At 35.7% G+C, this 72089-nt stretch overlaps 3 protein-coding genes and 1 pseudogene across 4 annotated transcripts; 1 reads left to right on the forward strand and 3 right to left on the reverse strand.

Moving 5' to 3' along the window:
* Positions 1-14582: 14582 nt before the first annotated feature.
* LOC110716716 (probable caffeoyl-CoA O-methyltransferase At4g26220) lies at positions 14583-16681 on the reverse strand. 2 transcript variants are annotated; one of them, XM_021895350.1, is made up of 6 exons: positions 16619-16681; positions 16238-16360; positions 15984-16075; positions 15603-15750; positions 15366-15497; positions 14583-14987 (listed from the first exon to the last, which is right to left on the reverse strand). In XM_021895350.1, exons 2-6 carry the CDS (start codon positions 16301-16303, stop codon positions 14694-14696), a joined length of 732 nt encoding a protein of 243 aa, XP_021751042.1. In that variant the 5' UTR covers positions 16304-16360; positions 16619-16681; the 3' UTR covers positions 14583-14693. The 2 variants fall into 2 exon arrangements, with proteins under 2 accessions (XP_021751042.1, XP_021751043.1); XM_021895351.1 differs by having other exon boundaries at positions 14694-14987; positions 16572-16667.
* Positions 16682-18637: 1956 nt separating this feature from the next.
* Positions 18638-27416, reverse strand: LOC110716569 (annotated as a pseudogene).
* Positions 27417-36415: 8999 nt separating this feature from the next.
* Positions 36416-40415, forward strand: LOC110716699 (probable phospholipase A2 homolog 1). Its single transcript, XM_021895341.1, has 4 exons — positions 36416-37406; positions 37557-37596; positions 37700-37819; positions 39958-40415. The coding sequence occupies exons 1-4, from the start codon at positions 37296-37298 to the stop codon at positions 40134-40136; spliced, it is 450 nt and encodes a 149-aa protein (XP_021751033.1). The 5' UTR covers positions 36416-37295; the 3' UTR covers positions 40137-40415.
* A 24072-nt stretch (positions 40416-64487) lies between these two features.
* On the reverse strand, positions 64488-66063 carry LOC110716696 (1-aminocyclopropane-1-carboxylate synthase 7-like). Its single transcript, XM_021895339.1, has 3 exons — positions 65884-66063; positions 65460-65752; positions 64488-65352 (listed from the first exon to the last, which is right to left on the reverse strand). The coding sequence occupies exons 1-3, from the start codon at positions 66061-66063 to the stop codon at positions 64488-64490; spliced, it is 1338 nt and encodes a 445-aa protein (XP_021751031.1).
* Between the last annotated feature and the right edge of the window lie 6026 nt (positions 66064-72089).

Genomic DNA, 72089 nt, shown 5'->3' on the forward strand with positions numbered 1-72089 from the left:
CAATCTAGTATTGGTGGACGGCTCGTTCGAATCTCGTGGACTAAGTAGAGGAGCAACATTTGGGGCTCTATTCTGTCCCTGATTTTCCTGTCGAATAGCTACGTGGAATTCACACTTCAAAGGTATGATTATGTATCTTGTGTGTTATGCATGTGATTCTTGGGATTATGTGCTTAATTGAATATGGTTCATGTTATTTCCGCTGCGTAGTACCTATAAACTCCTATAGTGGTATCAGTTTGCCTCTTGCATGAACGCGCTTGATCATAATAATACGGTTATTTGATGTCCACGTTAATTTTATAATCAATTAAGAGGGAGAAATTAATTTAATTATTGTTTAATTGTTATATTTAAAGTGACTAAACTTTTGGAATAAATTAAATGCGATTTAATTATGCTCAAATAGCCATGAAGAGGACCGAATTAAGCCCTAAATTATTTGAAAATTTCGAACCCTAACCCTAATTTACTCGAATATTCCGAACCATATTAGCCTTAAAAATATGATTTTTGATGCTTCTTTTGGTCGATTACGTTTTAAATTTGTTTCATAATTTTAATTGGATTGATTTATGCATAAAAAATGTTTTATGTATGATCATCGATTTAATTTTAAAAGTTAGAATTAAATTAGGATTAATTTTATGATAAACCCTAATTTTAAAGTTGAATGTGATTTAATTTTAATCTTATGGACTGGTTTAATTTAATTTTGATAAGTGTTTTTTTATTAAAATAAAACACAAAAAAAAAAATTATTTTAGGTCGGCAACCGCGGCTGGGTGGCGTAGCCACGGTGGCTGCCGATCAGGTGGCAATTCGAGAGGGAGGGTGGAAGGGCAGGAGGTCCGGGGTGGCTGTGGGCAGCAGCGTGCAAGCGTTGCACGACTGCTGCCGCGGCTGCCAGTTCTGCTGTTGATGCTGCTTATGCGGCAGTGGCTGCCTTAAGGTAGCTAGCCACCGTGACTAGTCAACCACGGTGGCCTGCAGATCAGCAGAAGCTGCTGCCTTACGGCAGTGGCTGCGGCTAGAAAAAGCAGCCAGCCACCGTGGCTAGCTTCGGCTAGCAAACCACGGTGGGCGGCGTGTGTGGCACGTTCTTAAAAAAAATTCTGTTTTTTGAAAAATGTTTCAAGATAATTACAAATTATTTTGGGATAAAATTAGTTTTATTTTGGATAAAATCTTTTGTTTTAGGATAAAATCAAATCTTTCAAAAGTTGTTATATTTGATATTATCCATATTTAAAGTTGTTAAATTGGTAATTATCCCTAATTAAAGTAGTTAATTTTGGATAAGATTGATTAGGATATTCTGAGCATATTCCAAAAGGATAATAATTTATTTATGTAATGTGATTATCCCATAATTAGATTAGGATATAATTGATTTTAAAATTATTTGATTGGCTAGTAATTAGGATAGAATCTCCTAAATTTGTTAGGATAATCATGGAAGATTAAATATGATTTATCTTTCTAGATTAAAATATGATTTGATTCTATCTCATGACTAAATTAAACATATGATATTTTATAAAATATCATGAATAATATATGATATTATCTAATTATGATTAAAATATAAGATATTTAGGAAATGCGTTGACTTAATTATGAACATTCGATGTTGTAGTTTAGACAAGCATGTTGAGTGATTTTTTATATGACACTTTTATAATATATGATATTATGTTTCTTTATATAGACTAGTATGGCCCATAGATTCTAAAATATGATCTGCGCATCATGATGTATTTTTGTAATCTAAATACGGTCTGCGAACCATTAAGTATTTTTTGTAACTTTTATTTAAAGTAAATAGAATAGTTATTTAAATAGTGTTAGTCCAATAAAGCCCATGAAATGAAGGCCAAAATGAGCAAGGTGGATAGAGATCCATGATGATTCAAGTGGGAGCATTTTCATTTCTAGTTTTCTTAGGACTAAGGGGCCATACTATGTCATGCTTTATTTTATTGCATTAGTAGATTATGCATGTTAGATTTTATTTATGTTGATTGATGATGCGCTAGATTTCACTAAATAATCACAACATAATAAATCTAGGTCCTTGTAATATTGAGATTGCTTTTCGAATCAAAAACCCGATGAAACCTTCGATATTTATGATGGGTCATGCCAAAGTAGGGTGTCATATTATATCTTTGGGGAGTGGGGTTAAACAAATTTTACAATTTTGATTGGTTATGCTCTACAAGGTTACCTAAAGTGTTTAGAACTTTGAAGCAAAGGGAAATAATTAAACATGTGATGGTTAACTATTCAACCAATAGTTACAAGAGTTTTAATCAGTAAAGAGTTTACTCACCTTGAAAATGTAATGGTTGATAGTAGGGCCAAAGTCCGGTCAATTATTGCACAAATATAGGGTCTTGGAATCACTTAAAATTCAATTGGGATCATTTAATTATTGAATAAAGTGCTTTAAAGTTACCTAACTAATTTGTTCATGGTACTTTAATTTTAAATTAAACATAATCATTAAACTTTGCCTTATTTTGACATAGATGGGTATCCATAATCATAATGACAACAACGTTTACAATCTTCGACCATTCCTTGAGAAGGATAGGTTAACAGGGGATAACTTTTCCAACTGGGAAAGAATGTTAAGGCTTGTTCTGAAATCTGAAGGTAGAGAGGATGTCATTGACACCCCATTGCCAGGAACTCTGCCAGAAAATCCTACTGCGGCAGAGATCAAGAAGTACAAGGAAGCTCATGACAGAGTTGTGCCTATCACTTGCTTAATGATTTCTACTATGGAGCCTAGTCTTCAAAAGCGTTTTGTGGACCAGGATGCATATACAATCATGCAAGAACTCCGAGCTTTGTTTAAGAAACAAGCTAGAGTTGAGAGATACGAGCCCCATCGTGAGATTCTCGTGAGATTCTGGATTGTAGGATGGAGAAGGGTGCCACAGTTCATGATCATGTTTTCAAAATGATCGGCCTAATTCAAAGTATGGAGAAACTTTGGCACCTATACAGTGATGATATGTCAACTGACATCATTCTCCACTCACTTTCAGAAAGTTTTAACCAGTTTATTATGAACTTCAATATGACTGTAACTACAAATACTATGAATCAGTTGCATGCAATGCTGGTTAGTGCTGAAAAGCAAATCCCTAAGGAACCTAAGAAGGAAGTTCTTATGATCCAAAAGGGAAAGGGGTTCAAGAAGAAGGGGAAAAAAGCTAGTGCCTAGAGCAAGGGCAAGAAAGTTGCCAAGGCTCCTAAAAATCCTAAGGCAAATCAAAAACCCAAGGCTGCAAGTGAGAGTGAATGCTTTTACTGCAAGAAGAAGGGGCATTGGAAACGCAATTGTCAGAAATACCTTGATTTCCTCAAGAAGAAGAATGGAGCATCAACCTCAGGTATAATGTTATAAATATTTTAACTTTCACTTAGGTATGTGATACCAAGTTGCAGTGCTTGACATTATGAATGTTGTGCAGGAACTGCAAACAAGTGAGGCTAGCATGGAGATGGAGCTTGAAGGTGCACTAGAAGTGTTTGAGTGGCTAGAGATAGCTTCATAGTTTTGATTTCTGATTAGTTTATCATGATATTAGAACAATTTCCGGTTTTGATGAGACAATATTTCAGTTTTTGTTTGAATACTGATTTGGTTTACTTGGCTTGGACAAGTGTTGATCCATGACCAAGGTAATAAATTGTTTTCATTTTGCTAGATAAGAGTTAATTTTGTTTTATGAGATTGATATAAGTAGATCACAAAATAAATTTAGATGATTCAACGTAAACTTACTTATAAACAAGGTAAGGTTAGGTCACATAAACCATTTGCACTTCCAAAGTTGTGGATGGACTCTTATTCTTATATGATTATAAATCACTTGAGAATTAGAAGTCATGCTTGATAAGGTAAAATGACCAAGTTACCTTTTAGTTGAAAGGGTGAAAGAGCTAAAATGACCTTTTGGAACACAAACATATTTCATTGCTCTTATTAACGATTTAAGTTAATATGTTGATAATTACTTAATTTTAAAGGCTGGAATCATTGAAATGTTCAAAATTCCAAAATGAAATGTAAAATCAGTTTGAGATGAATAATTTAACACCACAATATGATTGTTGTGATAAATATTTAACTCAAAACAAATGATCATCTAAAGGATTTGTTGAAATTAGTTCACGATCCAGTAACATTACAATTAAAATGTATGTATGAAGCATGAATCAAATTTGCTTGCCATGGTTCGATCCAAGATTTAATGATTCATGAATATCGTTTGAGGATATGCATTAGAACAACAACAATTGCGAATATACTAACAGAAACTTAACCAAAGAAGTAGAAAAGATGTCGTAAATGTTATGGATTCGAAATGTTCCAAAGTTATCTTTTCTAAACAGGATTGAGGGAGTATGAAATCTATGTAAAATGTTTACAAAGATGACATAACAAACCCTAAATCAAAGGTATTATTCCTACAATCGCGTAGAAAAAAATGTTTGTTGCTCGCGATAGTGTCTTTATAGAAAGAAATGTCTTCCTACAAAGCCAAGTGGGAGTAAAGTTAAATCTCGATGAGATTCGAGACGAGCAACAAAAGGATGTGAATAACACCACATCAGAGACGAAGGCGCATGAAATCAACTAATTTAATAAATCATGTGTCAAAGCACGCTAATTCAAATAGCGAGGCTTACATCGTCCCACTTATATGAAAGACTTCAAAGAGTTGAAGAGAATAATTCTATTGTTGCTCATACCTATTGTAGGTTACTCAGAATTTAAACAAACAGTTTGTTAGAACTCTAGTAAAAGATGGGTTTTAAAATTTTCCTATTGGAATGGTTGGAACCCATGCCCTACAAGCAAGCTTTGGACAAGTGCCAATTCAGGAAATGGCTTAAAGCCAAGAAATCCAGAATGGACTCCATGTCTGCAAAGATGTGCTAGTCCATGATAGTCTTACAAATAGGGTCAAACCTATTAGTTGTGTAAGCCTATTCAAATTATTCTAGGTGTGGAGATCAAAATCACTTTCATGATGGATGGTATGTATATGATACATCCTTAGAGTTTGAAATCCAGAAATTCCTAGAAATGTTTTGCAAACTTCAGAAATTCATTTATGGATTGAAGTAAGCATTAGGGAGTTGAAACGTTCGTTTTGATTAGGCAATCAAACAGTTTGATTTCCTTGAAAGAACAAGAGAAATCTTGTAGAGACAAGAAGTTTAGTGGGAGCAATTGGTCTTCTTAGTCTTGTATGTAGTTGACATACAATTCATGTTAAATGACATATAAATGCTTGAATTAGTCGAGCAAAAGTTAAGAAGTCATTTCTATATGAAAGACTTAGGAGATGTTGGGTACATATTGGGAATCAAAATCCACAAAGTGAATCTTGAAGAATAATTGGACTTAATCAAGAGACTTATGTTGATAAGGTTCTTGACAAGTTCAAGAAGCAAGACTCTAAGAGAGGATGTCTTCCCATGTCTCATGGTATTACACTCAGTAAAACTCAGTGCCTTCATAAGCTAGTAGAGTTGAGTTGTATGGATAGTGTACCTTATGCTTTTGCAAAAGGGTCCATTATTATACATGCCATGAAAGGTACAAAGCAAGATGTTACATATGACTTGTACATATGTAGCAGGTTTCAAGCAAATTCAGAATAAGCATGCTGAAAGTTACCAAGAACAAATCCTTGAGTACTTGAGAAGCACTAAAGGAATTTTTCTAGTTAATGGTGTTTAAGGTAAACAAGTTGTCGAAAGGTTATACAGATGCAAGTTTTTCCAAATAGACAAGATGGTTCTAGATATTGATCTAGATACATTTTATGTCTGTATGGAGAAGTACAGTAAGCTTGAAGAGTTCAATGCAGAGCGCTGTTGCATACTCAGTGTAAAGAGGAAGTTCGGATCAAATTGTCTTGTGACTAAAAGGTCACCTTTGCCAAAAACAAAGGAGCTAGGGTCACATCACAAATCCAAACTAATAGATATGAGATATCACCTCAGTTATGAGATCATCGACCAGCGGGAGGTCATGTTCTGCAATGTTTTATTATGAGTGAGAAAACATATTACTCCGTACATAAGAAATGCATCAATTTGCAGAATTATGTTTAAAACAGAAATTATTATTTCTCTTATTTAATTATGGTTTTGGAAATTAAATAAAATGTCCATAATACTTGTGAATTGATGGGCTCATCAGGTTGATGACCTGGTGAATGAAACCCTACAGGTGAACAAAATTCATATATTATTTAAGTTCCTAGTTCGAAATCATTAAAATGGATATAAATGATTTCAATAAATGGACTAGCATGTAAGATTGATTGGATAGTGCAGTTTCATGGGCTATAGGGGCATAGTGATGCTCGGTTAATCACTTGGATATGCACGAATGATGCATGATCGAACTATGGACCTACCTTGAAGTTCAAGTATACAACTTCCGGATATATTAGTGGATTCCTCTGACATGAGTGGAACATTGATTTCATTCAATAGATGTTATGACTGTGGTACACTCAAACGTCTAGTCGTAACTAGAGATTATAAAGGGTATTTCCTGTTTATTTCAAAAGTTGAGTGGGAGGCTTGTTGCCACAAGATTGGATTAAGTCTACCTATTTAATTAGGAAATGTGTCATGACCACTTGAAGAGGGAGAATTAAAAAAATACGTGGCTGCGTTCAAATGCATTACTCAGTAATCATTTGGTTTTGTAATTCTAACTCAGATTTCAAGTAACGATTTGTAGATTAATATGATCTCGACATGTGATGCAATCGTATTATCAAATCGACACATATTGACTTAAGGAATTTGAATATTGCACACTTGTCTCAGACAAGTGGGAGGTTGAAGGAGTTATGTCTTCTTCGTGTGCAATTACTAGATATATAATTTGGATCAAATTATCGAGATAATTATGTCCGAATGTTTGGTTCGTCGTTTTGTTATAGGTTCGTCGTTTTGTTATAGCTAAAGGTACTAACGATCTTTGGACTAGTAAAATAAGGCCAAAGCCCAATTGGACAGATCCTATACGGTCACACAAAGGAGCTAGATCGAGCATTAGAGGACGAGGCCCATCATGGGCCTCATCTCTCTAGGTGGCCAGCCATGTAGGGGATTAAGAGGGATTTTGGGCTTCGTGCCCTAGTCTAATTATAATGGGATTATAAATAGACTAGGTGCCTAGGGTTTGCATGTATGCAATTAATTGATCTTTTGATCAAACCCTAATTAGCAAACACGAAACCCAACCCCTCTCATACTCCTCTCTCTCACGGCTCTCTCCTTCTCTTCGGCGCATGGTGGTGTCTCGTGGTGGTGGTGGTTCGTGCGGTGGTCGGTTGTCCATAAAGGTGGTGATCGCGATTTTCCTCAATCACTCGACCAATCTAGTATTGGTGGACGACTCGTTTGAATCTCGTGGACTAAGTAGAGGAGCAACATTTGGGGCTCTTTTCTCTCCCTGATTTCCCTGTTGAATAGCTACGTGGAATTCACGCTTCAAAGGTATGATTATGTGTCTTGTGTGTTATCCATGTGATTCTTGGGATTAGGTGCTTAATTGAATATGATTCATGTTATTTCCGCTGCGTAGTACCTATAAACTCCTACAGCCCGCACTAGTTGCGCGGTATGTTAGCAGCAGCCCGCACACATGTGCGTGGGCGTGCTAGTCGAGAGGGCTAGCAATAGCCTCGCAAGCAGCCCACACATTTGGTGCGGGGCTAGCTGGACCGAGAGCAAGGCAGCAGCAGTAGGGGAAGCCCACTTGGGTGGCTTGGTGCCCAAGTGGGAGTTGCCAAGTGGCGCAAGGTGAGGGAGAGAGTGGGGAGCAAGTTTCCCCCCCCCCCTCTCCAAGTGGTCCTCACCTACTCCCTCATGTATGCATGACACTTGTTGATTTATTACTAGTTTGCTTAATTATTTTATTTTAGCTTTAAAATAGAATGTGAAAAATCTCATTGTCCCACGTTGATGGGAGAGAATTTCATACTCTCATCATTGCCTATAAATACCCAACTTGGGGTATTGGGAATGATGCTTGAGTAAGAGTTGAATAGGGCATTGCTATTGCAAAAACCCTTGAACTCATATAATTACTCGGGCTTGGTCGGGCCTTGCTAACCCCAAGGCAATGGACCTTAAGTCGGTGGTCGTGTTGCGGGTGGATCTCCGTCGGAGGCCGTCGTAATATCGAGGCTCGCTTTCAAGTAAGAGTTCTAGTGGTCGGGCGAAGCACGCGACAAAGGTATAATTCCTATTCTACCCTTTGTGTTTATTTAGTTATGCTTATGTGGTATTAATTATTGCGAGCAAGATCCTTGGCTCGGGTTTCTTCCGCGGTGAGTCGGACTCACCAAACCCCAACAAAATACGCTTTTGTTATGCGAGTTTGGCACCCTCTCACTCTTCCTTTCTCTCTCTATCTCTCTCTCCTACTCTCTCTTTCTCTCTCTATCTTTTCTCTATCTCTCTCCTCTTAATTAAACTCTTAGTATTATTTTCTCTCTTATTTCTCTCTCTACAACTCTTGGTTTAATTCCATCCCTTGTTTCCTTGAACTTTGGTATCGATTTCTTCTCCTTTAATTTCAGTAATTTATTCTCTTTCTTCGATCATGTATTATTCAATTGCTTTGTTTACTTTAGATTTAATTATGTGTGAGTAGTTTTCTTTTCTGGGTTTATGGGGATCCATAAATAATATGAAGGGGTAGTTTATTGTTGTCGATTGTCAATGCTTGATTGATTTTCTATTGATTGATTTAATGCTATGCAACTAGATTAGCGCTGGTCTATTATGTACGAGTTTAGCAATATTGATTCGAGATTCGAGAGATGAGAATTGATATTTAGGCTTAGTTTCAATAATCAGGTTAATTTATAAATGGTTAAGTCGAGATTCAAGAGATGAGATTTAATTCCAGTAGATTAATTCTTTAATTATAATACGTAGCGAAAACCCTTTATGATCTGGTTAATTGATGCATTGATGATTGATTTTCATGTTTTACCCTGTAGTATTATTTATTAGTGAACCTATGCCCTAGGTCATTTATTCATTAATTTCTCCCTACTTTTTTTCTTCCCTACTCTAGATCTCATTAGTTTAGTTCCCTTAACAACAACAAATTTGGTTACTTGATAATTTAAATTATATTAATTAATTAGGAATAGAAAGACTCGTTTCCCTGTGGATTCGACCCTACTTCCCTATGTATATTTAGTTAGTGGTTTTAGGTAATACTTTTGATTGGGTGATACGACTTTAGCCTGTCAAGTATGATATAGTAGCTATAAACCAATTACCAGGTACTAAATTCTATGATATGTGGTCCTTTATATACTCATGCTAAACTGAAACTTTGAGATTTATCTGCATGGAAATTAAACACCTATAAGATACATGTTATATAGAATGGTCTCACATACTTAGGCACTTACAATAAGCTGGTTTTGTAAGAATGTGAAAATCGAATGGTAATCCATTTCATTACCTCATTTAAGAAAATTTAAAAGATACACATTTTTGGAAAGCCTCCAAGAGCATTTTGACATTCAATTATCCTTTCGTTCTTTTTCCCTTTTTACAGGTTGATAATTTCATTTCAAATGAAAGGTATTGCTTTTCTATATTTTGTGAATATATAGTTTTTAATATTTGGTTATTTGTAATTAAATTTTAATAATTGATATTGACCAAAACTAAGAAATCTCATGCCAATAGTAATAGAAACAATTTCTTAAATATTTTGTGCATGTCTTTGTCTCTTCTTACAAGTGGAAGATTACAAGCACTATATAATTGATGACAAATAAATAATTTTTAGACCTTCGCTACCTCCCGTGTGAGTATGATTAGTGTCGAATCCACAAAACTAATGTTGAGAATGTTATATGTTATTACCACTTTCATTTAACACACATAGAACATAACTACACTCCATATCACTTGCTCCCCCCACCACCTTTACTTCTCTTTCCCCTACTTATCACTCACTCTTTTTTGGTTTTGCAAATTTTAAGTCTTTTAATATTTTTGTTTATTGTTACCCGATTTTAAAATTGACCTCAAGTGCTCCTTATCTCTTTCTCTTCTTTCTCTCACATCGTCAAGTCACAAATTCCCTATTTCCCTCTAGTCCTTATGTTCCCTCATCATCAGCTCCTCCCTTACCTCCTCTTACTTCCTATTCTTCTCTCCGTTTCACTCATCTATTATGGTCTTGATAGTCAGTTCGTCCTAATTGCTCCCTCACCCTTCCTCGCACCTTTTTACTATCTCATATATATATATATATATATATATATATATATATATATATATATATATATATATATATATATATCTTACATGGTCATGGGTATTAAGATATTCTCTTTTATAATTTATATTTTTGTCATGTCATTTCAAAGATATTATGTTCTATAACGGTCTCCTAAAAGAGCTTTAATTGTCATGACTCTTCTGTGCCTTGTATGAATTGTATCCTTGAGGACCTCGATCATTCTTTATCATCTTAGCCATCACATAGTCATTTTTTTTGGCTCTCTTTCTTATTCCCCTGTCATTCCTTCATTCTCTCCCTTTACCCTTTCTCTTGATCCTTATTCTTCTTCTTCTCTCTCTCTATATAACACACACACTCATTAATGGTTTTAACATTTTTAGTAATCGTAGTCCTACGTGCCCCCTCCCCTCTTCTCAATGAAATGAAAACCCCTTGTATGGCGTGGAAATTGAACTGAATTCACGTTAAATATTAAATGCCCCAATTCAGAACAAAATTTCAGTCTAAGTGCATAAATAAACATTACCAAAACCCCATAATTCAAATCCACCAAAATAAATACCAAAAAAAGAAACATGAACAATGGACTAAACATAATTTACAAAAGTAAGATACTTGCCAAAGGATTCAAGGATACCGAAAATTGAATGCCTTGGAGGATCAAGAAACTCACTTAATGCTGCTCTTTCTATCGCTGTTAGCCTTCTCACTTTAGCTCGGAACCTTTTCACCTTGGCTTTCTTTCACTTTCCATCTTCCCTGGTTATTCTCTTCACGAACAAAGCAAAAATCATCGGAAAAAAAAGTCAAAATTTGATTTTCACATGAAAATAAAATTTAGCAAAATAAGCAATAACCCACAACGTAATTAGAACAAAAATCTAGATAATGTGATCTAAGAGAGAGAGAAGGGGATACCATCAAGGCTAACAGAAGGGTGAGTAATGTCGAAAAGTTTTTACAGGATTCGATAGTCTTATGGAAAGCTTATTCAACCCCAGCGATATGGCCTTCCTTAAGCGTTGATCCGATTGCATATCATACATCAATTGATTGAACAAAATAATTACAATTTTAAAGAGGAAATATGTGTAGTGCATAGATGAGTAATTACCAGCAGTATTTCCAATTTAATAGTAGCAAACCTGAAAATATACGGTATAAATCATTTTCACTCATTTGGGTTAATCTACAAGTCACATTTAATGGTAGAAGATAATGGAATTTGTTGTATCACACCATCAAATGCTTGTATTCTCAAGTCTTTATAGACACTTAGTTGAGAAATCTATAAATCAATTGACCACAAGAGATAAAACATACAATCATAATCTATTTTCAGTGCAATACACTTAAGGTTTCAATGTAGCTATAATATAAATAACAAACATTCTCATTCAAATCAAGAGATCAATCAGTAAATGCTTCAGCAAAAACAAAATGAGGATAGCTTCCAAAAAATCAATAATACCAAAAAAATAAGAAGACCAAAAATACAGCAAATTACCTTTTTCCATGGACCTTGTTTCGATGTTGATTGGGATGAAAAGTCAGCCTGCATATACCAAAACCTATAAGTATATCAATCTAGAAATGCAAAAAAGATATAGAACTTCAACAACACTACAACGAGGTGAGAGCACCTCGTCAAACTTGTCAAAATTTATGTATGTTTAAATGGCCATGAACAAATTTATCAAGATTACAGGTGTCATAGTTGCATACTATAGCTATCAAAAGGGTTTAAATTTACCACATGAAGGGGCCTTCAGTATGGCACATCCTGATCAGAATTGATAGTAGCCTTGATTCCCCGGTAAAAGAAGTACTGCGTCTTCCTTTCTCCCCACCCCCTTGAAAAAACAACTTATAAGCAAGACATAATGCATATAAATGAATAGGCCTATCCGTAAAGTAAAGCACACAAGCAATTAAACTCAATAAAATTAACACATTTCACTTGATGTATTCAATGTCAGCATATATGAGAGTAAAATTAAACAGCCAGACATATTAGACATTTGTTCTAAACACGAAGCATGTGCTCTCTACAATATCTAATTAATCACATTTTCATCTCATATTACAGGTTAGTAGGCTATCACAATTCCTATCTACAACAAATTAAAGGTGGAGAAACTGTAGCAGCCTTCCACAATGCTGCTTCAAAACCTGAATGGCTGGCATGTAAAGGGAATTTCCTTTGGGAAATGATCATGTAACGGAACAACACAATGCTATGACTATTTTCAAAGAGAAAGGAACCAGATAATAGAGAGATTGATTCAACATTTAAGATACAACCTTCAGAAATACATAGTTAGTAGAACTTGTGTGCAAAACCCTACAAGTGGGAAGATCAATCCTACTATGACTTAAGGAAAACAACTCTATAGTTGCAAATTAGGCATAAAACCTTCTGAACTTAAGCATGGGAAACCCAAAATATATATAAAAAAATTAAAACATACATTAATTTTAGAAAGCAATATAATTAAAGCCCTGCCTAAAGTGAGTAAAGCATAGTAAATGAGCCTAGGTATAGATAGTTATGCCAGAATGTGACCCAAAACTTTAAAGGAAGAATTCCTGCAGAAAATATCTTACCAAAAGTAGGGGAGTCTTAGCAAGAATGCATCCCTTACATTGCCTTTCTGCGCTTAGAAACGGTTTCAAGCTCACCCGAAACAGACAGGTTGAAATAGACGGTTGAAATACTCACCGCTTGAAATAGAAGGTTGCTCTAACCCTTCAACCCAAACACCTCTATTTTTACCTTCTTCATCTAGTTTACCACAACTAAAGCTCGCCGAAACTAATACCATGGCATCTCAATAGAGAAAACAGGTCCTCTAAACATTAAAGATTCCTTACGTATCAGATCCTATTTCCAAGAATGCCTCTAGATCATACAAAAAGTTACATGCAACGTACAAGCACAGAAGAAGAAAAAAAAAAAAGCATAACACCGTAAAAATACACAGAACTCAAACTCAGATCAAACTATAAAAACCAGTTAGTAACATTCGATACCTTCTTTCCACGAATAACAGCCCCAGGTTAATAACCATGTACTTAGTTCCACTAAGGTGCAACCCAGTCGATGCAAGGGTATTGGGCTCCTTAAAATACTTCACAACAACAAATATTTCATTTGGCTTAAATTGTAATTCCATGAAAAAAAAACTGCATCAAAATTATGTCCAATCCCATAACATCAAAGGGCATAAACATATAAGAGAATAATAGTGAACAACTTACCTTTTCATCGCTTTTAATCAAAATTTGCAACTACAAATTACACAAAAATATCATTTATATCACTATATGTCTATATGTATGTAATTACCCATGAATACATCAATGATACAAAGCTTATAAGATCACGCAATTCCTCCACCCTGCTTATAAGATCACACAATTCCTCCACCTTGCTTATAAGATAATATAATTTCATCCCAAATATTTTAATTGTATTAACACAAAAAAAACCAACAACAATTCTTTGAAGCAATTAAAAAGCACCGTAATCAAAACCTAAAGCACTATCAAATCAAATGAACAACACTGAAAACAAAATCAAAGCAAACCCATTAAAATTATCATCAAAACAAAATGACCCAGAAAAGTAAAACGTCGGATTAATAAAAAAACAATCATACCCACATTAAACTAAACCCAAATTTAATCCAAAAAATCCACAAGATCATCAAAGAAAAAGCATACAATACAAGAGGAGGGAAGGTAGAACTGTGAGCCCAAACACTTCCATGTTTACCTTTGTTTTTTTGGTTTGGGCTAGTCTTTTGTATTTTTGCAGTTTAGCCAGTTATCCATAAGCATTCTTCACTTCGATTCAACACGAAGATGGTTTTATTTATCGTGATGGTTTTAGTTATCGTCATTGCACTTCCTGTCGGGACAGAAGGCCAAAAGTAGGGGTTTACATACATATGTGATAAGAATCATTGAGTCTAGGTTCTAAATTTCTAGGAATTTTGTTCTAAAAGCTATGCTACAGATGGTTAAGTATGATGTTCTAAAAGATGTTGCATATGTTCTAAAAAGTTCTTCTAATGTCCTAAATTTTAAAGTGTTCACACATAAGTATAGTATTGTCATCGGATATATATATATATATATATATATATATATATATATATATATATATATATATATATATATATATATATATATATATATATAACACTGATAACAATAATGGGTAATCCTATTTCAATTACAAGTCTTAAACATACATCATGATTATCATTATTCAATTAAAAACAAATGATTGGTCATACAATTAAAGTACAACAAATTAAACTTGGATCACCACAAATTGATCGAAGAATTATTAGTAAAGGCGCTTGCACATGAGAAAACCGTTGCTTAATGGTAAATGGCATAATTCTACTTGAGTATTTTGTGATATTTCCTTAGTGAAGTTGAGACATTGTTGCCTAAAATATCTCTTGTTTTCTAGCACATCTTGCTCTTGTTTAGCCACATACCCTTCGCATAGGGTGTTACTAAAACAAATTAACCCTCCAATCTTTACCAGCTTCACTAATCTCTTATAGTAATCAATGTAATTATTGGTCTGAGCTTCATTAATTATTGCAAAATCAAAGCTTCCCAAGTTTAATTTCTGCATAAGAAAACACAGTAATTGACAAGTTAAAATCAACTTGAAGTAATATATTTACATATTTACATACAGTACAATTTTGTATAATAATACTCTGGTAATATTTGTAGAATTAAAAATTACATATAAGAGACATATAACTCGAACTACAATATATTATAATTTGAAATTGTACATTGAAATTAATTAATTAATTAATCCCTACACCTTAAAAATATAAATTATGTGAAAATAACAGACCTATACTATTTCTTTACAATTACTATTAAAAGAGAAGTTCATAAAATCATATATACGTGAAAGGATAACGTGACAATAAATTTAGGACAGAGGGAGTATTTAACTATTTAGGATAGTTGCTTGTAGATGAGTGCTTACATCTTTGGTAAATTGATCAAGAATGGGAAGCGCTTCGGAATCAATGAAGTTGATTTTGTGCTCAACTCCTGCTTTCTTTATGATAGGTAAACCAAGTTCATAGGACTTTGCATATGGACTTATGGCTAGAATCTGCGTATGATCATAAAGAAATTGGTATCATAATTAATCGCATTAATTATTCATACGAAATTGTAATTTTATTGGATTTTGCTTGGTTTAGTTAAATTAAATTACCTCGCCATCTTTTGGAATAGAGAGAGCAGTTAAGAGTGTTATGTATCCAGTAGAAACTCCAATTTCAATCACCATTTTTGCATTCACTAGCTTTAAGAGCATGCCTATATATTGTCCACCAAGTGGACACGTAATACCAACATTGTCTCTGAAATTAATTCAATTCAATAAAACCGTAAAATACGTACAAGGTCAAATATGTAACATGTTACTTTCTTCGCTGTTTGACTTTTGGTAGTGAAAGGATCTAGACGATAATAAAATATTGGTAAATCAAAATTATAATAGGAAGACAATTAAAGTAGGGTTGACGTAAATTAAAATCTATGACAATTGATTTGGAACAGAAGTAGTATTCCTAATTTCGTAACGAGTACTTACAAAGGAGGGTTATTATTGTTAGAAGTAGTGACATCTCTCAATTCCTTTAATGGTGCTGGCTCCGTTGGATATACAGTGGTCTCCAAAATATACTGCCCAAATGCCCATCATCCATTTTATTAAAACAATATATTGTTATAAATTTTAGTCAAAAAATACTACCATTTGATAATTAACAAGACATAAGTTTTATTTTAAAAAAAAAATAAATAAATAAATAAAAAATTGCCTAATGTCTACGCTATTACTCGTACCTTGTATAGCTCGTTGCTTTGCAGCAGTGATTCGTTTGCAATTGATGATGGCTCCATAGAGGCCATAGCTATTTTACTTTCAAATTTTCGCGGTGTTTCGAAGCCTTTATAAGAGATTATTACCTTGAAAAAATTTATAAATTCCAAACAAAACTTAGATGAAAATTCTATTACAATGATAGCAAGGGAAAATAAGCAAAAATATTTTAAACAACTTTTACAACTAATGTTGTGAATTATATTACTACAGTATAATTATTTAAATAAAATTATTAGTAGAAATATCATGCAAATAATTTAATTCAACTAATCAAATTTTAAAAACCCAACTTACATGAATAAAATTTGGAGAATTATATAAACCTAATCAAGAGCACAAACCTTTTGGTGAAAATAAATGAATGCCTTTCTTGAGCAATATATGAATGTATCAACTAATTTAAGTTGTGAAGATTGGATTTATTAGTGGTAAATTTATACACTAAATTTTTGGACTGACCCTTCTTCAAGGTCAAACAAACGACTAGAGATTTAAAAGTCAAGGCTTATAAAATATTGTAACCTCTTATGGATTCTTGACTTGGTCAGAATAATGACTTCTGACTTGGGATTAATCTTAATTCAAATCTTAAATTGTACGTTTTACATTCGATCAAAATAAATGAATACTACTATCAGTCATTTTGCAAGTTCACTTTATAACGACGCATAAATTATTTGCAATTACTCGTATATATTCGGTTCACCTTATTTTCACTTATTAAAAAATAAATAACTAAGGGAAAATAATATAGATTAATGTGAGTTGATAAGGTCAACTTTTCGATCAATATACAGCTAAAAAAGGTTCTAACAGGTTTAAAAGAATTCATACAAAATAAAATAAGTTTAGATAAGTAAAAAAATAGATTTCCTAAAAAAACAATTTTAAAAAAAATTAAAAAAAAAAAAAAAAAAAAAAAAAAAAAAAAAAAAAAAAACAATAGAACACTACTCTAATACAAGTATCAAAACTATTTATTAGTCCGTATTTTCATTGTCATTTAGACCTGTTCTCATCAGCTTATTTTCAGTTCACTTCAGCTCCAATTAGTTCACTTCCTAATTTCTTTTTCTCATAAATATTTAGTTCAATTCAGTTCTGCTCCAATTAATTTAGTTTAATTCAGCTCAATAAATCAGAACAGTCCCTTAAACGGAAATCAACCATTTATTACTCTTAAATCTTGGAATAATACAAACTATGTGTGAAATTATGGAGTAAAACGGATATTTATTAGAGGTCAATTTTATAATGCGTTGATTTCAAATGTGGCGGGCTTGAAGTAGACGTTTGTTTGTGAAAAAACTCAGAGTACAAGATACCAATTTCGTTTTCTTCAAAAAAAAAAAGATACCAATTTCGTCACCTAAGTAACTTATTTTCTTCTATCTTAAGACTTAAATAGGTATTAATGTAGTATAGATTTATAGCTGGTAAATGTTCTTGGAGCAGAAAGATAAGTCCTGAGCAAAAATGGCAATTTAAAGTACTCTCTCTACCTATATTTGTTCGTCTTGTTTTAAGTACGTCTAAAAAGATCGCAACTTTAGTCTCACAAAAATGAATAATTTGTCAATTACTACCGCAAGTTAATACCACTTCGTAAATTACTACCGCAAATTAAAAAAGTCGTGAATTACTACCGCAAAAAATTTTAAGATGTTTCGATTACTACCAAACCCCCATTAAACTCAACTATGACGTCATTATATCCCTTTAACCCATTTGACCATGGTTAAGGGCTTTAAGTAGCCCCAAAAAAAAAATGGGTTAGGGATATAATTACGTCATGGTTAAGGGCTTTAACACATATTTGACCATGGTTAAGAGCTTTAACCATGGGTGAAAGTGATATAATGACGTCATAGTTGGATTTAATGGGAGTTTGGTAGTAATCGCAACATCTTAAAATTTTTTACGGTGTTAATTCACAACTTTTTTAATTTGCGGTAGTAATTTACAAAGTAGTATTAACTTGCGGTAGTAATTGGCAAATTTTCCCACAAAAATTGCTTTATGTCATCACTCCACTCTTTCATCAATTTCACTCGAACAAAACTTACTAAAGTAAAACAATGTTATGGGGCAAACAATTAGAAACTTTCTTCTATCTTAAATTTTACTCGGATATAATAGTAATAAAATTTAAGCGAGCAAGTTCCCTAATGATTTAACTAAAAAAAAAAAAAAGTTCCCTCATGAGAAAAGTGAACATAACAGGCTCTCCAGATTCCTTTGCTTTTGTCAAAAAAAAAAAAAAAAAAAAAAAAAAAAACAGGCTCTCCAGAAACCCTTAGCTTATAAAAATATCTAATTATAGACTAGATTAATTAATAATTAAAAGTAGAGACGTAAAAAGACCAAAATCAAATGCGGTCTATTATTGAGAATGAAGGTAATAAAACAGCACAAACAATACTTACACAAAATTGTTCCAATGTAACAATGTTCTCTCACACTTACCTGTATTGAAGTATTCTATACAAATGAAATATCATCGATCTTAAGTAAAGATGCTGCAAAGAATTCGTAATTTTTTTTGGCAAAACTAGTATAACTCAAGAAATACCACTTACAAGGTCGATTCGGTCAAGTGTGGCTTATAAAACATGCATATGGAAGTTCTGCTTCACAGTATAAATATCAAGAGAAGACACTCTAGAACATGAATTGTATACATACCTGTTGAATAGCTATGTACAGTATATGATTCTAAGTCACTCAATGGCTATTTAGCGATTTCTCCGTAAAGAATGCAGCTGCGCAGTTAATGTCTCAAAATCAGGAAGCTTGGGATGAACATGGCTGGGATTTTTTGCAGAGTTTTCTCTAGAAGGAGCTTTTTCATTGAAATTCGATGTCTCAGAAACATCAGGACGTTTCGGAGTTACTGGTTTTTCTGAAACTGACGAAGATGTACTTATGACATCCTCAGATGATTTCGCAGCCACTTTCTGGTCATCATCCCGATTTGATTGGCCGATGATCCTAGAGCTGGATGATTCAGTATTATAGGAACCTGAAGACCTCCTCGTCTTTTCTGTATCTGATGCATTAGACCTGGCAACAGTTCTGGGAGCAGAAGCTTTAGTTCTCCGAGATAGTCCAGCACCTAGAAATGTTTTGCTCACAACAGGTTTAGGAGCATCCTCCTCAGAGCTGCTGTCACCAGAATCAAAATACCTTGGTGAACTTTTCAAACTAGTTTTACTTGTGTTTCCATCAATCATACTTCTTGCTCTATATTCCCCCCAGCACTGTCTGCATCCTTCCTTGTAATTATCATCTCATTATCATCACTAGATGAATCATAATTTGTATGGAGCCCACTCATTTTCATAGGCACCTGTTTGTTGTCTATTTGACTAGAGGATGATTGAGATTCATAAGTAGAAGCTCTCTCACTAGAACCAAAAGTTTTACTTAGGGATGCGTTGGCAGATTTTGAAGGAGATGAAGCATCAGCTAATCTACCTTTTGGCATGTGCCCGTGAGCCCTATTTCGACGTCCACCAGGCAATAATCCTAGGTTTAACCCCATACCACCATCAGGGGCAGGTTGGGTTTCATATTCAACCTCAGAATCAAGATTCCGTGACTCTGAATGTCTCAAGGATTGCAATGATTTCTGAGGCCAACCTTCATAAGATACATCATAATCAGACCGGCTTTTGAAGCCAGTTGACAATGCTGAAGAACTATTCCCATACAATGAATCTGAAGAACCAATATATTGTTTTCCCTCCATATGATTACTGTTCATGGAACAATCCGTGGTTCCCTTTTCTACATTTGATGATCTCAGCTCAAGATGGGGGTCTGCACCAGGCATCTGGTTATCATAGCTAGGAACCCCAGGGTCAAATTTATCTTTCTGCAGCTCTTCCTCATTCCCCGAACTTGCCCCATCAGAATCATCAAAATTAAGAGACATGGGTTCAGTTAATTTTGAATATATTGGAGATCTTCTAAAACTTTCCGAAAGTTCAGGTTCAAAGTAATGATTGTCTTGGTTTATAGAGGAACCTATACGTGTAGGTTCAGCAGGAGCACGAAAATTGTGTTCCTCAATAGGATTCAAAACACTTTTATCATCATCATCATCAGAGCCAGATTCATCAAAAAACACTTCAGAATTAGTATGAATTTCCTTTTCATCAAGACCCATCCCACTGGTACTGTGGTCCATCCCAACAAAAACATCATTCCCAGAGTCAAATATATTTTCCTCTCTATGATTTGATTTGAAAGTTGTGTCTTCTTCATCAAATGTATAAGTACTTCGAGCATGCCAATCTTCTTGGTCATCAGTTTTCCTACTGAAACTACCTAAGTAGCCATCACCTGAATCATGCTTCTTGTTATCGTAATTCATATTTGAAAAGACACTATACTCGTCTTCAAAAACACTGGACTGAGATTGAAAATTTCTGGAGTGATCCTTCCTTTCAACTGTCTCTTCATGAAAAGGGTGCTCAGAAGACTCAATTTCATACTCGTCTTCAGGTTTGTTGGTAATAGGAGTAGATTCAGGGTCTCTTGTATGCCTTCTACTGTTTTTATTCTCGGTAAAATCTTGTTTTTCGGCCTCATACTGCCCTCCATATTGAGTGTAGTCTTTGTTCAAATTTATGGCATCACCTCCCACTTTCATGTTACCTTGCCTATATGAATCTTCTTGGTCCAGCATTCTTGGACTCTTCTGATTAAATGAACCACTGGTTGAATTTCTGTGCACATGATTCTGTTGCAGCCCACTGCCAGCACTGTGATGGTGGTCATCACTCATAACATTGCTACGTCTAGCAAGTTCTGCAGCAGCCCTAGCAGCGTAGCTTGCCATTTCTGCAGATTCAGCAGCAGCATGAGCAGCAGCAGTTGCATCCTTGAATTCCATGTTCCAATTTTGCCTGCCAGTCCCAAAAGTACTTTCAGCAGTTCCAGATGACTGACTGAATTTCTTCTTCTCAGAGGAGCTCTCTGCAAACATAAAAATTTATAGCATGTCAATGACACATATTAGTAGCACAGCATTTAAACTACAATACAAACATCAAGAAGTAAATTTAGTCACCTGAAGGTCTAGGATCAGAATGAGGAATGGAAGATGGAGGAACTGAATCGCTACGTGTATGAGCCATGCTTTGAGAAGAAGTCCCTGGTCTTACTTTATCGCGAGGATGATTTTCCTCAAGGTCGTCAGCAAGCTCATAGTTTAGGGGTTGCATTTGTATTTTACTGCCCTCCATAGATTGTGCAACTGCTACCTTCTGCATAAAAGTTTGGTCAGGAAACCAACCTTAGGGAATTTCCAGCAATACATGGGACATAGTGTTGAAAAATATTCCCAACGTTTCTACTATTTACAATCTTCATTCAATTCACTACATTTGTTGTTTACAAACAGTAACCACTAATTTATGAAAAAGGGAAAACCTTAATCATAGTATGAAAATAGAAGTGATATATTCGCACTTTAAAATTCTTTAACTTTTAATATAGCTTGAGAGAAATTTACATAATAATTTCAACCTTGAAGCAGTAAATTTTTAAAACAGAATGACTGCATTGTTACTGTAACTAGGTAAGCCCCTTGCGATGCATGGAAAAAAAAGTTGTTTAATTTATTTACATAATTTTAACAAAAAAATCTATATTATGTAGCTAAGAAGTGAAAACTTTATACAATTGTGTGGCTAATTAATGGCAAGTTTTTAGTTAAGATCATTAGGAATAGGAGTAATCATATATCAACTCCAATAATTTTCAATTTTGGAATATAAAACCAATATCAAAGAAAAATAATATATTTAGGGAGTAGAAACTATAATAATTAATTATGAGTAGTAGTAAATCTCTAGTAATTAATTTTAGGGAGTAAGATTAAACTTTGGTAATTAATTATGATTATAATAAAGCTAATTTTAAAAAGGTGTATTGCAAATTGTAATGCAGTTTTTGGAGGGGGTAAGAGTGAAAGATAAATTAACAAGTGTCAGATTTTGAAGTAAGATGATGTCAGCTGCTTTTGTTTTAGAAATGGTTATAGAAGATTATAGATAATTACCCCTACATTATAAAATAGTTATTGTTGTTTACTGTTCAGCAATATGCAATTAAGATGGGTGCAGATTAAAAAAAAAGTCTTGAAAATCCAGGGTAATATTTGGTGCATTCCAAAGTGGAAGCCCCATGAACACTACAGAACGAAGGGAGTTCAGTAAAATATCGAGGCTATATAAGTATATAACCTTATTAAGTCTTACCGGAATGTCAACAGAAGGCACTGGATCTTCATCTTTGAACCAATTTGGTTCCCATTTAATGTTATGTTCTTCTGCAATAGCAGTAAGGAGTTTCAATTTCGTCTGACCATCAGGGGCATTCACAGATAATTTTTCAACCAGCTGATACAAAGTGGTAATCTATGTAAGATCAAGGGATATGAAAAACAATTTGCCTTCAAAAGTGTAATATGAAAGAAGTTATTTGTCTGACAGAATACGATCACATTATAATTGTACATCCTGAGAAAACTCACAGTTCTGCTTACTCCACATGCTGGGCGGACCTCAGCAGCAGCAGTAGCAAACTCTTTACCATATTTTGCGGTGAAATGCTTGCGAACATCCTGCAGCTCAACTATGTCTCCACACCTTGGAGCTGCAAATATTAAACTTGCAATAGCTTCTTTCAAGTCAAGAGGGCAATTCCTGTAAAAGGGCCAGAGATATCAGCACATAACAAGTCATAACACCATAGATCGAAGAAATCTCTAATTTTGTATGTCATAGCAATCACATATAAGATCACAACTAACCAATTACTTGTCTGCCAATAAGAATGAAACTTTGCAATTGTCACAAAAGTGGAAATAAATAAATTATATTGACTTTTCTAACTTTCTAGCTATGCGTCTGCTATGAATCATTTAAAACATGTGCAAGTCAATAACCATTTTTGAGATAAGGAAATGGTAATAAGGGAAGTTGAGCAAATCAGGAGTCATAGGCTCATCGTGGAAAGCGAACACTTTTATACGACGCCCCAAAAAAAAAAGACATTTATAGAGGATGGTGTGGGTAAATACATCTTTCTCCCTTTTTATATAAAGAGGGATAGGAGAGTTGTTCATGTCAAGGAATTATATACAGAGTATCCTTTAAAGACCATAGGGAAATTAATTTGAAAAAAGCCAAATTGCTAGACAAATAGAAATATATTACATTCATTAAGCCTACTCTACACTATACAATGTCATAAAAGGGTCAGGAAGATATTATTAAACTAATAAATTAATAAGCATCTTCAAATAATTTTATTTTTAAAATATAAATAACATTATGTTCTTTGTCAGCAAATCATTAAATTAGAATTTGCATTCCAATCTTTCTACTCGTAACCCATAGCATAAGTTTCTTAAGAGAAAAGGCAACCCCGCTAAAAGGTCTCAAAATTAATCCAATATGCCTAAACTTTTAGCCAATTTTGATGTCACATTGTCGTCTTTTTTTTAATGTTTAAGTTGATCTTTTGCTAAAATGAGCCACTCATTACAAACATTTAAAGTACAAAATTTTACTATCATTACTATAACATTCCAATATTGGCCAAAAGAAATTTTCCACAAGCCTTGTTGATTAAAGACTAATATTCCAACAGAAGCTAGTTCATGAATACAGATTCAAGAAACTGTAAAAATTGTGCTCAATAAGTATGAAAATCATTTACTTCATTTATATGTCAAATGGCTTTGTTATGGATAGGTATCAATTCCAAACTCCTCAAAAGACAAGCCAAAGAATTGCTATTCAGCACAAGACTGGATAGTGACTTCCTGCTCTCTTTAGACATAAATCCCTTTTCAATAACAAATATCAAGATACTATCATTGGCACATGGCATCCATAACCATAGATAATACATCCGGCCATCCCAATCACAACATGAGACAAAGTAATGACATCATTCATTAAAATATAAACAAGAGGATTTTTTATTTTTTTTTTCAGGTGCAACAGGAAGTCTCTAGGTCTGTCTACATTAGAAAATTATTTTAAATAATTCTTACACTTACAGCCATTGACACACAGAAAAAAGAAAATAAAGAAGAGCAAGTACAGCCCAATTACAGCAAATGCCCCAAAGCTTGATACATTTAAAAGATGGAAGCCCACATTACAGCACTACTGCTTTTTGGAAAAGTACCTAGTTCTGGATAAAGCTTATGAGTTATACCATAAGATTGACACACGCACACACCCGCACACACGCGCGTGCGAGCACACACACTTAATTACTTTTTGTAGCCTCTAAAAAAGGGTTTCAGTGCCATCAGTGAGCATTCTTTGGCACAGCATTTATGTGGTACATCCAATTTCAAGAATCTCAGTGCTCTACATTAGACACTTCATTTTAAGAACAGCGTAAAGCACATTTTTGCTGTATTTTTCAAACAATAAGTAAACAGGATAAAATTAAGTACTGGTTCATAAATCATAAATGCTAACAATTCAAATACAAATGAAATTACAGTATAAAAAAGCCTCCACATAGCAATGGCTATTTCTTACATGATACATACATAGGATGTTCACCAGAAAAAATCTATCAAACAAAAAAAAGGTTCATTATGACCATAAGCAAAGGTGTTTACAGCAAGATTACTCAAGTTTAATGAAAAGACTACAGCAAGATTCCTCGATATTAATAAAAAAAACTATCTAAAGAACTTGTTGCGTGATATTTAATTAACAGACAAACTAAAGAACTTGTTGCATGATACATACAAAGAGGTTCGCAAGGATAACACTAAAAAAAATGGTTAACCACCAAAGACAATAAATGTTGTTTGGAGCAAGAGTCCTCAAGTATTATGAAGAGATAGAAGACGTTGCCTAAAGAAAATAAGTTAGAGCAACACACATGAAACTATAAAATAGCCAAATTTTTTATGATACATACTTTTGAGACTCGATGATTGGCAATCGCGCAACGACAAGCTCACAGTATATCTCAATCATTTCATACGCAGCAATCATCTTCTCTTCCCTTATCACATGCTCAACCTGAAATAAAAAATCATTAAAATAAATGAACAAGAAAAATGGAATCACAAAATCATCATATGAATATGTAAGCAATCAGAGCTCCATCAGGCAGCTAAACTATAAATATTACTGATATAAACACCAAATCTATCCACCATTTTAAAGGAAAAATGAAGAACATACACAAATAATGCCTCTAAAAGTGTACTTTCTTACATAACTTTAAACTATTCTACTTTTTAGAGAAGAGAGAAAGAGAGGGGTGGTACCACTGCTTGATCCCTGGACCTAGACTTCAAAGGCTTCTTCTCCTACCACTAGTCCACTATCTACTTGAATACAAAGATTGTATGAAACCAAATTAAATATACAAAAATTACTCAAAAATGAAGAAAATACCCTTTTATTTATATTTATCTATTTATATCTATATTATTAAAACTCAAAGGCAAAGAGTGTCATATCACCACGTGTCACTTTTCTTTGTGGTATTCCGCCACGTCATAATTCAAAATTGCCACATAATCGAATTGTAGTAATGTTTAGTCTTCTTGAAAAACTCTTCATTGGTCTAACCTTCATGTATTAATGGTTATTTTTATTGAAACTCTTCATATATATCCATGCTATGAAGTATTTAAATTTCCCTTGGAATATAACTTCTTAATAATTTCACAATAATATAATTCTTCAGAAATTAACTATTACTTTTTTTTGTGCATTAATTCATAAATTTGTTGTCAAAAAGTAATATTTAGTACGGAGCAATATATACTAACATCAAAATTATAAAAATTTTATTTATCATTTATCCTATATACTACGTATATTAATGCAAATAATTATTCTTATAGTCAAATCAGCTTATACAAACAACTAACTACTTAATAAGCTCTCATCTAAAAAAGAGAGAGAGACTACTAAAACTCTCAGTGACAAACAAGGCCAAAGTATATAGCCCGGGCCAATAACTAGTTTACATTCAAGGATTAATTGATGAGTAATTAACCAACCTGAAACATTTCAAGAACACAAATGTAACTATTATCATATGTTTTAGACTGAAACTTAAGTAAACCATTCAAGATCAGATAACCTCACAGCAGAGATGATCAGGATTCGACATATACATTGTTATTGGGAATAGATTGAGTAAATTTTTCATGTCAATGTTATGAATGGATTTAGATCAAATAATCAAGTCAATTCAATCAGACTTCACTAAATCACTAATAGTGACCATTTCTAGTACATTAAAGACTAATTACATTTCTTTTAGACAGGCCACCTAAAAATCCAGTTAACCATCAAAGAATCAATCAGTGAACAACAAACTTAATCACATCAAATCTCACTATGAACAAAACGAATAAAAAACCAAATAATATCCAAATCGTAAAATTATTTATACTCCAAATTTAGCATTAAGTTACTGCACACAACCTCAAAATTACATGATTCAACAGATAATTGAAATTAAAGATGAAGAAATCGATAACCATACTCGAATTCGGGCAGTTTGATCCTGTCCAGAATCAAGCAATTGAGCTACTTCTCTCCTCAATTGCTTCAATTGTATATCCTTTCTATTCTTCATCAATTTTATCCGCGACTTTGCAAGATTCAGTGCCGTTTTACTGAAAAAAATTCAATCAAAATTCACCAACAAATAAACAATTCAGTAATAATCAACTCAAAATTCATATTCAAAACCAAAAAAAAACAAAAAAATCAATCAAAAATCAATGATCAAAGCTTACCATTTCGCGGGTTTAAATCCTCTATGCAACATAATTATAAACTGAGATTTATCAGAAAATTAGGGTTTATGTGATAAATTTATAGATACTGAATCAATCGAAAAGCGAGATTCGAAGAGTCGTAGGATAAAGAATCGAAGAATGAATGAAATAGTGAATTTTAATTAGGGATTTATTTTATTAATTGGGGAAGAAGATGAGACGAAAGTATATACGGTTGGAAGAGACTTTTAAATAAATTACGCGGTGTCCTTTTTAATTCCTTGTTTCTTCTCCCAAAAAAAAAGAATTTTCTTTTGTTGTGGTCAAATAAAATATTAACAACGGAATTTAGGAGTTTCTTTTGTTCTTCTTTCTACCAAATTACCAATTTTTTTGACCTTTTGTGAATTGTGAAATGTTGTGAACACACATATTTTTTGGGGAAAGGATGAAGGATTGATTTTCCATGTAAACCAAGATTAACTTAATGTGCAATGTAAAGGTGAGTTTGTCACTCGGATCCAAGCTCGTACTTTACTAGCTATGTTTGGTTGAATTTTTTAAGTCAATAACTACTTTAAAGATAGGGTTATTTGTGAACAACTACCCGTTTTTTTTTGTATTTGTTAGAACTACCTAGAAGTTAAGAAAAGTTTGGATAACATTACCCATTAACGTTTTCCGTCCAAAAAAAACGTTAATGGGTCCACTTTTTCACTTTTCCCACTTAATTAACTTCCCTAATTACCTTCTCTCTCTTCCCTAATTAACTTCGCCTAATTACCTTCTCCCTCTTCCCTAATTAACCTCCCCTAATTACCTTCTCCCTCTTCCCTAATTAACTTCCCCTAAACCCTAGAAATTAAAACCCCCAAATTTAGAGATCATATCAATTACAATGACCAACTAGACATTCTACCAACTGCAATGGCCAATTAGTAATTAAAGTGCAATTGAATTCAATCTCAAAGTCAAAATAAGTGAAACCTAGAACTCAATTAAACCCCTAAATCCTAGAAATCAAAACTCCCAAATTTATTTGAACCCATAAACCCTAATCCGAATCCCTAATTTACACCCTAATTATGTTAATTGCGTTCAATTAAAACTTGTATACAAATACAATGAATTAAAAGGAAAATGTGAAACATTACTTGATAATTGAGAATTTGTGTCCAATTGATTGAGTATAATCTTTTGGATTATTGAGTGAGAATGGAGAGGAAGTTAAGTAGGGAGAAGAGAGAAGGTAATTAGGAGAGTTAATTAAATGGAAAAAGTGGACTCAATGACATCTTAATTGGACGGAAAACGTTAATGGGTAGTGTTACCCAAACGTTTTGTAACTTGTGGGTAGTTCTAAACAAATAAAAAAAATTTGGGTAGTTGTTCACAAATGACCCTATCTTTAGGGTAGTTCTAGACAAAATTTCTTTATATTAAATTAATTTTATTCAGAAATAAATCGATAAGATTATATCTATTTTTTTGTATTTGGGTGTATTTTGTTTTGGTCCTTTTTCTGGCGTGATGTTATGATATTTTACTTGTTTGAATAAGTTCAATTTGGGAGTTGACTTGGTGGCTTATTTTGTAAACCTTAATGGAGAACCCCGTAGATGAAAATAAGGGTAGTGACTCTAGTGAGTGTGAGGAAATCAGCAACTAACACACAAAAAAAGAGAGCAAACTCGTGCTTGGCTCTCGTTTGCACCAAGCAAAAAATAATAAAAATAAATAAATAAAAGCAAAGAAGGCTTATAGAAGTGCAACCACTCTCATATTTTTTCAGGACAACTTTCAGAATATTATTTGTTATTATCGAAAATTCCACCGTTGAATCATGTTGAATTTTACTAGCTTGTTCCAAAAGTTAAGAGCTTCATTCTAGACGGTCTTTTTTTTTTTTTTTGGTGAGCACATATTGTCTTATTGAGCTCTAGTCTGGTTAGAATTGCTATTGGACAAACTTGCTATTTTTGAGTGAATTCTACACCTTTGCTCTCTATTTTTTTTTTTTAGGAAAAATTGAAAAGAATAATCCCATCTTTCGCTCATCTGCTCAAAATAATTTCACCTTTGCGAATTCCAGAAATAATCCCACCTTTGTACCTCATATTCTCAAAATGAACCTCTTTACCTTCAACCTGCAAAACAGGTTAGATTTTTTTTTTAATTTCTTTTTTATTTTCCTCTAATCCCTCTTCCTCACCTCACCCCCTCATGGCTCCATCCATGTCAACCACCATAACCACCTCCATACCACGAGCTTCCCCCAGTTCATAAGTCATATAAACGAAAACAGTTCATATGATGGCATTTTCTAAAATATTTGAGGTTCTGATTTAGTGCATTTATGCTGACATGCAGTTAACTGGGGGAATAACTTAGCCATTAGAGCATGCTAAACGGTTCTCCAATTCCAATCCCGTTTTTTCTTCTGTTTGGAAATCTAAAGCTCTGCCTCACCCGTCATCTGAAGAACACAATCATCAAGCAGTCATTGTTCTTCTCTACTTCTGCACTCTATTTTTGTTCAGGCTTGGAGATAAGCATATTCCGAATTGATGTTGGGAGCTTAATCTGAAAGTGGTAGAGCTGAATTGGTAAATATTCATTTACGAAAAACCCTAGTTTTTTCAAATCAGTTTAATTGGTTTAATTTGTGACATTGGTGATGTCGTTTGTTGCAATTGCTAAAGATATGCATGTAATGGGTTAATGTGTGGGTAAATTCAGGTTGTTTTTATTAAATGTTGTTGTACTTAATCGAGAAAAACAGTTGCTCGGGGTGTTAATATGTTTTTTATTGCTTGAATTGAACATGGTTGTAATTGGAATTCAGTGAAGAAAAAGGTAAATGCAATAATTTACCGGGATTTTAGTCGCCGCCAAGTCGAGGTCGCCACCACCACCTCCTCAACAATTTATCATTTGAGTACATCAATGTGTAAAGCCCATTAAATTTCAGACAAAGTCCTCAACGACTTCCCTTAGTTGCAGAAGCTAACTGGGGAAATCTTACTGAAGTTGGAAGGGGTGAGCAACGGGATGTAACAATTCAAAAACGAACGTTTAAATTGCTACGACTAATGCCGCTAGTCTAAAGTTAACAGTCATATTTCATTTTGACAAACACAGCTTGTTTATATGGCTTATGAACGAGGATTTTCTCCCATACCACCACCTGACCTCCTCCGATCCCAAAATTCTAATTCCTATCCCTTACCCCCTTTTACCACAGACCTCCACCCACACCACCACGGCACCACTTGACCTCCACCCAAACAATCTTCTCTCCTCCCCCTTCCCTCCCTGGTTCCCCACCACGGCCACGAGCTCGTCACGACACCACTCTATCACATTACCCTACCTAGCTCCCTGCTCAGTGCTCACCTCCCTGCCGCTTCCCCTTTTTGATGCGTACTCCACCAACCCCCGTCATCATTTCAATTAATGGAACATTCAAGCAAAGAAGATTATTGCAGCTTTTGCCCAACATTCTAACACACAAAACCCAGAATTATTCAATTACAAACTTAAATTAAACAATAAAAACCTCACTTTTTTCAAATACCCAAAAAAATTTTCACATCTACCCTATTTCACAATCAACAAAAATAAATCAAATGTAGGGGTAATAAATTAACCATGAACAACAATAATTATCAAGTTAAGGGCAAGATGCGGGTGGTCGTTCAGGTGGTGGGCTTGGTTTAGACCGGCGGGGTGGGGCTGGGGCAAGGACGGTGGTAGTTGTTCAGGCAAGGGCGGCTCAAGGGTTGGGGAAGAAGAGAGAGAATTAGGGTGTTTTGTGGGGGTAAGGTTGGGAGTTCGAGGTGAGATATGGTGGGTGTAATGGTAGTACGGAGGTTTGGTGGTGGTGGTCATGGGGATTTTCCATTGAAGGAGTGGGGGAGGTGGGAGGTTTGAAGGAGAGATTTAAAAAATAAAAAGAATAAAAAAAAAATACCTGGTTGTTTCAGCGGTGGCGGGCCGCTTCAGTCCAGGGATGAAGGGGGTGGTCGGGCTGGGAGCTGAGTTTTTTTTTATTTTTTTTTTTATTTTTAATTGCTTTGTTTATTTTTTTTTCAAATTATTTTAAAATAGGACCAATTAGAAGGTGACAAGTGTCAAGTCACCTTCTAAAACAGGTTACTAATTTTATAAACCGGTAAAAGGCTCATTTTGAGAAGATAGGGTATAAAGGTGGGATTATTTCTGGAATACGCAAAGGTGGGATTATTTGAGCAGATGGGCAAAAGGTGGGATTATTCTTTTCAATTTTTCCTTTTTTTTATCACTTATAGTTAGGTGATTGTTGGTGGGTTGTGATTCCTTTGTAGATTGATTTGGAGTTCTTTTCCTACCATATCAATAAGAGAAGCATAGAGTGGACTTCTCAAACGATCAATGGTTTTTATTATTCATATCGAAGTGGTTTTTCACGTATAATTTGTATGTGTTGTTTGCTATTATTTCTTCCTATTATTGCTGGTTTAATTTTGTTAGTGTATTGTTGCTGGTTTTATTTTGGTAATATGGTTGTGTGACAATTTGGGTTAGTTGGATTGAATTATTGGTTGATTGTCTTGTGTATGACATTGCAGTGTTGTGACATGACACCTTTCCTATCTCTTCATATTTATCAATGAACTAGTTATTGGCCCGGGTGATGCCCCGGTGTATTATAAATTTAGTAATTTAATGAAACTATAATATGGCCTTGTTTGACACCTAGAGCTCAAATAGTGTGTGTGTGTGTGTGTGTGTTTTTAAAGATGAGATCTTAAGTACGTAGTTAGTTATCTTAAGTACGTAGTTAGTTGTTTGTGTGAACTAGTTGGTTTGACTATAATTTTTTTTTTTTGCTTAATATAGAACAAATAATAAATCAAATATTTATAATTTTGATGTCAATATATACTACTTCGTATTAATTATTGCTCGTACTCTATAACTACAATTTTATGAATTAATGCACGAAAAATGGAGTAATGATTAATTTCTTACAAATTATATTATTGTGCAATTACGAAGGATTTCAAGGGGAATTTAAATTGGGGGTTACACATATATGAAAAACCTTTCAATCAAATTATATTATTGTGCAATTATTAATAATAAATTTAAATAGAGTAGTGGTTATACATATGAAAAGTTTTTCAATCAATTAACAATAATACTTGGAGGTTAAACCAATGAAGAGTTTTTCAAGAACACTAAATATTACACTTCGATTATGTGGCAATCTTGGAATATGATGTAGTGCAATAAAACGTAAAAATGACACATGGCGTTACAACACTCCTTACCTTGGGTTTTAATAATAATATAGATATCTTTATCCTTGTAGTTTAAAAATGTATGAAAATTTCTATTTGGAAAGTACATATTAATACAAATTTAAGTACCTATAATTTTTAAAAGGATCTTGCTAACGAACACCATTGAAGCATTAGATAACCCAATTAAATAAATCCAAAAATAGTATTAGGAATGCATGTCAAATCACGCATCAATCGGTGTAATTAATGTTATATTTCAAGTTAATATTTCTACTTTTAATTTTCTTATCCAACGGATCCGGGACGTTCGTTAGATTTTGCCTTTTCTAAAATAGTCAATTTCACTACATAAAATTCCTTATAAAAATACCTTAAATTATGCTCAGTCACTTCACCTTATTTTTTGTTGAACTGAAATTCTTTTTGCTCAACTTAAATTATTTTTATCTAATTAAATTACTTTTTCTAAACTGAAATTATTTTACTAATTTTCTATTATATTTCTTCTTTTAAAAGAATTGAATTTTATTGAATAGAATTTATCTCTATTGAACTAAACTTATTTTTATTGAAGTGAATTTTTTTTTACTAAACTGAAATTATTTTTTTACTTAATAAAGGACATAATTTTTTTTGTAAGGTAAAGTGAACATGGCCTAAGAATGATTTATAAAAAATTATAGTAATTATTATTTTTTTTGTAATGTAATAAAAAAAGAAAAGAATTAGGGCCCCCTCACGAGGGCAATCCTAAAGCATATGAGATGAGAATTAAGTACAAAGCAAAAAAGGTACATAAAGAAATATTCATTTTATCGGTGACAAGATGTCCAACATTTGCAATCCAATATGCTACTCTATTTGCTTCTCTAAGACATGCCAAATTTCCCAATGGGGGAATCCGCGAAGTAGGATCTTGAAAGTTGCTATGTTGTGATCAATCTGCCACGAGGTCGACCAAATACCATTCACTACGCTAACAACTAGGGGTTTTCCCCCTCAATTTGAAGATTTTCTATTCCTTGTCGAAGGGCGTGAATGATTCCCTTGTGGAGACCAAAAGCTTTAGCTACAAAGACTTTGGTAGTTCCAAGGTTGAAAGCTTGTGCTGTAATAGGTACAGAGGCGGACCTTTTGTGAGGCTTATAGGTGAAAAAATTTTGAGTTGACCATTTTTTTTTTTGCATAAATATTTGCTAAACTTAAACTAAGCTATCAAAGAGGAGAAGAATAGAAGATATGTGACAACACTAAACTTTAATAAGGACATAAAAAATTATTTTGTATTTTATAAATCAATTTGAATGTGCATATTTAAAATATAAATTTCTTAGAGTTTTAATTGATGATTTCTAATTATTAAAAGGCCTACAGTCTACAAGTCTTACTTTGGCAAGCTAGATAATGATATTGTGACATTGTGTTTCTCATTTTTTATAGTATGACAAATGTTAATTACACAACTCTACTCCGTAAGATTTACACTCATGAACTAAGATCAAACTATAACCATTAATATGAAATTTCATCATAAACAGATTGACATTAACTTGATAGGTGCTCCCTCTGTTTTTTTATTTGCATCACTTGGGATTGCACGGAACTTTAGGAGAGTAATATACTATTGTGAGTGGGTAAATAAATTATTATTGTGAAAGTAATATGGGAACCATGAAAGAAAAAATATTTAAGAGGGGATAAATATTTTTTATTATTTAAGTGGAGACCATGAAGAGAGAGAAATGATAAAAAATTTAATGAGATTTGAAGTAAGAGAGAAATGATAAAATATAGTATAAAGTTTCCAAATATAAAAGTGATGCATTTAAAAAAAAAAACACCCATAAAAGAGAATTAATGCAAATAAAAAAACGAAGGGAGTACTTAAAAGCACTCATTGAATTAATATATAAGTGATATACTAAAGACAATTAACGACACGAATTTGATAGTCAAAAACCATTCTAATAACATCATTAACTTCTTCTTTTTTCCATTCTAATAACATCATTAACTTCTTCTTTTTTTTTTATATATTTATTAAATTCTTGTAATTGGGTGTCCGTAGTGTCCATTCTCAAATTAATTTAAAATTGTGGACAATTTTATGTCAATAATTTAAGTTGAGTCATGTTTTATATCAATTAGTGTAATTTTGTCATTTGTTTGATTCTGGTTATGGAATTTATATAGTTACATACTTATATTAATACTATATAAATTTGGCCCCGGATAAAAAGAGTTTCAAGATCCGCCACTGAATAGGTATGCAGTCACTGTCTCTAATGATGACTCCTACTGGTGCTGAAATTATTTTTTACCGAACCGTCAAACTTGAGTTTGAATGAAAGAGTTGAGGGGAGGAGCCCCCCGTGAAACTAATTGTGTGTTGGGGTGGTTTGGGTGAGGAAGATGATGGGTTTGGGATCTCTGCATTGGAGACCCCGAGCTTAAAGAGATATCTATGAGAATGTGATAATTCCACTCTTTGAACGCAAATTGCGCTTGTGGAAGGTTATAGGGATGTCAAAAGTCATATTCTTGAAAATATTAGACTTATGTTCTTTCCGGCTACTCCATAAAAGGAAGATAAACTTTTGGAGGTAGGAGTTATTTTTTTTATAGCATAGATAACGTTGTTATTAAGTCTGTGGGTGAAAGTGCACCAGACAACCAGCTTTGGTTAAAGTGTGGTTCCAAATTTCTTTGGCCCTAGCTATCACAATGAGATTCCGGATAGACAGAACAAAAGGTGCAATGATCGAAGGGAATAATCTTTCTTTTATAAAGGCGTCTCTAATTTCAAGACTATTATGTATTATTTTCCATAAGAAGATTTGGAGTTTAGGCAAGATATCTAGTTTCCATATCCAACGTTGTGGCCATTTTACAGCATTTGGCTCTAAACCATGTGTTATCCATGTAGCCAACTATACTGAAAAATTCCCTCAAGGCGAAGGGCCCCATACCAGTGTGTCAATCATTTAAGAGCTAGGTTAAGGGATACCTATGATTTGTTATACAATATATTTTGATAATAAAGAACAAAGCTTATATTTATTCCAATGTGAATAGGGAAGAATAAAGTCTGCAACCCTTATGTTATTGTTGACTTGGTGCCCTTGTAACTCCAAGATTTCTAGGTGACTCTTGTTTGTGACCCAGTTGTCTAGCCATTTACTGATTTTCCAGCGAATGCCTTTGCGTAAAATTTCCCTCTACGCGAGAATGGTTTTCCATTAATGTGAATCTTTAGGCTGAAATTGATAGTAAAAAAATGAGGAGCTATGGAATTATTTCTCTTTTATAAGTTTAACCCAAAGATTAGTAGGGTCTTGATAGGATCTTCCATCCTTACTTAGCTAAGAAAGCTTTATTTAAGGGAAGAGTTCGTCTTAAACCTATGCCGACGTGGTTCTTTGGTTTACAAACTTTATTCCATGCTATTAGAGGGGTACCATTTTTTTTTTATATAGTTTTTGTTGTCTCAAAAAGAAATTTCTATGGAGGGAATCTAGATTTGCAACATCAGTGGGAAGGAGAGACGAAGAACAATTGTAGGACAGAGTGCCTTCTAAATTACTTTGCATTAAAGTATTACGACCCGCTTTAGAGAGGTAATTTACTTCCTAAAAGCTTATTCGTTGTTGGGTGCTACGAGTATCAAGTACTCCATACTCTCTTAAAATCATTTTTTTTTTTGGAAAATTGGAAACTAATAATCCCACCTTTTGTCATTTCTGTTCAAAACAATCCTACCTTTCCGAATTCCCAAAATAATCCCACCTTTGACCCCCATCTTCTCAAAATGAACTTTTTGCCGGTTTTTGAAATTGGTAACTTATTTTAGAAGGTGACTTGCCACATGTCACCTTCTGATTGGTACAATTTTAATTTTTGCAAATTAAAAAAAAAAAACTCCCCACCACCGTCCACCACATTAGACACCACTTCACCACCCCACCTTTCGCCACCTCCCTTTCCCAGTTTCGTGGGTGAGAACGGAGTTTGTGGGTGATTGGGGTTTGTGGGCGGCGGTATTTTGGGGTGGTTTGGGTTTCGTGGGTGGTCGAGGTTTGTGGGAGATCGAGGTTCGTGGGTGGTTTGGGTTTCATAGGTTGGTCGGGATTTCGGGGTTGGTGGGTTTCGTGGGTTGGTCGGGACTTCGGGGTTGGTTGGTTTCGTGGGTAAGATCGGCATTTCGGGGGTGGTTTGGGTTTTGTGGGTGGTCGGGATTCGCGGGTGGTGGGAGTTTGTGGTGGCCGGGGTTCGTGGGTTGGTCAGGATTTCGGGGTTGGTGGGTTTCGTGGATGAGATCGTCATTTCGGGGGTGGTTTGGATTTCATGGGTGGTCGGGATTCGTGGTGGTTGGAGTTCGTGGGCGGTGGTATTTTGTGGGCGGTACTTCGGGGGGGCTGGGGTGGTTGGTGTTAAGGGGGTTTTGTGGGTGGATGGCGGTGGTCGGGGTAAGGAGAGAGAAAGAAGGTGGTGGGGTTAGGTGGTGATGTGGTGGTGCTCATGGAAGGGTGGTGGTGGTTATGGTGGGTAGCTAAGGTGGGAGATGAGAGATTGAATTTTTTTTTTTTTTTAAAAAAAAAGGTTAATATGTTAAACAAGTTGTGGGTTAAAAGGCTCTTCTTGAGAAAATGGGGGTCAAAGGTGGGATTATTTTGAGAATTCGAAAAGGTGAAATTATTATTATTTTTTTTTTTAATTGTGTGATAAAAGCTAAAATCAACCCCTCTATTAATTATTGCTATTTTATTTAATGAAACCAAATACCACTTAGAAGCACAACTCCGTTGACCAAATACCAAGTGTGGATTGCAATTTCACACCTTCTTCTAGTCTTGTACAAAGTTGGTTTGGAAACAGACCCAATACTCGTTGGCTTACTTGGCTATTGGCGTATCGAAAACTAAGCCAAACGTGAAAATGCGGGAAAAAATACTCCATGAAAATGTCATATCTAAGCAAACATTCACTCTCTTCCTCCTTTTCTCTCTTCTCATCGTCGCCGCCGATTCCGCCGCTAACAATTCTAAGGTACCCCAGATTTCCATCCATTATTACGCGTCGATTGGTGTTATTAATGTTTAATTTTTATTCATAGTTAACAAGCCTTAAATATTCCGTATTCCATAATTTAAATTAGAATTTCAATTATTTTTTTTTTTGGTACGATTATTTTTGCAGATCCAATGTAGCAAAAGATGTATTGCTTTGAATTGTGATAGTATGCATCAAACCCACTTCTCAATTTGATTATATTTTAAAATCTTGACCACAAAATCTTTTATTTTTGGGCTAATTTTGTTATTGGGAAATTTGAAATATAGATGTTGGAATAAAGTATGGAAAATACTGCGGAGTAGGGTATAGTGGATGTCCAGGAGAAAAGCCTTGCGATGATGTTGATGCTTGCTGTCAAATTCATGACGATTGTGTCGACAAGCATGGTAATTCTTTCATGTTTTGATTTTCTTTCGCCATTAGTAGTATTAAGTTTGTTGTTTGGATGATTTTGGTGGGATTTATCTGTTGAAATTTTACATGATTAAAAGGTAATTGCTTAATCAAATTGGCGTGATTAGGGTCTATTTTATTGGGTGGATTTCCATATTGTGGCAAAAAATAGTTGATGTAGCATTTGAATAGAACAAATAGATTTTCTTCTCAATAATGGTTAATTGAGGACACCTAGTTTAAATTATAATTAAGCTAAGTTCAAATTATGAAATTGGGTGAATAGAATATACCCCCTCTGTTCCTATATTACATTCCTATTTCTACAATTTATTCCTCACACAATAGAGAGAAGTAGGAATCTAATTTAGGGACGGAGGGAGTACCCTTTAAAAGGAATTGATGGAGTTATTTAAGGTGTGTAGTTTTACTATAGAGATTTGGGGTGAAGTTGGTGTGATGAAAAGAAGAAAATGTAGTTTTTGTGTGTGATCAATTACGGAGTACTAGATAGTTCTAGATAGTTAATACCATTGTAGATACATTTTACTCCAAAGCAGCGTACTTTCTTTCTAGACCTCGTGACATGGTGCTTTTTTTTTGACAAATTGTGCATTTTAACTAGTGAACAACAATGTAATTGTAGGGTTGCAAAATGATGTTTGTTCTCGCTTTGGAATAGATGCTTGGTTAAAGGACTAAATATGTTAAAAATGTGGTTGTGGGTGTGAACCATTTTTAAATCAACAAATGTGAAGTACGTTCATCTTATACTTATCCAAAATTTCTGTACGTTTGTAGAATTATAAAATTGAAAAGATTAACTTTATGCCATTGAGAAATGAATATAATTGGACAATTAAGCTCATACAAGAGTGGATAAATTGGTAACATCTGCATGCCTCAAGTGAGAATGAATGGCCACGAAAAGCAGTAATGAATTATAACATGTAACAAGAACTCTCATGACTCTTTTCTCTTATGTTTAGTTAGCAACATGTGGACTTGTGGAGTAGTGTATATTGCAAAAGGTCAATATGGGACACTTTAAGAGTACATCGTTAGGGACAGTGGAGTTGTATTGAAGTTGTGTTGAAATGAAGGAAATGCAAATTTTTTAGGTGTTGACTGTTAGCTGGCTTAGTTCTAGAGAGTATAGTAGCATTGGTGTAGCAAACTTTTACTTTAAAGCAGTTATTACATTCTCGCTAGATCTCATGAGAGTCATGACATGGTGTAGGACTTTGGGGAATGTAATTTTATGTATGTCGACATGAGGCCAAAACAATCTTTTGAAATGACTTCATGATCAATCCACTGCATTTGTGATACATCATACTTATATGAATATAGATAAGAACAATGACCATCAAGAGTATCAACAGAACAAAATGAAGTTCAAATGATTGAATCCCAGTATCCCACAGCTAAAGGTCATTATTGTGTTCATAGAAATCCTATCTCTATGTTGCAAGGAGGAAATGTAAAAGTGTAAAACTTACTATATGGGGGGATGTGGAAACCCAATTATCAATCATTACAAAAAATGGAAACGCAAAAATAAAAACAATAAATCAATTATACTGTCCTTGAAATCTGAATTCATTTGTCCTCCATTAACATCTGTATTCATATTAAGAAGCTATCAGAGTTATTGAATCAGTTTATGTTCTATTAGCAATTATTAAAAAGAAAAAGTCATTGCACAGCTAAACATCTTTGAAGTTATATATCTTGTTGATTATTTAAAGAAGAGGTTTTCTGTCAATTAACTTGAATTATGTGTTTCCAAATCTATGAAATGAGAAATGTGAATTAAATCAATAACACTGTGCGTGATTTTTAAAGTATCTTGTTTATTTGCTCTCCAAGTTGTATAATTTTAGTCAAATTAGCCATTCAATTCTAGCACCTTTAGTAAAACACTAGTTGTAGTCTAGTCCTTTATCTTCTTTTTACTGGTGTTTGGGGAAGCAGTGTGATCTTATTTGGTGAATAAGGGGGTTGGTTATAGTATCATCTTATTTTTCCCATGTCTTTACTACTCGTAGTCGGGGAGGGGAATGCGCGGGCTTGATGAGTGTAATAGTGGCTAGTAAGATTGCTAACAAGTAGTAATCAAAATTTTCAGGTATGACAAATATAAAATGCCATGAAAAGTTCAAGAGATGCATCAAGAAAGCGCAGAAATCTGGAAAGGCTGGTTTTTCGAAGGATTGCCCCTACAATGTTGTCGTGCACACCATGGTACAAGGAATGGATATGGCTATTCTAATGAGTCAATTTGCTTCTTCAAAGTTTGAGCTTTAGCCCTATTTTTGTTTTGACTTAAGAGCAAATTAAAGCCCTTAAAATTTATCTGCTGTAAAAAAACTGAAAATTTTGTGCTCACAGATAGTTTCGACCATTATGAAATTAGACACAGTAGACGTGATTGATGAAAGGTTATTCTTTGCCAAGACTTATCATTGGTGTAACAAAGCTTAATTCAGAGTATATGTTAATTAAGGTTACTGATCCATTATGTAAGGTATTAGTGTATCATACATTGATGTTTATGCTATGTAGTATGTGCTCTCAATTTGCTTCTTTTGTCTGCTTGGTATAGGAAATTCAGTGTCTCTGTAGAACTTCATTCTGCTGAGACTTTACATTGATGTTTATGCTATGTAGTATTGTACTGAAAAATGTTGATTGTTGTGGAGGCTCTTCTATACTCGCGTCTCATCTTTTCAGCCTTTTTTGTATTGGTATATTTTGATGCTTGTACTCCGATTTGTAATGTATAGACCACAAATTATGAGCAAATTTTTAACAGTTCGACCACATAAATGATATAAACGAAGTCTTTTACTTAGGCACAAGCTAATAATCTTCCAGACAAATTTTCCATTAAACAACTAACAATTGAAAGTAAAATGCTGGTTTTGATTGCAATGGTAGCCTTTTTCAATATAATAAGAAATTACTTACAATAGATATCATTGAAATATTACTTTTTTTTTTTTTTTTAAAAAATGATTTTCATGAACGGTCTATATGTTGAATTTTCTTGGTAAAGCTCTCATTAGGTTGCTAACTATCATAAAATTTCAAATTTCAGAAATCTGTAAATGAATAGATCCTGATTCCTGAGAGGACTTAGACATATTAGTGTAGCTACTGATAGAGTGATAGTTTAGCTTGGAAGTACATATAGACATAGTATTCCCTCAATTCTTTAGTATTTGTCACAGAACTTGTTCATAGTTTTTAACATGCGTACCGTTGAACAACAATATATACTACCTCCGTTAAATATTATGTGCAACTTTGGGGTATTATTTGTGATTTATAAAATATTCCAAAGTTGCACATAACATTTGACAGAGGTATAATTATGAATAATGCATATATATAAAATGCATATATATAATTATGAATAATGCATTTTCTGCGTAGCTGGCCACACCGTGTGGCCGACTTACACATATTAAAACACTGATCAGGTAACCCTTGACCGAGTAACTCCTAACCGACCGAGTAACTGTACCCCAGACTAAATAACCCATGACCTATCTAGTAACCCTTAACAAAGTAACCCCTAACTGACCGAGTAACTCATGACCGACTAAATAAACCCCGAAAAAGTCAGGTTGGACAAGAATGGATACTGACACGGATACAGGTACGAAACGAATATAGGAAAAAGTCTATCTCAAAATAAGGGATACGGGTACAAAATGTTAAATTCATATAATATGTTCAAAAAAAAAAAAAAAAAAAGAATTTGACCATATATTTGTCATTCCGCCATCTCTCTAGATCATAATGTGTCATATTTACAAAGAGCTATATATGAAGGCACCCATATTATATAGCAATTACCTTACTTATCGTACTTTACTTAAATTTTCTCTTTTAAAAAAAGTTAAACAACCCATATCATAGTAGAATACGGTATGAGATGTATCGTTGTGTGTCTTATGAGTGTCGGTGTTTGACATGGTGTCCAACACGGACACGACAGTTAGCTAGATAGAGTGTTCATGTATATTAGGAAAAAGTAACCCCGACCACATAGTGTGGTCAACCATATAAAACTTTGTGAATTATGAAAAGTTAATGTTATAAAACTATACATTCAGAACACATCTTACATATGGATGAATAATCGTGGTCCAAGTTTCTTTTCAAATAAAATATTCTAAAAATAGGACAAACAAACAAATCAAGCATTACATCATTAGACTTTTGTTAAGTAAATTTAGAGTTAAGATGATAAATGGAGTCCAACTTTTTGATAAATATTTTGTTTAGGGTCCAATTTATTTTAACTTTGGGTTTGGAATCTAGGTTAGAAATTTCGGTGATTTAGTTGACCTAAGTTTAACTCACCGTTTACCTAAGATAAAAAAAAAAAAAGTTTGACCCTTGTAAAAAAAGTTAGACCCCTAATCTAATACATTTAGACCCTTAATGCATTTAATTAATTAAAGAAATTGGTGTCAAATTATTACTATTTTTTTTTTTTTTTTTACATACTGACAAAAATCTAATAACTGTATATATATGTATATATATATATATACATGTATATATATATATATGTATGTATATATATATATGTATGTATATATATATATATATATATATATATCTGTATGTATGTATATATATATATATATATAAATATATATATATATATATATATATATATATATATATATATATATATATATATATATATATATAAAGGGGAGTTTTTCCCCGTGTTTTTAGAGAGCCACGTAGGATTTAATTTTCTTAGCGTGTAGGATTATAAATTTAATTTGTAGCCAATTAAATAAGAGATTATTAATTTCTTTTACTATTACATAATTCAAATGCCACGTAAGTAAAATTGACGAATGAGATTTTAAGTTTAAATTAATTAAATACAAAATATTAGATTAAGAATTTTATATAATGTTTTAAAACTAATATAATAACAATTTTAATCACATAAATATGAAAATATTTACAAAAAAAGATACTAACAAACCATGATATTCTTTTAATTAATTAAATATAAAATATTATCTTTTGATATTAGGAATTTTATCTTAATATATAATAAATTTTAGCACATAAATACAAAAAAAAAAAAAAAAAAAAAAATTAAAAATTCAAACAAATTGTGCATCGCACGGGCTTCGAGCCTGTTCACAGTTACTGAACTGAACTGAATTGATTGGAGCTGAACTAAACTGAACTAAATTGAACTGAGCTGAAATGATTATTTAATGAGAGAGGGAAATAAGGAGTTGAACTGAACCGAACTAATTGGAGCTGAACTGAACTGAAAACAAGTAAATGTGAACAAACCCTTCATCTAGTTTTTTATTAAATAAAAACCATTGATAAATTTATTTTTTTTGACAAAAAAATTATGATTTTATTTTAGATGATATAATATTTTAGTTATACTTCGTAAATTTAATAATTTATGAAAATAAAAATCTATCATAAAAAATATTAATATCATTAATATTTACTAAATAATTTTTAATTTTTTGTTATACCCGAATCCTCCAGAATTAGGGTGCCATAAAAATCTCCAAAAATTTTCACAATAAATGGGTATGTTAGTTATGCAGTAACTATTGAAATCTAAGTTTATAAAATAAGATTCATATTTATTAAATTCTTAGTTTATTAAAAGTTTGATTCTTAGTATTAGTATATATATCAACTAGTTTTGTACCCGTGCGATGCCCGGATTGTTTATGGAATTTTATGATAAAATTATATTATAATCAATTTAATTATATTGATTGAAAATAGAATTCTAAATTAACTTTTTATTTTCTTACAAAGTCTATCTATATTTATCCAACGTGGTACGACACTTGGCGAAAAGTTAAAATGCTATACGATGTTGTCTTGTGGCCTAAATATAAGTTTATTATTTGGTATTTTCTCGAAAATAAAACTCTAAACTAACCATCTTATTCTAAAATTCTATCCTAAAATCTATTTAAATTTATCCAAGGTGGCGTGACACTTGGCGAAAAGTTAGAACGCCAAGTGTCGCTATTTCGTGACCTGGCTAAAAGTTTAGCTTTATATATTAGTTATATGATTTTACACTTTAACTAGACATAAGTCCATGCGATGCACGGTTCTAGTAAATCTTTTTACGGAGTATTAATTTAAGATTTTTTTATATGAAGATCATTCATTAGATATTTGGATAAAATTCCTAATACCATAAGATAATTTTTTTAAAATTTTAACACTAAAGTTATCTTTCATAGGTTTATTTATTTTACGTGCCACTTGAATTTAAAATCCCAAATCTTATTGTTTAATTTTGCTTAGGTGACAATCTAATTTTTTTAATAAAAAATAAATGACAAATTATTTTATTTATCTGTTAAAATAAGTCATTTGCAAATGCGTTTTTTTATATACTCGTTATGTTTCAAAATATTAGTCTTATCTAGAATCTTTTAACTATTAAAAAAATTAGGGGGAATCTTCTAAATTTCTCTCTACATAGTGATATGAGATTTAATTTTATTCGTTTCGATGAGTACATTATTAATATCTAATTTTTATAATATTTGTCAGGGAGAGATTAAAGATATTTACGATCAAAGATTTACATCCATATACGTAAAAAAGATAATTATTATTTTTTAAATAATTTAAAATTTAATTGTTCACTATTCGTTATTTTAACCTAGGTGACAAAATTCTTAAATCTTATTCGTCACTTTTTTTTAGGTGGTGAGTGAATTTTTTAATTCTAAAATAAATTATTAATCTAAAATTTCATTGGTCAAAATAATACCTTTTCTTATGTGGCGTGCCGAATACTCCTGAAAAATGCTTACTTTATTTTTATACATATATATATATATATTAGATTAGTGAAAAACAGTCTTACAAAATTGTCAAATATAATAAAACTTATTTATTTTCTTCTAAATTACATATTCAATAAAATGAAGCTTGAATTATTATTATTATTATTATTATTATTATTATTATTTTGAGAGAAGCTTGAATTATTATTAAAGAACTAATTAGCTAAATATGTACTTTAAAAGTGTGCTTACATTATATAAAAAAAAGGTTAGATTATATTTAATAATAAAAAGTATAATATGAAAAATGGTATTATTTTAACTAAAAAAACACTAGATTATTCACAAAAAAAAAAAAAAAAAAAAAAACTAGAAGGTCCAAGTTTTTCAATTTTTCTAATTGATTGTTTTATTTTTATATTTTAAAAAGAAATTTCTTTATTAGTTGCCTAAAAGGGTCCAAGTTTTTTTTAACTAAGGGTCTAATTTTTTTTTGCACACATTTAATTAAATCTCACCGGAAAAACTATAATAGACCTTGATTAGGGGATTTTTATCCACCAATCGCTGTCTGACAAGTGGACCAACCAGGTTTCTCCATGTGTCCTCCATGTGGGCCAATAGGAGCCTGCCACGTGTCAGTCACAGATTCGTCCTCTACGGACCAGTTGAGACACGCCACGTGTCCACCCATGCCAAATGGGAAAACCCGGCCACCAAGGCCCAATCCTGTTATGAGGCCCAGTCAGCCCAAGGTTTACCCTAAACCTAAGATTGGCACGCTTCCCGAGGCTATAAATACCTCCCTTAATCCTCATTAAGGAGAGGATACGGAAGTTAACTCGCATAACAGAGATTACTCACATTTATCACTCTCACCTAGAGAGACCTAATCACATTCTAATCACATTTATTTCCGCATTTATTACTCCTTAATCAGGTACTAACTTGATCGTCGGAGGCGGAGCTCCTACCACAAGGAGTCTTCGTTGTTTTGCAGGTACAGGCGTCCGGTTCCAGTCTTGGTGTTGTAACTCTCCCGAAGGACATCAGAAAACCCCGAAACATTTTGGCGCCGTCTGTGGGGAGAGTACTTCTGAGATGGCCTCCACGTTTGTACCAACTTTTGAAGAGAGGCGTCCCCTAGACGACCCTCAAGTTCAGTCGGACCATGATACTGACACTGAACTCGAAGTTGAAGCTCACACAACTCCAGACGGGACCCTAAGGGCCCGAAGTACCCGTCCTACCGAAAGAAGGGTGCGGGAACACTTTCAAACTGTTAGTGAGCCAACAGGCGCACAATCTGCTCAACAGCAGCCGGCTGATGGATCTGCTCCCATTACAAGGAACGAACTCATGACCTTCATGAGGGAATTCAAGGGAGAAATTCAGGAATTAATCACAAAGAAGACGCCTGCTATGGACAAAGAGCAGTCGGCTAAGAAACCTTCCTCTTCCAGGAAGAGGAAGCCAGTTCAGGGGCGAGAGGCAACCCCTCATCCTAAATCCAGGAAGTGGGAACCATCTGCCCTTAATCTTTCAAAATACCATTTTCCTACTCCAGGAAATAAGAAACCTGTTCGTCACATTCAGGCGGATGGGTCGAAGAAAACATACACAGACGCTCGTCTTCTGTTAGAACAGAAGAAGAGTGACCGACTGCCAGAGTCGGCCTCTACCTCAAATTTTCAAGAAAGTTTACAAAACGCCTCAATAAGGCATACCCAGTCGTACCATGAGAGTCAGTCAGGCGGCACCTCCCGTCGGACAGGCTTTCATACCGACCAGGCGGTACCAAACGTACCATTTGTACCACAACAACAATATTTCTTGCAGTCACCTCCATTTGGTGGACCTGCAGCAAAAAATGTCCAACCTATGGACTGGCAACTACGGTTGCTTAGACTTGGTGAACAGCCGTCGGCCTTCTCCAAGGAAATTACTGAAGCCGCTCAGCCGGCCAAGGTAAAAAATGTTTTAGTAGGCGCCTATGATGGCACTACTAACCCAGAAGACCACCTAATGGCATTCACCAACCTAATGTACCTTCAAGGGTTGGACGATCCCACCTGGTGCAAGTGTTTTCCAGCAACTCTTAAAGGAATTGCACAACAGTGGTTCGGCAACCTGCCGACTGGTTGTGTAAACAACTTCAGGACGCTTGCTTATCTGTTCACCTCCAATTTCGCTATGAACATCCCTGCGAAGAAGACGACCCTTGACTTAGGGACGATTCAGCAGGGAGAGAAGGAGGGACTTCGTTCTTACATCAGGCGGTTTAACCTGATGAGAATACAGATTCAAGGGTTACCGGATGAGGTAGCTTATACTGACTTTTTTAGGGGTCTCAAGGATGGGTCGACCTTCAAATTTGATCTTGTTCGAAAGAGGGTCGCGACTCTTCAGGAGGCCTTGATTGAAGCAGAAGCCTATATACAGGCAACTGATCTCTGCAATACAAAGCAGTCGGACTGGAAAAAGTCCGACAAAAGAGAAGGACGACAGAAGCAGTCGTCCAACAAGGATGAAAAAAGTAAAGAGGTCTGGGCGACTGATTCCTCTAAACAGCCGGCCCAGAAAAAGAAAAAAGAATTCAAACCATACTCCCCAAAGTATGTGTTTAACAAGGACAGCCAAGCTATCCTAAAAGAGATCAAGGGACGGATCTCAATTGAGAAACCGGTCCCCATGAAAGGTTCTGCAAGCAACAGGAACCAAGAAAAATTCTGTGATTATCATGAAGATGTGGGTCATCATACCAAAGAATGCATCAGTCTCATGCGGTATCTGGACCGCCTGGCTGAGCAAGGTGATCTTGACTCCTATATCAAGAAATCCACGGGAAGCACTTCCTTGAAAAAACAGTCGGCCAAAAATAATCAACAGGCCGACAGCTCTGATACGGATGATGCAGTCGTCTACACCATTGCAGGCGGCTTCTCAGGAGGCGGCCCCACTATCAGGGGCAACAAAGACCATATTAGGCGGCTGGATGTAAATTCTGTTCACCCAGAACAGCCCTCCAAAAATTCATTTCCTGAGATTGTCATTACTGAAGAAGATCTAGGAGGGGTCAGGGGGCCGCATGACGACCCTATCGTCATTGAATGTAAGGTGGCCAATCAGAGAGTTGGCCGAATCCTCATAGATACCGGAAGCTCTTCAGATCTTATCAGTAGCAAATGTCTGTCAAAATTGAAGTACAAAACTGATTTTATACATCCGGCCTCCCACCCTTTAGTAGGGTTTGGAGGAGGATTCGTCCATCCTGTAGGACGAGTAGATCTACCCATCCGCCTGGGTGAAAAAGGGGAAGGACGACACATGGTAGTCCGGTTCCTGGTGGTAGAAGAACTCTCGGCCTACAACATAATTCTGGGACGACCGACCCTGAATAACTCCAAGGCTGTGATTATCCCATCTCTTATGTTGCTCAAATTTGAGAGGGACGATGGAACAGTCGGCTCCTTAAGGGGAGATCAGAGGATGGCACGAGAGTGCTATCTCTCGGATGTCAAGCCCACTGTCATGGCCGCTGGGTCCAGTGGAGAAAAGATTGACAATGTCAAAAACAATGCGCCTGACCACGAAACAGGCGGCAAGAAAAGAAAAGCATCCCAGATGGGGGCCGCAAGAAAAGATAAAAAATAGCAATCATTGGCAGAGGAGCGGTCGGATGAATTCCGCCCTCAGCCGGCTGGTGAGCATACGGACCTTATCTTAGATGACTCTCGTCCTGACCGAACTGTCAAAGTCGGGACGGCTGCTCTAAGAAACTTGGGTGACGATTTTCAAAAACTATTGAGAGAATACAAGGACATCTTCGCATTTGAAGTCCATGAAATGCCAGGCATCAGTCCTGAGCTGGCGGTACATAAACTGGCTGTGGATCCAAAAAAGAAGCCGGTACGGCAGAAGAAGCGGAACCATGGCGAAGAAAGATGTCAGGCGGCAGCCGCCGAAGTCAAAAAATTACTCGATGCAGGATTCATTCGGCAATGTTATTTCCCAGACTGGGTTGCAAATGTTGTGCTCGTTAAAAAGCCGAATGGTACCTGGCGGATGTGTGTAGACTACACAGACTTGAATAAGGCGTGCCCAAAAGACAGTTACCCTCTGCCTAAAATTGACAACCTGGTCGACTCAACAGCCGGCCATGCTTTGATGAGTTTTATGGACGCCTACTCTGGTTTCCATCAAATACCCTTATGGAAGAAAGATCAGGAGAAGACGGCCTTCGTCACTGATCAAGGGTTATACTGTTACACGGTCATGCCGTTTGGTCTGAAAAATGCCCCGGCCACCTTCCAGCGAATGATAAACACTGTGTTCTTTGATCAAATTGGGAGAAATGTCGAGGCATATATTGATGATATGATTGTCAAATCTAAACTTCAGACAGATCATCTATCGGACCTCCGAGAAACTTTCGCCACACTCAGGCGGCACCATGTCATGCTCAATCCCAAGAAATGTGTCTTTGGAGTTGAGTCTGGGAAATTTCTCGGATTTCTTATCAATCAGAGAGGAATAGAGGCGAACCCTGAGAAGGTACAGGCGGTCATCGACATGCAGTCGCCCCGTACCATCCGAGAGGTTCAGAAGTTAACAGGTTGTCTGGCGGCCTTGGGAAGGTTTCTAAGCCGATCAGGCGACAAATGCCTATACTTTTCCAGGCAATAAAGAAAAAGGCAAGGTTTGAATGGGGGCCGGATGCTGAATCGGCCTTCCAGAAATTGAAAGCTCACTTGCATTCCTTGCCGAGGCTAGTCAGCCCTTTGCCCAAGGAAGCACTTTACATGTATCTGGCTGTCTCTGATCATGCGTTAAGCGCTGTTCTCCTTGCTGAAAGAGACGGCTGTCAACTCCCGGTCTACTTTGTCAGTCACGTACTGAAAAATGCGGAGTTGAAGTATCCCTTAGTGGAGAAATTTGGTCTTGCACTCTTCATGGCTGTTAAAAAATTGAAACCATACTTTTTGGCACATGCAGTCGTCGTGTATACGGATCAACCGATCAAGCGGCCACTGACCACCATGGAGTCGTCAGGCCGAATGATCAAATGGGCCATAGAAATACAGAGCCTCGAAGTTACTTTCGAGCCAAGAAAAGCAGTGAAGGGGCAAGCCTTTGCTGACTTCATTGTTGAGATGACTCGTCCCCCTGACTCTCAGGTTCCAGACCAAGTCTGGAAAGTATATGTGGACGGAAGCTCTACTTCAAACGGTTGTGGAGCAGGCGTCATATGTCAGTCGCCAGAAGGTGACAGGTACGAGTATGCTCTACGCTTCGGTTTTCAGGCTTCAAACAATGAGGCAGAATATGAAGCTTTATTAGCCGGAATCCGCATGTGCAAGGCGGCAGGGGCAAGAAAAATAGACGCCTGTTCCGATTCGCAACTGATAGTGAGTCAATACAACGGAGAATATGAAGCAACCCATCCGGCGATGATCAAATACTTACAGGCGGTCCGACAAGCAGTCGGCCCCCTAGAGGATTTCCATCTGACCCAAGTGCCAAGGTCAGAAAACAACCAGGCGGACGCACTTTCAAAATTAGCGTCGTCCGCCTCCTGTGATACTCCTAGAACTGTTTTTTGGGAAGTAATGGAGAGGAGAAGCATTGAAGAAGACCCTATTGGAATCTTAGACAGAAGTTCAACCTGGATGGATCCAATCAGGGCATATCTGGCAAACGGTACCCTGCCGGATGATCACCATCAGGCGGCAGTGCTGAAAAAACGAGCCACCAATTTTGAAATAATAAAGGGAGAACTTCACAAGAGGGGGTACCTACAACCTTTCTTCAAGTGTGTTACCCCAGAAAAGGGACGAGAGATACTAGACGAACTCCACTCTGGTTACTGTGCCTCACATATAGGTGGAAGGACGCTTGCTCAACGGGCAAGGCGCCAGGGCTACTTCTGGCCTACTCTAGAAGCAGATGCTATGGAAATGGTAAAAAAGTGTGACAAGTGTCAAAGGTTTGGCAAGCTAATTCACCGTCCGGCTACTGACCTCACCACCATTCATAGCCCCCTACCGTTTGCTAAGTGGGGCATGGATATTTTGGGTCCATATACGCCTGCTACAGGCGGAAGAAGATACATACTTGTGGCCGTCGACTACTTCACTAAATGGGTAGAGGCGGAGGCTGTAAAGGGAATCAAGACGAAGGATGTAATTTCATTCATTTGGAGAAATGTCATCACTCGGTTCGGAGTTCCCATGTCTATGGTTTTTGATAATGGTCCCCAATTTGAGACGCCTGTTCTCAAAAAATGGTTGGGTGACCAAGGAATCGCACACTGCTTTGCATCTGTCGGCCGTCCACAAGCAAACGGCCAGGTAGAAGCATTTAATAAAATCATCTCAGACGGTCTCAAGAAAAAGATTGAACGAGCAGGCGGCCTATGGGCGGATGAACTACCACATGTTCTCTGGGCCATTAGGACGACTGAAAAAGGGGCGACTGGTGAAACTCCATTCCTCCTAACTTATGGTGCGGAAGCTGTTCTTCCAATAGAACACTACGAGCCGACTCTTCGAGTAATGCTATACGACGAAGAGGCAAACTGGGAAGCCATGCGCCTGGCATTAGACTCACTTCCTGAAAGGAGGGGCAATGCTGTCTTGCGCCATGAAATTTACCGCCTGAGAATGACTCGATCCTACAACAGAAAAGTGCACAGGCGTCCACTTAAAGTGGGAGACTTTGTACTTAGAAAAATGGAAGCAGTTGGTAGGGCTAACGAGTCTGGCAAGCTAACTCCCAACTGGGAAGGTCCCTACCGAATATATGAAGAGGTTAGAGACGGAACCTACCGTCTGGAAACACTAGACGGCCAGCCGTTACCTCGAACTTGGAACATAGATAATCTTAAGAAGTATTTCTTTTGAAAAAATGTAGTCAAGAACTACTCAACATTGTAATAAGAGGGGCATGCCGACTGTACCTCTACAGTCGGCTACTCTCCATGTTCTAATTGATACTCTCCATTTGAGTGTTTTATTACATATTCAGAGGGGCACGCCAACTGACCTACAGTCGGCTACTCTCCATCTATATTCATTTTTTAAAAGAGGGGCATGCCAACTGACCAACAGTCGGCTACTCTCCATTGAGTATTTTGCTCTTATCTTCAAAGGGTCACTCCGCCTGTACCTAAATGGTCGGCAACCCTCACATAATACAGTTCACCAAGAACAATAAAAAAAAAATGATCAGACCAGGCGCCTAGCCAACTGATCCAATCTTTAAATCCAATTCGACCTGTCCCAACCTTATAGCAGGCGTCCGACGGCATCCTTCCGGATGAAATTCGTCGCAGAGAGCAGCTCCCTTTTGGGTGGAACATTGTTCTATAAACTAATTACACGGCACCTATACGATTGTCCCCAAGGGCAACCACGTAGCCGTTTCTGAGACAAGGATAACACTATCACTAACCAAACCAGTGGTAGCAGTTGACATCTGAGTCGGATGGCTCCCTGTATTACTTGGGATAAATTCAGGGAGTCCCTCTTGGGTTAATAGCCAACAAACATTGGCGAATCAAGGGGATCAGCCGGCCTCCGCCGCCTGATACCTCTACGACTCAAGCAACAGTGACGGCGACTGAGTAACACCAACGTTAACTCATAGTCACTCCCTCAAACTTGGTATGGAGCCTAAAAGGTTCGAGTAGACCGCCTGTTTTTTGGCAAACGGGCACTCAAACCACTACTCCTACTGAGTTACCACCACTTGGGTTAATAGCCAACAAACATTGGCAAATCAAGGGGATCAGCCGGCCTACGCCGTCTGGTACCTCTACTACTCAAGTTAAAGAGTGATGAAGACAGAGTAACTCCCATGTTAACATATAGTCACTCTCAAACTTAGCATAAAACTTAAAAACTTGTCTACTTAAGACTGCCGCCTGTAACCAAACAGGCGTACCGACTTTGGTTGGATGTCCTATTTAACGCCTGCTATTATGCGGCCGTCAAAGCTGACGACCAGCCATCTTTTAACAAAATAAACTAAGTACCGAACTTAGTATATTGAACAGTCGGCCTAAACGGCCTAAAGTCCCTAGCCTAAACACGTTCCTACTTGGTGAATGTGGCAAAGACGAGACCGGTTGAACATATGGCCGACTGATTGCCCAACTTGGACACAGACAACCAGTCGTCCAGGGGCATAGGCGGACCATTCAAACCTGTCTACAAACGGCCATGCAAAACAGTCGACATAGTGTACAAGGCAATATCAAATATTCAACACTTAGACAAATTTGATTCAAAAAAGTGATTTCATTGATAAAGGTAAAAATATTCAAGACCCCGGCCCCCTTGCCGGGTAAAGACAAACAAACGGCACGCAGGCCGTGGAAAAATACAAAAAGCTTAATGGGGCAAGTCCTCAGCATTAGCAGCGTCCGCCTGGTCAGCTTTCCTCTTGCTAGACTCGGCCTTAGCTGCATCCTTTTTCGATGCCTTGTCCCCAAGTGGCACGAGCGCCACTATCGGTTGCTCATCCCCATCCAAGGCCTCCTCCAATGCCTCGTCCTCAGCAGCCGCCAGGATCTCTTGATTATAAGTTTCAGAGCACTGGCGATAAGTTTTTTCCCACGAGGCAAAGTCGGCACTGGGGAAGAGGCGGCTCCATGTCATGCGCTGGATCTGAGAAGAGTCTTCCATCATCTCTCGGACGAGCTCCCGTTTTTCTTGCTCAGCCTTGGCCGAGAGCTCTTCAGTTAGACTCTTCTCCTGGGTCACCAGGCGTTCCTTTACGTTAGCCAAGGACTTCTCCATGGCTTCGTAAGACAGCATCTTTTGGCGGAGAGGCTTGAGCTCGGCCTTCAGATTGGTGACGGTCGCCTCCAGTTCGCTGTTCTTCTTCTGGGCCGCCTCTAACTCGGCCCGGATGGCGGCGGCAGCCTGCGCCTGATAGTAAAGAATATCAATTGTCAGAGTTTCATTTTGGGCAATTTGAAACATTGCCTTATCACAGTTAGAGGCGGCCATAGCCTTGGCAGCCTTTACCTCTTTGTTTTTCCGATCAAGCGGTTTGCGCAAGCCGTTCACTCGGAGCAGGGCCTAAGTAAAAAGAAAGCAGGCGTCAGTTTCCAACAAGATAACAGGCGTCCTGGATTATAAATACTCAAAGAAAAAATGTTAAGGATACCTCAGCAAGGACTCCTGCAATACCATCAAGGTCAAGGGTGCCGACACCCCTGACCGCCTCCCTCTCAGATGGAGGAACTGCTTTGATCATGGACTTGGCAACCTCTACCAAGTCTGGCTCCTGAGGGCCGGCTGCATCAAGTGTTAAAATAAACAAGTTAGACCTAGTCAAGAAGGAAGCAAGGGTTAGAGCTTTTACAAGGAATTTGTCCATACCTCTAGGCGGCCCCGCCGGAGCTTTGGAAGAAGTGGCCGGCTGCTTCTCAGCCGCCACTGTTTTCCTGGAAGACCCAGGAGAGCTAGCAACAGTCGTCCTCCGGGCCTTGGGGTCCGGCTGTTGCGAGGTTGAAGCTCTTGGAGTGCCCGACTGAAAAAAAAAAAAAAAAAAAAGTTAGCATATGTATCAACTACAACTCCAACAAGAGAAAGGTTCAAAGCTCACCAAGGGTGCCCCCTTGTTGGGGGAGTCGGCATAGGACTGCTGCATGACAGAGGCCCGCAACATGGCCGCCGCAGTATTCGATGCAGTAATTTTACTCATAGCGTCAGCTGCAAAAAATAAACAACAGAGTTAATAAAAATCCTAAGCAAGATGTAAAAAGCAGAGTATTTGTCAAGCCGGCTACCTCTAGAGCACCGACTGCTAAGGCCACAGGCGGCCAGAAAGTACTCGTCATAGAGCCACTTGAAGCTCGGGACGCAGTTAAGGGGTACTTGCTCTCGTACCCCTGAGGTAGAGTTCACCCTAGTCTCTACCTTGAAGAGTCCTTTGTCCAGGATCTCTTCTTTAGCCTTTTGGGGAACAGGCGGCATGCTGCGGCCGCCTGCAAGAAGAGGCGGATCCCTGTTCCACTTATTGAATCGTTTGTTCAGCTCTTTGTCTGAACTCTCAATGATCAGGAAGGTGTTCCGCCAATCCTTCCATTTGTTCGCTTTACCTCTCGTCATGAGGTAACCCCTGTGGCTTGTTATTTGATACCAGCCGGTACCGCCTGACTTTGGGGTCCGGCTGAGATAATTCATGTGGGCGAAAGCCTCGAAGCTAGGCTCCACCCCATACATTTCGCACCCGGCCACATAGCCGAGTACGTTTACCCAAGAATTGGGGGCTAACTGCCATAACCCCAGATCGTACCCATCCAAGATCCGCTGAACAGCCGGATGTAATGGGAAGCGCAGTCCAGCTTTGATGGCCGCCACATAGCAGCCAAAGCAGCCGTCATCGTAGCTGGTACCAGCCGGCCAGACGACAGTATCTTCTGGATCCGGCACGAACAATAAAAACCCAGGGCCCATTCTGTGGTTAGCTATAAAACTCTCCACTTTGTCTTTCATCAGTGTGATCCGGCCCCGGGGTACCATGCTATAGTAAGGGGTGTTCTCCTCTCTGTAAGAAGCAGACGGCTCGGCCCAGTCGCTTCCCTTCTCAGCCGCATGAGAAAGTCTCGCCTCTTGTAGGCGGCTGTTTCTCTCTTCTGAGCCTGGAGAGACGTGGTCAGAAGAACTAGAGTCAGACTCGTCCTCTGACGAGTCTGAAGAGGACGACTCCTCCCCTCTCCCAGAGGGGCCCGCCTCCTCTCCCTTAGAAGGAGGAGAAGAAAAGTCAGACATATCAACGGTGAGATGGGACGGGACCACCTTGGCCCCCCCCTCCGAACTCTCGGCTTGGCAGCCGCTTTGTCTCATTTCTACATCTGGCGCCTGGTCAGATGTCTCGCTGATGGGCACCCTTTGGGAGGAGCCGTCCGAATTTGATATCCTGGCAGTTTGTTTTGTTCTGGCCATCACGTTCTGCATAGACACAGATACAGTCGGACTTTGTATAAAGGGCAAAGATGGGTCCAGAAGAGGGCAGGCGGCACTCCTAGTCCTAGATTCAGCCGTCCCCGGTGACCGGCTGATCACTAACTTAGGGCGTGTCGTGTGCTTCCATGGTGCCATTTCAAATAAATAATAAATAAGAAAAAAGTTAAGAGAAAGAGAACCGACGGTTACCTGAACGAGTGTTGGTTGAAGAAATTCTGAAATCCTTTGCAAACGGCTTGTCAGAGCAGGCGGTAGGCAACAAGAGTCCAAATTGTCAGAGCAAGTTCAGGGGTCCGACTGTTTTCCCAAAGTTCTCAAATGTGAAAATGACTGAAGTCAACACTTCCTTATATAGGCAAAGTGAGAAGGCGAAAGGTCGCTTCTAAATTCAAAATTTGGGCGGGAAAATCTCTCGGCCATCTGCATGGTGACACCTGTAGCAGACCGTCGCCTGTCACCATGCGACACCTGTCACAGGTGACATGTGACCAGTCACGTGCCACCTGTGAGGGGCAAATGATTAGGGGATTTTTATCCACCAATCGCTGTCTGACAAGTGGACCAACCAGGTTTCTCCATGTGTCCTCCATGTGGGCCAATAGGAGCCTGCCACGTGTCAGTCACAGATTCGTCCTCTACGGACCAGTTGAGACACGCCACGTGTCCACCCATGCCAAATGGGAAAACCCGGCCACCAAGGCCCAATCCTGTTATGAGGCCCAGTCAGCCCAAGGTTTACCCTAAACCTAAGATTGGCACGCTTCCCGAGGCTATAAATACCTCCCTTAATCCTCATTAAGGAGAGGATACGGAAGTTAACTCGCATAACAGAGATTACTCACATTTATCACTCTCACCTAGAGAGACCTAATCACATTCTAATCACATTTATTTCCGCATTTATTACTCCTTAATCAGGTACTAACTTGATCGTCGGAGGCGGAGCTCCTACCACAAGGAGTCTTCGTTGTTTTGCAGGTACAGGCGTCCGGTTCCAGTCTTGGTGTTGTAACTCTCCCGAAGGACATCAGAAAACCCCGAAACAGACCTCAAGTTAAAAAAAATTTAGACCCCAAATATAATATTTTCCAAAAAGTTGGACCCCTTTATGATTTTAACTCAGTAAATTTATATTGGGAGAATGAGAGTGTGCATGTTCGAGAAATCAACGTAGAAATATCATCACCATCACATAATTGTAATTCATGAGAGGGAGAAATCATGCATATAGCCCATTTAAAAAAAAAAAAAAAAAAAAAATTAAGAATGCATGATTATGAAGGGATTATAATTAATAAGTGAGGAAATGGCAGTATAATTTGATCAGTCAACAATTAGTTGTTCAAAATTCTTCTTAATTAGTTGGTTTAAGCTAAAATTAAAAGTAATTATCCAATGATTACAATCATTATCTATCAAGCTATCCTCTAGACCTCTAGTCACGTGGGACTGTATCAGCAAAGCTGCGTGATTCACCTTACTTTAGTTTAATTTGTTTAAATTATAGATTAGATTACATTAATGTTAAATAAAATTAATGAACAATTAATCTTAAGATTAGTAAGGCAACTATATATATTTTTTATAATATGGTAGAAAGAGGTACTAGTGGCTTCCCTTCAAAAAAAAAAAGGTACTAGTGGCTTATTAAAATAGTACATAATTAAGCTAATAGAGTAACAGTACAGGTAATTAAGATATGTTATGTACTTCAAAGAGGGAACGTGCATGGTGGCCTGGATACGTACCAAATTCTAAAAACATCCTTTTTAACCAACAATGTTGTAAGTTGTTGGCACAACATGACACATAAGAGTACGATAGGAATCACTTTGAGATGGGTGAATAAGATTTTATGCCTTTTAATTAGGTTAATGATTCAAATGGTGAAAAATAGACGTACATCATCATCTAAAATTGGATGAGTGTTTGTTAATAGAACATTAAGAACATTCATCGATTAATGTTGTGGATGTGTTGATGTTAGAAATCCAGAATATTCTATACTATTCTGTAATGTTCTGTAAATCTCTCCTCTTTCTATACTTAGGATAATTAAATCAAATCACTCTGATTTTTAGAGTGATTACAGGCTGTGATTAAGGAGTGATTACAGACCGCAATTGTAGCCCAATTAGGCAAGTAGAACTTGTATAAATGCTGTAACCCGAGCATTTTTGAATACATAGAAAACCATTGAAAACCTTAAAACAGTGTAGTTTATTTTTAAGTTGGTATCAGAGCCAGGTTCGTTTTTCCGGTAATCGGAGACGATCAGGCAACATCATCTACCATGGAAACAGACAACAAAGAGGTTGTACAACAACCAGTGACCATGGAAGCTTTAATGCAACTTTTATCAAAGTTAAACACCACTAAAACAACCACAGACATTCCAAATCAACCCATCCAAATCCCAGAAAAACTAAACCATAAAAATTTTATGAAATGGTCCAAACTGATGCAGTTGGAACTCGAAGGCAGGGGGAGGCTCAGTCATATCACAGCCTCACCACCGCTGCCTGAGGACCCAGAATACACCAGATGGACTCAGCGGGACTCGTTGGTAAAGTCATGGATTATCGTAAACATTGATCCAGAACTGCAAAATCAGTTTTTGGATTACCCAACCGCAAGAGACTTGTGGAAGGGGATTGAAACTTTGTACGGAGGCAGCAAAGACGGACTCCAAATCTTCGACCTTACGGTCCGAGCAAACAAGATGCAGCAAGGGATAGACCCAGTAGAGGTCTATTATAGCAAGTTAACAGCAATATGGAAGGAAATTGATAGAAGAGTTCCTAATCCAATGACTAGCCCAAATGACAAAAATACCTTTAATCGAATAACCCAGAACAACAGGTTATACCAATTTCTTGCCGGACTTGATGACTCATTCGACAAAGATCGGAGGGACATCCTCAACAGAGAACCCCTTCCAACCCCTGAAGAGGCGTTCGCCACCATCAGAAGAGAAGTGGCTCGCCGCGGAATCATGAAATCAACCGGAACAACCACCCCGATTTCCTCATCTACCCAATCATCGGAGATCGGCAGTGGTTTTGCGGCCAAAGGAAGGGCAGAGAAACCGGTTTTCCGGCGAGAAGATGAAAAATCGGGACTCAAGTGTACTCATTGCGGCGGTACTCGCCACACCAAGGATGGATGCTTCAAAATAATAGGGTACCCGGAGTGGTGGACTGAACGAAAGAAGAAAGGAGGAAGAGGTAGTACCGGTAAGGCAGCTCTGAGCACCGGCGAAGCACCAGCGACAGGTGAAGGAGGAGTAACGGCAGCAGCAGCCACCACTGCTACAAAATCAGGTTTGAAAGAAAATAAAGAAGAAGGTATGAAGGATAAAACCTTAGACTCCTATTTATATGACTACAAAAATCAGGAGAGTATACCTCTTAAAAATTCATTTCAGCCCATTTGTGTTAAGCCCAAAACCGTGGACCTAGAACAACAGAATGAGCATGTGGACTTAGAACAGAAATTTAGTGAACCTACCCATTCAAACTCTCATAAAAAATCTGTTGGCTTAATGTGCAAACCCAATAAAAATAATAGGTGGATTTTCGATTGTGGAGCAACAGACACTATGACTTTTGATATCGATGATCTCGAAAAAATCCATACACCAAAAAAGGACCATATACAAACAGCCAACGGAGAGGTAATTAAAACAAAGGGGTCGGGTGTTGTCAAAATTTCTGATAACATCAAACTACCTAATTGCCTCTTTATACCGGACTTATCCCATAAATTACTTTCTATTAGCCAATTGACAAAGGACTTAAACTGTATTGTTCTTATGAATTCTCGTGGACGTACTGTTCAGGATTCTCGGACAGGGAAGATTATTGGGCATGGTACTGAAGAAGGCGGACTGTATTATGTTACTCGGATGCCTCAACATGGTAAAGCAGCGCTTGTTCGCGGGACGGTTGAACAACAGCTTTGGACTTGGCATAGGCGTTTAGGTCATCCGTCTCTTGGGTATTTAAAAAAACTCTTCCCTTCCCTTTCGAGTTCGAATTTTGTTTTTGATTGTGAGGCTTGTATTGTTGCAAAGAGTCATAAACATTTTTATCCAAGTAGTACGAGTCGAACTGATAAACCGTTTATTTTAATCCATTCTGATGTATGGGGTCCAGCTCCAGAGTTTAATAAACATGGTTTTCTATATTATGTTACCTTTATCGATGATTGCACTAGGATGAGTTGGGTTTATTTTCTTAGAAATAAGTCTGATGTCTTTAACACCTTTGTCTCCTTCTACAAAATGGCCCAAACACAATTTCAAACCCAAATTGGAATTCTCAGGTCTGATAATGGAACCGAGTATAAAAACATTGATATGGAAACCTTCATCCAAACAAATGGCCTTATTCACCAAACCACATGTCCTGACACTCCACAACAAAATGGAGTAGCAGAAAGAAAAAACCGAACTCTCCTGGAAATGACTCGGGCCATGATGATAAAATCTTTTGTTCTTGCTTATTACTGGCCTGAGGCCATTTCCACAGCCAATTACCTCACCAACCGCCTACCTACAAAAAGCCTACATTTTTCTACTCCATTAGACACCCTTAAAAACCATGTCAGTGTTCCTACTGCCCACTCATTACCACCTAGAGTCTTCGGTTGTGTTGTGTATGTACATCTACCCAAACGGAATAGAAATAAGCTAGAACCACGGGCTGTCAAGTGTGTCTTTGTGGGGTATGGAACTAACCAAAAAGGATACCGCTGTTACGACCCAGTTGCAAACCGATTGTATACTACTATGGATTGTGACTTTGTCGAAACAGAATTTTATTATCACCACCTTCGATCTCAAGGGGAGAGCCCTAGTGAGGATCTAAGCTGGTTGGTCTATCCAGAACTGAATGTTCCTGACCCAAAAGAACAGGTAGGCAATACCGCCGAGGCAACTGATAACACTATACAACTCGATCTTCCTAATATCATGCCTACTAATCCAAACATGTCTGAGTCTCCAGTTCAAAATGAAATAGAGGTATGTACACCAGAATCGAGCCATATTTCTGAGTCTAGGTCACCTGAATCTACTAATGTACCTTCTGAAAGTGAAAATGTAGTACCAGGTGCAAGGGAAGATCAGTCGTTGAGTCCTGTACATGGCAGGTATGAGTTGCCACCAAGGAGCACAAGAGGTGTTCCTCCCAAGAGGTATGATCCAGAATTTGAAGCCCAAAGATCAAAATATCCTGTGAGCAAGCCAGGAGAGGGAAATCTATCCCAAGGAGTAAAGAGCTATAGTGCAGCCTTATACTTTGAAAGCACTCCCGCCACAACAGAAGAAGCTCTTAGAAGTAAAAACTGGAAATCAGCTATGGAGGAAGAAATAAATGCACTGGTCCGAAATAAGACTTGGGAAAAGTGTACCCTACCTACTGGGAAAAAACCCGTAGGCTGCAAATGGGTCTTTACAATAAAACGTAAAGCAGATGGCAGCATTGAAAGATATAAAGCAAGGCTGGTAGCTAAAGGGTACACACAAACTTATGGGATAGATTATGATGAAACTTTCTCTCCAGTAGCGAACTTCAACACTATCAGAGTGGTTTTTTCAGTTGCAGCGAACAAAGATTGGCCCCTGTATCAGTTCGATGTAAAAAACGCATTCCTTCATGGAGATCTTTCTGAAGAAGTCTATATGGAAGCTCCACCAGGGTTCTCACATGGCTTTGGTAAAGGTGAAGGTTGTAGACTGAAGAAAGCCTTGTATGGACTGAAACAATCACCAAGGGCGTGGTTTGGAAGATTCACTGTGGCAATGAAGAAGGTCGGATACAAACAAAGCAATGCAGATCCAACCTTGTTTCTCAAAAGAAGAGGTACTGCAATTACCTGTCTTATCATATATGTTGATGATATGATAATAACAGGAGATGATACAGAAGAAATAGAGCAATTGAAGGAGAAACTTTTCAAGGAATTCGAAATGAAGGATCTTGGAAATCTTAAGTATTTCCTGGGAATAGAGGTACTCAGGTCAAAAAGGGGTATCTTTATATCTCAAAGGAAGTATATCCTGGATTTCTTGACAGAGACAGGTATGATAGACTGTAAACCAGCCGACACTCCTATGGTTATGAACCATGGGCTCCAGATTATTGAAGGAGCTAAATCAGTAAATCAGACGCAGTACCAGAGACTCGTTGGAAAGCTAATATATTTGTCTCATACTCGGCCTGATTTAGCTTATACAGTTGGAGTTGTTAGCAGATTCATGCATAAACCACAGAAGCAGCATCTTGAGGCAGTTTACCGAATTCTGAGGTATTTAAAAGGGACTCCTGGAAAGGGAGTTATTTATGAGAACCATGGCCATTTAGATCTTCACGCCTTTACAGATGCAGATTGGGGAGCAGATCGTGACAGTCGAAAATCGACTTCTGGTTATTTGACTTTTGTGGGTGGAAATTTGGTTTCGTGGAAGAGTAAGCTACAAAAGGTAGTTGCTATGTCGAGTGCTGAAGCAGAATTTAGGGGAATTGCAAAAGGAATTACTGAAGTGCTATGGATCAGAAAACTCCTAAAGGAGCTTGGGTATGCACCAAAGAAAAGTTGTAAGTTGTACTGCGACAATATGGCTGCCATACGCATATCTGAAAACCCGGTCCAGCATGATCGAACAAAGCACGTGGAAATTGACAGACACTTCATCAAAGACCATCTAGATGGAAAAGTGATAACTCTACCTTTTGTTCGATCAGAAGATCAACTAGCAGATATCTTAACTAAAGCTGTTTCTACACAGGCGTTTGGGAAAGCATTGAGCAAGTTGGGTGTTAGAGATCCTACCATCCAACTTGAGGGGGAGTGTTAGAAATCCAGAATATTCTATACTATTCTGTAATGTTCTGTAAATCTCTCCTCTTTCTATACTTAGGATAATTAAATCAAATCACTCTGATTTTTAGAGTGATTACAGGATGTGATTAAGGAGTGATTACAGACCGCAATTGTAGCCCAATTAGGCAAGTAGAACTTGTATAAATGCTGTAACCCGAGCATTTTTGAATACATAGAAAACCATTGAAAACCTTAAAACAGTGTAGTTTATTTTTAAGTGTTGACTATGCTAGTTATACTCGTAGCATATTCACAAGTGTATCGGCTCATTGATATCCATACTTATGAACACATTGTTTTAAAATCTACTATCAGACTAGCTTATTAGATTTTGCTATATATATCCGTAACATCATACCAAGGCTTAAATTATCAATGGATGAATTGGAGAATTCAAACATGACTGTTCTTATGACGCTTATTATTGAAACAAGCAATTTCGAGCTCAAAACTCGGCTCGAACTCTATAATTAACGTCAAACCAATTTTGAGAAATATTTTCAAGTTCGAAGAGATGCAAGTTGGAGTTTACATACAGTGAGATTAAATCAAACCAATTCAAGTCGAGCCATACATTTATTATATTTTCGTCGTAACTCATAAGTAGAACGAATACGGCGTAAGTACTTCATATCCGTTGACTTTTGCCTTTTGAGCATATTTACAAAGCTAAAATTACTAATAAAGCTAAAATGTGATAGTAACATGGACCACGATGCCTAATTTAGTGGGTTGATGCATGCTTGGGGTTGACTAGTTCTTACTAATTAAAACGACATCTTAATCATTTAGTTCTCCCCAAAATAAACTCACCATATTGGCTTGGTCATAATAATAATAATTAAGCTCATACCTAGCCAAAAACTATAGGGAACAATAATATTAACCCGATTATCTTTTCATTTTTAATAGAATTTTATGTCAAAAACAACCTAATAAAACTCAGATTTTGTGAGAAACTACATAATAAAAAAATATTGTAAGAACTACCTAAAAAAAGATAATATGTTGTAAGAAATTACCTAACAAAATATAAAATGGTCTATAAAATACTACTTTTCCCGGAAATCCACCCTTGACCCACATCAAAACACCTCCAAAACCACTGCTTTCACCCCAAAACCAACACAACCTACTTGAAATTGCCTCCACCACCACCTCTAAGGCTCTAACCCCAACCAACATCCCAAATCATGAAACTACCTCACTAACTCAGAATATCCTCTAACCACTCCCGAAAATAACCTTACCACCTTGAAACTCAACCCTTGTGGTAGATTCGGGGGTGTTTTGAGGTGGGTCTACACCATAAAATTAGATTAACGTTGGAAATTAAGTCAAAAGGTAGTATCTTACAACATTTTGCTTTTTATTAGGTAATTTCTTACAATATTTTATTAGGTAATTTCTCACAAAATTTAGGTTTTATTAGGTAGTGTCTCATAAAAAGCTCTTTTTAATACTTGTAAAATTAATATCAAATATTTATCATTGAGATATAATTGAATAAGATATCACATCACTACCGTTCAAAAAAAAAAAAAAAAATATATCACATCACTATATTTATCTAGTCATCTAGTATATAAATCACCAGCAAACACGGTAATTAAAAAAACCAAGAAAGTATATACGTAGTATACAATACAACAAATTCAAGTGTAGGATGACAAAGTCAACAGCTTTAGACATAATGTAAACAGAAAGAATACTTGACGCCATTGCACACGGAGACTTCTTGGAAACCAGCAACACCAATATAGGCAATATTATTTATTAAAACTACCCAAAAAATTAAAAATTACGTGTACGTTTATATACTTAATTTACCAAATTTTTTTACAGCATTTTGAGACTATACTTTATAATCCTAACTTGTACATTTAAAAGGTGATATCACCTTAAAAAAATTTCATATCTATTTGTCAAAAAGGAAAAAAATATTAATCAGAAAGAATTTTTTAATTTCTTTCTTTAAAATTCCTTTCTTCCATAAAATTATTTAACCTTTTTAATGCAATTTCTAGTGTATGTTCACTCATATTTGCAAAACAGACCCTGAACCACCCAGGTTCAGAACAATGACAGGATGAACCAGGTGAAATGTTTAGCTTCACCTCATCAACAATTGATCTCCATAACTCTAACTCACACTCTCGTGTCGGGTTTTCGAGGAATGGACTTAAATTCATCCAACAAAACAACCCTGCATTTCCTTCCAAACATTCAATCCCGGCTTTCCTTAGCCCCTTGATGATCAAGTCGTAACGTTTCCTTAGCCTTTCTCTGTTAGTCCTGATGTAATTCGCGGTAAATTTTTCATCTGACAGCATTGCAGCTAACAGATACTGAGTCTGAGATGATACTAATGTAAAACTAGACATTCTTCTTGCAGTAGTAACAACCTTATCATTGTAAGAATACAATGTTCCTACTCTGAAACCGGGTAGTCCAAGATCCTTTGACAGACTGTAGACAATGTGTACTCTCTCTGCATCTCTGAAGTTTCGAGCTTCGAGTACTTCTGCAATACTGGTAAAGTCTTCAGGGGAGAAAACAGAACCTGAGTAGATCTCATCTGATACAAGATGGATGTTTTTACGCGAAACAAAGTCCAATATCTCTTCCAACACTTTTCTGTTAATAGTAGCACCTAAGGGATTCGACGGGTTTGTGATCAGAACTCCTCTTACTTTCATTTTCAGAGCTTCTGCTCTGCTGTATGCATCCTCTAATGCTTCAGGAGTCACCTGAAAGCCGTTTGAGCTGTCGCAATGAATTGGGACAATATTTACTCCAGTTCTCCACCTCAAATCTCTATCAAATCTGAAGAAATAACAGAAAAGTATGATTAGTTTACAAGAACAATTGCACAAATAAATACTGCACTCGATTATATAATTCGTGTTTTAAAGTAGGGTTCGATTTCTTACCCTGGATAATAAGGAGTTGGGACTAATAGAGCATCTCCAGGGTCGGCGATAATGAAGGTTAAGAGTTCGTTTGCAGCAGTAGCTCCTGCAGTTAGGACTATTCTGTTGTAATCAAACTTTACTTTTCCTCCTCTAATTTGTTCCATGAAACTAGCCATTGCCTTTCGAAACGATGATAGTCCATGGTAGTCTTGAAATAATGCATTTTCTCGAAATCCAGCACTTTTTGCATTCCCCCAGCTACTCGATTCTGAGTGTTGTTCTAAGTACTCTTCCAGAATATCGAAAGAAACCTGTTCAAGAAAAAATAACAAGCACAATGAGCAACCAACTTCGACAAAAAATTTTCCTTTAAAAAAAAATACTGTATTGTTGTACACTTTCATTTTATTTCAGTTCTTGGGTTTTTGTTGAAACTACTTACTTGATTTTCAGCTAGTCCCATCTGAATAACACCGGTGGGATTCGTTATTTCCTGATAAGGGTCATCATCATACGCTTTCCATCCAGCGAAATAAGGAGAGTCTTCACCATGTGTATCAGAAACTGCAATTTTCGACAGCTCGACGGAAGCTGCTGGTTGCTCAAGCTCAAGAATAGCCATGGCTTAACTTCAATACACTGAAGGTGTAAGTCTATAAAGATGAAAAATGTGTCGTAGGAGAGAAACTTGTTATACTACCACGAGATAGGTAGAGAGAGTTCGATAAACTGTTTGATGGAGATTAGAGAGTAAGAGCATTGGTATATATAGGTAGGGTTTAACAGAAGACAAGTTCTCTACAACTAACAAGTTAAAGGCAATAATAAAATATATGCAAGAAAAAAGAGTGAAGAGACCAATGATTGATTAGTAATGTAAGCAAGATCAAATCTTAACTTTTACATAATAACGCTTTTTATTTGTCATGACAACTGTAGAGTTGCAGTAGTCTCTGAATAAGATCCTATAAAATTTGGTGGTTGAGCTCACTGACTCGTTTTCCAAATTTTCGTGGTTACACCATATATGTAAATTATTGTTCTACCATAGTTTTTTTTAAAAAAATTATTGTTTTACCATTTATAATTTATTAGGTTACGCTTATTCACTTCACATTTTATTATTATTATTATTATTATTATTATTATTATTATTATTATTATTATTATTATTATTATTATTATTATTATTATTATTATTATTATTATTATTATTATTATTATTATTATTATTATCGAGCTACAATAATTAATTTATTGAATTGAAATTATTTTTTTTAATGATATTAAGTTATTTTCCATAAAATTAATTTTTTTTAGTGATTAAAATTTATTTTTGTGGATTTATATACTATTATATTTAGTTTTTTATTTGAAATTTTGGATTTATAGTGATTAAACTCTATTTTTAATAATTATTTTTGCAAAATGTAAATTATTTTTGTTGAAATTAATCCATATTATTAACAAATAAGGTGAGGTGAACAAATTAAAAGTGTCTTATATGGTGAATTTTAATAAATAATCTATTGTGTTTCCAAACAATAAACATAATTAATAACTAATGTCATGATAACAAAATGTAGCATCAAATAATTAAGGGACCGTTTGGTATTGCTATGATTTTCTGTTTTTTAATTTTTTGTTTTTTGATTTTTTATTTATTTATTTTTTCAAAATCATACTACTCTGATATAATCGAAAATTGGTCAAACTTATTAATATTATGATAATTTTTAAATTGATAATAGAATAGTGAAAACATCTTATTCTTGTTTCCTGTTATTGGATTTTTTTTTTTTTTTTTTTGTATTAAAAAAAAAACTATGCCAAATAACAAGTATGAAAATTTAGATAGACTTCTTTTCACTTGAATTTCCCTTATCTTAATTATAATACTATAATACTTTTTTTTTCCTTGCAACACTTTTTCATTTCAAGTTTTGCTAATGCACCATTTCAATCATTGACAATATCTTTAAATCTTTAATCAACAATATGCAAAAGCTAAAAATTTCAATGTTAATCTACAAAATTCACCAAGAATTTGTTATATATAATCGGGTGCACGTATTGCCCAACTAATGCAAGGTTAGTTTTGATCTTCATTTGATTAAAAATTGAAAAAAATCATCAAAAACAGAATAATAAAAAACTCTTTGGTGTACGGTGTACTGGGGTGTATATAACAATCTCTCAAATTCACCTGTTTATAATTTCCTTAGCAACACTAAGGTAGTGATAGTAAATTATATTTGGCAAAAGCTAACGGGCGCTCCGTGGTGTTAGATAAGAAAACTAAAAGTGAAAATATTAGAATAAAGATGACATTAATACACCAAACGACCCGTGATTTTGTCGTGCATTCATAACTTAATACTATTTTAAGCAATATATTCATTAGTTATCTAATCCCTCAAGACGCTCGTTAGCAACATCCATTATATATAAGTTACAAGTAATAATTTATTCAACTTGAGCAATTTTTTTAATTTTTTTTTAAAGTTTGATCTTTTTATTTGAAATATATAAGTTTAAATTATATAAGTATTACTTTATGTCCTTATTCTCTTTTAATTTCCTTATCACACATGATCAAAATTTAACATTGTTTTACTAGATCATTAGACAAATTTCTATGTTTTAGTTTACTGAACGTTTAGGTAATAATAATAAATTTAGTAGGTCATAAACTAGTCAAATTTTATACTTATATATTTACGTCCTTCAAATTTTGTGTTGGTAATTGCTTGCAATTCCAACCTACGACGAATCAAATCTTTAGAGAAGGATAAAATTAAGAACATTACTGTTAAGTGTATACTGTCATGCTTGGAGAATAGGTAGAATACCTAAAACACTACAAAGAATAAGATCTGACAGTAGTTAAATTCTGACGAGAGGCCAAAGATACTAATTTACACAAGATTAAGATTCTGATTTTCCGATAAATAAAGACAAAATAAGAGGCTACTATAAGATTTGATGACCTACAACTACATCAATTTAAAGCATAACATAACATATACTAAGTCAAAATACCCTACATATGAATATGAATGGTTTTATTATGTTGTTTTCTCAAATAACAAATTGCAATCATACTAGATTTTGAGTAAAACCATAAAATCAATTCCATACCAACTTCAAGCACTCAAATGATGAATTAATATAACATGCATGCATGAAGTTCATGCATTAGAAGGTCAACGTAACTCGATCATATATTGCATGTAAGTACCACATGTTTAGATCAGCTAGTAAGGGAGATATTATTACTTAACTAGAAATCTCGATTTCAAGCCCTATGAAAGGTTAGATAGGGAGACAACATGCATGCATGAATGAAATGCATAGAAAGGTATGATCTAAGTAACTTGATTGCCTATTGTAAGATATGTAACCATCACATGCTTAGCTTGGGTCAATTGGCAATGGAGTTGTTACAGCTTAATTAGCTGTCTCGGATTCAAGCCCTACAAAAAGTTAGGAGATGACAACTAAAATTAAAATTAGTCGAAGTTTAGTAGAACAATTTAGGTATAAATAATATTTTTTTTATGCATGGTTATGTACAACTAACAGTACAAGTGGATATGATGTGAGTATGTAATGTTTCTTGCACAACAAATAAGCAGCATATGGTATAAAAGTGTAATGTTTAGGATTAGAATTAATTTAATTTGTCAGAATGAGTTAATATGTACCTCCAACTACACTAAAAATAAAATAATAAGGATAAAAAAAGAAGAAAAATCGAATAAAAAAAATTTAACGACAAGAAAAATATGCTATTGTCGGCTCAAGATTATGAAAATCCATGTGCAAAATTCAACAACAAAAGATTTTCGATCTATTAAAGGATTATTTGTTTTATAATTAGATTAAGGTGAAAAAGGGATCAATAAGAAGTTGTTGCTGACGTTTGTTTGGCGGCCTCGACCTCTAAAGATGTGACATGTATCAAGAACATGTCTCACCAAAAATATAAAATTATTTCATTTTAAAATCCAATGTTTAGTTTCCATATTTTAAACTTTGGATTAAGCATATAGATTTCATTGCATAATTGTTAGTTAGCTTGTTACTTGATCACCTGACAAGAATTGAACTAAATTAAAATTAATGATTGGAACGAATTGAAGAAACTTATTCGATTAAAACAAAATATAAATTTCGGACATTTTTTTTTTGACAACAGCAGAATACATTAAATTAAAGAAAAATGACGGAATATAGCTATAAATCACAACTTAAACTAATGGGACAAGTTAATGCTCATTTGTTATATCAAAACGAGTTTAAAGGTAAGGTTAATTCAATAGGGGTGAATTATTTGGGCGTATTTTTTATTAAAGAACTTTGATTACTGGTTTATCTTAGCATATATTGACAAGATTATTGAAAGAAAAGTAATATACTCCATAATAAGTTTTATCATAACAAAATGTGACAGCATTAATTTAATGAAAGTAGTTTGAGAGAAATTGCTGGTCAAAATAGGACCTCAAAATTCAAAAAGAATCATTTGCATTAAAATACACTGGGTGCTAAGTACTTGACTAACTAAAGGGAATTAAAATCATTGGTTCGTAAGCAGAAAATCTATCCCACATGTTCCTTTGTTTAGCATACACTAGATAATAAAATAATTGCATTTGTAATAAAACAAATGAAAAAGAATAACAAAAGCGCTTAAAAGTCATTGGTTAATGCAAAGGATATAATTGTGTTTAGCTCATTAAATTAATGATAATTCAACTTTGACTTGGGTCGGGAGCTTAAGTATAAACAAATATCCTTTTATTCCATTTTGTTTATTTGTCACATTTCCCTGTTTGCATTGAGTATCAATATCTCCAACTATGCATCTTGAATATAAATAATATCGAAGTAAATTTGTTATCAGTATTTTAATCTATTTATCGAGACAAATCAAATAAATTAAGGATATGTGTACATTAGGTCACAAATTCAAAACCCTTGAGTCCTCGTGGCTCATTCTCACAAAAATTAGAAAAAATAAATTCCCTTATTATCTAATTTTCTATTTTCAAATTGAAGATTCCAAATGAGACCTACAAAAAGAAACAAAGGGCAAGCGCGATACACGCGTGCACTTGTTAACTTTTGCCATTTATTTATTATAATGGAATGTCATTTAGTTATTTACGGTTACTATTTGCATGCGTGCACACACCTTAATAAATAATGTGAGAGTAATTAAGTAGGAAAGAAGTTGGTCTTTGTACTAGTATAGGGTAATTATTAACTAATCAAGATTGTACCGAAATGCATGTTATATCCATATCTTTGGATTCTTAGCCCTTCCTGAGTTAATTCTTGTTTGATTTTGTTAAATCTGTTTTAAATTCTAATTATCGTTAATTATCAATTATAAATGTCGTATGACTTTTAATTGATAAAATATAACGTCCTCTTTTTCCAAAAATACATATATAAAATTATCAACATCGTAAAATAAATAAATAAAGAAGTTAATTCAAAAGTCTAACATGGAATCAAACCTAGAGAAAATTGCCACAGTGAAACACCCAAGAAATTGTATGTGAAACTAGGACCATTGCTTCTACAGAAAGCTGACATTTGGCTAATCATAAATTAAAATTAAGATATGATGAGCAAATATATATGTGAAGAAGGGTTAAGATAGAGATTCTCTTAACTGTAAACAGCTAAGTTTGTGTCAACATCCATCTTATTTAGGAGAAGAGAAGTATGTTAGAACTAGACTATGTCAATTCAATTTGATACTGAAAGAGACTCTTTATTTGTATTAGAATGTGTTTCATTCTAATCGCAAATAATCGAACATAATATTGATATAGTTGCCCTGAAAGTTCCTAATAAAGTTCTTAAGACATCATATAGTATCATACACTATATGATTTGTTGATAAAGATAAGAGATAATCAATGTATACTTAATTGCTTATATATCCACCGGCTAATGGTGTCACAATCAAATAAAAATTAGGGAGTTGAGTGACACTCTATATCCACGTTGTTTTGAGACAGGTTCCTTCTAGAAGAAACATCATACTACCTCTGTTTTATATTATTTGCAACGATTAGACATTTTCCCTCTCTACTTTATGTCACATCATTGCAAATAATATGAAACGGAGGTAGTATTATATTGCTTGTGTCATTACTTACATAGGACCATGAAGTAACTCATCATTAATAGGTCATGTTTTGTTTACCTTATTTCCACGTAATTTCAGGAGAAAGAAATTCAGATAAGGGATGATAAATTTAGATAACTTCACATAAGGTAAGTTCATGAAAGTAAGTTTTGATAGGTAATTCTCCCTAGTGGTACTTAATACACTACAAGAAACTGGGTTTATATTAACAGTTTTACACCGTTGGCTAATAAAACCATCAGTGATCACCAGCGGATTATAGCCCTGGAGCACTCCGACGTTTTGAAATCGTTGTGGTAATTATTACACCTACAATTTGTGACCACCAAAAAACCATCGGTGAATTTGGACTCACCGACAACCAGTGCACCGATAGCTAGCTTCCGATGGCTAGCCAGCTAGTGGTGCAACCGTTATCAATAATTTTCCCTAGTTTTTTGGGCGATTTTCGGTCGTCAGAATAGACCCAGATTCTTATA

The sequence above is a fragment of the Chenopodium quinoa genome, unplaced genomic scaffold (assembly GCF_001683475.1).
Source record: "Chenopodium quinoa cultivar QQ74 unplaced genomic scaffold, ASM168347v1, whole genome shotgun sequence".
Lineage (NCBI taxonomy): Eukaryota > Viridiplantae > Streptophyta > Magnoliopsida > Caryophyllales > Amaranthaceae > Chenopodium > Chenopodium quinoa.

What these genes read in the sequence shown, in the direction of transcription:
- LOC110716699 (XM_021895341.1), top strand. Translation starts at nt 37,296, where the DNA reads ATGCGGGAAAAAATACTCCATGAAAATGTCATATCTAAGCAAACATTC. An exon ending in CCGCCGCTAACAATTCTAAG is followed by an intron (nt 37,407 to 37,556) that starts GTACCCCAGATT and finishes TTATTTTTGCAG; the next exon opens with ATCCAATGTAGCAAAAGATG. An exon ending in CGATTGTGTCGACAAGCATG is followed by an intron (nt 37,820 to 39,957) that starts GTAATTCTTTCA and finishes CAAAATTTTCAG; the next exon opens with GTATGACAAATATAAAATGC.
- LOC110716696 (XM_021895339.1), bottom strand. Translation starts at nt 66,063, where the DNA reads ATGGCTATTCTTGAGCTTGAGCAACCAGCAGCTTCCGTCGAGCTGTCG. An exon ending in TGGGACTAGCTGAAAATCAA is followed by an intron (nt 65,753 to 65,883) that starts GTAAGTAGTTTC and finishes TTTCTTGAACAG; the next exon opens with GTTTCTTTCGATATTCTGGA. An exon ending in CCAACTCCTTATTATCCAGG is followed by an intron (nt 65,353 to 65,459) that starts GTAAGAAATCGA and finishes TTATTTCTTCAG; the next exon opens with ATTTGATAGAGATTTGAGGT.
- LOC110716716 (XM_021895350.1), bottom strand. Translation starts at nt 16,303, where the DNA reads ATGGCCTCTATGGAGCCATCATCAATTGCAAACGAATCACTGCTGCAA. An exon ending in CTATTCCAAAAGATGGCGAG is followed by an intron (nt 15,498 to 15,602) that starts GTAATTTAATTT and finishes GATCATACGCAG; the next exon opens with ATTCTAGCCATAAGTCCATA. An exon ending in TTGATCAATTTACCAAAGAT is followed by an intron (nt 14,988 to 15,365) that starts GTAAGCACTCAT and finishes TTTCTTATGCAG; the next exon opens with AAATTAAACTTGGGAAGCTT.